Source organism: Hemitrygon akajei, chromosome 5, assembly GCF_048418815.1.
Source record: "Hemitrygon akajei chromosome 5, sHemAka1.3, whole genome shotgun sequence".
NCBI lineage: Eukaryota > Metazoa > Chordata > Chondrichthyes > Myliobatiformes > Dasyatidae > Hemitrygon > Hemitrygon akajei.
In genome coordinates this window covers 21604803-21676891 of record NC_133128.1, presented here as the reverse complement: position 1 = coordinate 21676891, position 72089 = coordinate 21604803, and the positions used below count along the sequence as shown (strand labels likewise).

The window sequence follows — 72089 nt, the reverse complement described above, 5'->3', positions numbered from 1 at the left end:
ATATCCATGTCCCTGTCTGCTGTCCGAGATACTATCCTAGCAGGTCATCCTTAGGGGCCATCTTTCTGACACACTCAGTGATCTGATGATCACACAATGTCAATGAATTTGCCCCTTTTCACTACCATTCAGCTGCACTTTTCCAGTCCAAATGGAATCCTGATGTCTCTGCTGTACGCTTTTGGCATGTTGTCACTCTGGAACTGTGCCAATACTTTTCCTGGTTCTTTGAAGAAGATGCATTTATTCACTTGGCCTTTGCGTCCTTAGTGTACCTCTACACTCTGGTAGCCAGAGCTGTTAACCGTTGATTGGCAATTTCCAGGGCTTCGGCTATGGACATACGTCTGAACTTCCTTAGTAGCCCAGATGAGCCTTTGGTCTTCCCACCTTTCTGCAGCTCAGTTTGTCTGCTGACCTCCACCCTTGTGGTTTTCATCTTGGCTTCCAATCATTGTATCCCGGGGGTTTATAACTGTACTCTTCACTGTATTTCATTTTGTCGCCCAGCGTTTCTGGAACTGCTGCTGCCGATGCATGTATCAGGTTATAGGTCTCAGTTATGCTGAAGGTTGCAAACGTGAGTGGTGCTTCACTGGGTCCTTCTTGCACGCTGTCTGATGGAATTTTATCACTAAGCCTGGGGAGCCTAGGTCATGGATTGGCAGTCACCAGTTTAGCTATGATCTTCTCTCTGATTGTAGCAGCCAGCGTCGATGTGACCAGAGGTGAGGTTCGAACTTGCATGCCCTGTGTACAAGATAATGCTGTGAGTGTGGAGGTGGGGTTTGAACTCGTGTTTCTCGATCAGCTCAGTTCTGCGGTGATGTTGCTCTGGTGTATTGTGATTGTATGCCCTCCAATTCAAGATGTGATAGCAATCCGCTGTTGACAATGTTTGATTGCTGGGTATCCAGTTTTTTCCGTGAATGTGGATGACAGTCTCCGTCGGTGCCAGAGTCCCCACATGATCTTGATGTATCTTCTTTACGTGGGTTGCTGTTAAAGTAGCATTCCATTAATTCCATGTTGTCCAGCCTTGTCCATTTACGATTTGTTCCGGTAGCAAATTTCTCGCCAGGTCATCCCAGTTCCCCAACCATTGGCACGGACCTTGTTGATCCGGGCGACATCCGAGCCAGCATGACGCGCCTTGTTCTTGTCACTCTTATCCGGAGGTTTTTGTGGGCAGATGTAGCATAGGCACAAGAGATCCAGCCTAAGACCCCCACCAGGCCCCCACCACCAGGACCCCCACGCCGTGATGCCCAGACGGTACTCGATGTCGGCCTTCGAGTTCAAGTGGCGGCTACTCAGTTACCCTCCTTCAAACCACCAGCCGACTATGTCTGTCCACTAGACAGTGGCGGCTGCTGGTTCTCCCCATCCGAGAGTCAACCAGTCGAGTATAGTAGTACGTGCAAAATGCTGGAGGAACTCAGCAGGCCAGGCTTCCTCTATGGAAAAGAGTAAACAGTCGACGCCTCATGCCGAGAAACTTCGTTGGGACTAGAATAGAGAGATGAGAAGTTAGAATACGGTGGGTGGAAGGGAGGAAGAAATACAAGGTAGTAGGTGATACGTGAAACTGGGAGGGGTAGGGGTAAAGTAAAGAGCTGGGAAGTCAATTGGTGGAAGAGATAAAGGGCTGGAGAAGGGGAAATCTGATCGAAGAGGACAGAAGGCCATGGAAGAAAAGGAAAGGGGAGGAGCAACAGAGGGAGGTGATCAGCAGGTGAAGAGATAAGGTGAGAGAGGGAAATGGGAGTGGGAATGCTGAAGGGGGTGGGGGGGGAGTTCAAGAAATCAATATTCATGGCATCAATTTGGAGGCTACCCAGATGGAATGTAAGGTGTTACTCCTCCAACTTGATTGTGGCCTTATCATGGCAGTAGAGGGGGGCACGGACTGACATGTCAGAATGAGAATGGGAAGTAGAATTGAAATGGGTGGCGACTGGGAGATCCCACTTTTTCCTGGCGGAAGGAGAGTAGGAGCTTGGTGAAGCGGTCTCCCAATCTACGTCAGGTCTCACTGAAATACAGGACGCCACACCGACAGCACCAGGTACAGTGGATGACTCCAACAGACTTGCAAGTTACGCGGATTTTCTGGTGTAGTCCGTTTTGTCAAGGGCTTTTGTGGTATCATTCTGGAGGAATGTTGTCTCATTTTTTAACTGCATTGCATTTGTGGTTTCTAAATGACAAGAAACTGAATCTGAATCTGAAGTGAAGTGTCACCTCAACTGGACAGACTGTTTGAGCCTCTGAAAAAATATATATATTAATTTATAGTTTTTTTATTACTATGTATTGCAATGTATTGCTGCAACAAAACAACACATTTTACGACACAGGCCAGTGAAATTAAACCTGCTTCTGATTCTGATAAGTTCCTAGAAGTAAAAAGTTCCTTGAAGTTAGGTAGCCAAGTGGCATTGTGGGAGTTTATGCTGTCTGCCTTTCCATAATAGCCTTCCATATGAAACATATAATGCCAAAGTACATTCTGCCTCTTAGAGTTTGGGAAAATGCAACTGTTAGGAATATTTATTTTTTCAAGGGCAAGGGAAATTGTAGAGAATCTGAAATGAAAGTTGTGAAATGGAAGTATTAAAAAATTGAATGCATTAAGAATAAAGGGCCAAAGCAATGTGACCCTCTCAACGATAAATCCCCAGGCAATTTGGAAATATTTTAAAAATCCAGGAAATTCCTCTCTGACTCTCTCAGGTGATCCCAGGAAGACAGGATCAGGTTTATTATCACTGACATAGGTCATGAAATGTGTTGTTTTTGTGGAAGAATGCAGTATAAGTCATTAAAAATTCCTTTATCATAAAAAACTTAGCAATAAAAGTAAAATGAAAAAGAGGGAGGAAAAATTGGCAGAATAGACAACCATACATCAGCATTCTCTCCCAACCTGACACCTCCCACACTGAGAACTTATTGACCACATGCATGACACCAGACCTACGGTATAAAGCAAGCCCAGTCCTCCTTCTCACTCCTCCCTCTCCCTTTTACCCTTCGTTCTCTCTTGCCCCTCCTTTCTAACCCCAACTTCCTGCCTCACTCCTTTCTTCTCTTGCCCTCTTTTTCTGTCCCCTTACTCACAGTCCCTCACCCCCTCTTTCTGATAAACTCTCCCCTTGCCCCCATTTTCCCATCCCCTTCTGACCAATGCCACCCTCCTCTTTCTCACCAATACCCTACATGGCAAACAGCTCCCAAGACAACAGAAAAAAAACACCTCACATCAAATCAACTGTCTAGTAAATAAATCTTTTGGACGTAGAATTTCAGTATCACAATGCATTCTGAAGACAAAAGATTGGAGAATTCCTCAAACCCTTTTGAAATAACTTTATGTCCTCACTGACTCATGGGAATCCTGGGCTCAGAGCCATTATGACAGGCCTCTCTTTTTTTTAAATAAATTTTTTTAATTGAATTTTCAAATAGTTACAGAAGGAAAAAAAAAATTTCAACCCTTCCCCCCTCCCCCCTAACATATCCCTGTAGAAAGAGGAAAAAAAAGAGAGAAGAAAAAAGAAAGAAAGAAAGAGTGCCTGGATATCGGAAGATCCCCACATGCTCCACGGAGTTCATAATAGCTTTAGTATATATATTTCTTTCTTTCCCCAAATAATTTTATCTTCGGAGCACCTATATATTTAATCCTATCTTTTGTAAATAAGGGTGCCAAATTTTCAGAAATATTTCATATTTATCTCTTAAATTATAAGTAATTTTTTCAAGTGGAATGCAGCTGAAAATTTCATTCTTCCAACGATCTATACTTAAGTATGAATCCGATTTCCAAGTAACTGCAATAGCCTTTTTGGCTACTGCCAATGCAATTTTTATGAATTCTTTCTGATATTTATTCAGTTTGGATTTTGGTTTTATCCCTTCAATATCACCTAGTAAAAATAATGTTGGATTATGTGGAAGTTGCGTTCCAATAAAACTCTTAAATTTGTCCAAAACGGTTGAATTTTAAAACAAGACCAAGTAGAGTGTAAAAAGTACCAATTTCTTGATTACATCGGAAACATTGATCAGATAAATTTGGGTTTTATTTATTTATTTTTGTGGTGTAATATATAATTGATGTAAAAAATTATTTGCACTAATCTTAACCAGACATTTGTTGTATTTGTCATACTGTCAAGACATAGTCTTGACCAACTTGTTTCTTCAATTTTAATATTCAAATCACTTTCCCATTTTTGTCTTGACTTATGAATTCCTTGTTTAATTGCCTGTTTTTGAATCAAACTATACATATAAGAAATAAATTTTTTAATTTTTCCTTTTTGAATTAAAGTTCCTATTTCATTAGGTTTCGGCAATAACATTGTTTGACCCAATTTATCTCTTAAATAAGCCGTTAATTGGAAATAACAAAAAAGAGTGTTGTTGGATATTTTGTATTTATTCTTTAATTGATCAAATGACATTAATATACCTCCTTCAAAACAATCTCCTATATATCTAATCCCTTTTTGAAACCAATTATATAAAAGTTGGTTATCCATTGTAAAAGGAATAAGTTTATTTTGAATTAAAGGTCTCTTTGCTAATAAAGATTTCTTTATCTCATCATCAACATTTATCTTGTCCCATAAATCAATCAAGTGTTTTAATATAGGAGATTCTTTCTTTTCCCGTATCCATTTAGATTCCCACTTATAAAATCTTCTGGTATATTTTCTCCTATTTTATCTAATTCTATTCTAATCCATGCCAGTTTATCTTCATCAAAAAAAGATGCAACAAATCTAAGTTGATTTGCTTAATAATAATTCTTAAAGTTTGGAAGTTGTAACCCTCCTAGGTCAAATTTCCATGTCAATTTTTCCAGCAATATTCTTGACATCTTGCCTTTCCAAAGGAACTTCCTCACACATTTATTTAACTCTTGAAAAAATTTCTGTGGTAATTGTATTGGTAGTGTTTGGAATAAATATTGTAATCTAGGGAATATATTCATTTTTACAGCATTTACTCTGTCTACTAATGTTATTGGTAATGTAATCCATTTATCAAGATCTTCTTGAATTTTTTTCAATAATGGTAAATAATTTAATTTATATAAATTCTTTATATCATTATCAACTCATACCTAAATATTTTATACCATTTATCGGCCATCTAAATTGAGTTATTAGTCGACATTGACTATAATCTCCTTTAGTAAGGGGTAGAATTTCACTTTTATCCCAATTTATTTTGTAGCCTCATATTTTCCCATATTCTTCCAATCTAGAAGATAATTTATGCAGTGAATACAATGGGGTTGTTAAATAAAGCAAAACATCATCAGCAAATAAATTAATCTTATATTCCTCCTGGTTAACTCTGAAACCCATAATATCTGGGTCCGTTCTAATTAATTCAGCTAATGGTTCTATTGCCAACACAAGTAAAGCAGGTGATAATGGACAACCTTGTCTAGTTGACCTTGTTAACTGAAATGATGTTGAAATTTGACCATTTGTCACTACTTTAGCTTTGGGATTAGTACTTAAGGTTTTAATCCATTTTATAAAAGATACTCCTAATCCATATTTTTCCAATACCTTAAATAAAAAATCCCATTCCAATCTATCAAATGCTTTTTCTGCATCTAAGGCAACTGCCACACTCATTTCCTCCCTCTTTTGTGCCAAATGAATTATGCTAAATAACCGAGTTACATTATCTGCCGATTGTCTATTTTTGATAAATCCTGTTTGATCCATATGTATTAATTTTGGTAAGTATTTAGATAATCTATTAGATAAAAATTTTGCTATTATTTTATAGTCAGTATTCAACAAAGAAATAGGTCTATATGATGTTGGCTTTAAAAGATCTCTATCTTTTTTTGGCAAAACTATTAAAATAACTGTTGAAAAAGATTCTGGAAGTTTATGCGTTCTTTCCGCTTGGTATATTAACTCCATAAAAGGAGGAATTAGTAAATCTATAAACTTTTTATAAAATTAGGGTGGAAAACCATCCTCTTCTGGGGATTTATTACTCTGAAGTGATCCTAAAGCTTCTTCGACCTTTTTTAATGTAAAAGGCATATCTAATCCCTTCTGTTCTTCCGAATTCAATTTTGGAAGAGTTATTTGTGATAAAAACCTTTCTATCTCGACATTATCATTTTGTGATTCTGATTGATACAATTCAGAATAAAAATTCTTAAAAGTTTCATTAATTTCTAATGGTTTATAAGTAATTTTATTTACACTTGTTCTAATTGCATTTATCGTTTTGGAAAACTGGTCTGTTTTTAACTGCCAAGCAAGAATCTTGTGTGATTTTTCACTTAGTTCGTAATATCTCTGTTTAGTTCTCATAATTGCTTTTTCTGTTCGGTATGTCTGAAGTGTATTATATTGTAACTTCTTGTTAACAAGTTGTATTCGTTTTTCTTCTGTCATTTATCTTTGAGATACTTTTTCTAATTTTGTAATCTCTGTTTCCAATTGATCTATTTCTACCATATATTCCTTCTTAATTTTAGAAGTATAACTTATTATCTGGCCTCTCAAATATGCCTTCATTGCTTCCCATACTATAAATTTATCATCAACTGAATGTAAATTCGTATCTAAAAAAAACTGAATCTGCTTTTTCATGAAATCACAAAAATCTTGATGTTTTAATAATATTGAATTAAATCTCCATCTGTAAAACGATTCCTCTTTATTCATCATTATCATTGTCAAGGGGGAATGATCTGACAATATTCTTGCTTTATATTCCATATTTTTCACTCTGTCTTGAATATTCATTGATAATAGGAAAAAATCTATCCTTGAAAAAGTTTTATGTCTATTTGAATAAAATGAGTAATCTCTTTCTTTTGGATTAATTCTTCTCCATATATCAATCAAATTTAAATCTTTCATCAATGATAAAGTTAATTTTGCTACTTTTGATTTTATAACAACCTTTGTTGATCTATCTAAAACTGGGTCTAGACAAAATTTAAAATCTCCACCTATTAATAGTTTGTCATGTGCGTCAGCCAAATTCAAAAAGGCCTCTTGTATAAATTTTACATCATTTTCATTTGGTGCATAAATATTCATAAGCGTCCATAGTTCTGAAAAAATTTGACAATGTATAATTACATATCTCCCTGCAGAATCAATTAATACATTTTGTATTTTAATTAGTAAAGTTTTATTAACCAAAATTGCAACTCCCCTCGCCTTTGAATTAAATGAAGCTGCAATAACATTTCCGACCCAATCTCTTTAATTTCTGATGTTCTATCTCTGTTAAGTGTGTTTCTTGTAAAAAAGCTATATCTATTTTCATTTTCTTAATGTATGTTAAAATTCTTTTTCTTTTCACCGGTCCATTAAGCCCATTAACATTAAAACTTTAAAAATTCAGTAAATTAGTCATTATTTTTAACAGGGTTACTCCAGTCTATAGTAATACCTAACTTTTCAACTTTTGTAGTACCTTGGGGAATCTTTTTAAAATTCTCCATGTTGCTATGTGTCTCTCCCCCCCCCCCCCCGCCCGATTGTCCAGGCAAAGAACAAGAGATTAAAGAAAAATAGATTATAAAGAAAAAAAAACAAAATACCCCCCTACTAATGTTGTGAATAAAAAAAACACATTACCCCCCTCCGTTGTGCAGGTCATGGCACTCGCCATGATTACACACGTGAATCCCATAGCAATAGATCCGACGTTCCCCCAGCTCCCTATAACATAAAAAAGTATATATAAGAGAAAAAATAATATCACTACTCTCGATTAATATTTCTCAAATTTTTACCTTTCTTCCCCCTGTATCATATAATTAAGAATATATTTAAAGATTCTTCTGTCCTTAAACATCCATCAACTCCATTCACTGTCCCTGTCTTCATCTTTAATCCGTTTCACTTTTAAATCTTTGGCTGTGGTTAGCAAATATTTGGGAGTTCTTGTGCAAATTCTTCCGCATCCCGATAATCAGTAAAAAATCTTCTTTTTCCGTCATCCAAAAAAATTATCAGGGTAGCCGGGTGGTGCAATATAAATTTATAACCCTTTTCCCATAAAACTTTTTTTGCTGGGTTAAATTCCTTCTTTTTCTTCAAAAGGCCATAACTTATATCAGGATAGAAAAGAACTGTTTTCCCTTCTATCATCAATGGCCCATTTCTCTTTCTGGCACATTGGGCAGCCACCTTCAGGATCTTGCTTTATCTTGATATCTTAAGCATTTTATCAAGATTGATCGTGGGTTTTGATCAACTTGAGGTCTTGATCTTAAGGCTCTGTGAGCCCTTTCAATTTCAATTAACTGGGTTCCTTCTTCCATTTCCAAAATTTCCGAAATCCATTTTTGAAAAAAAATTATTGGATCCTCTCCCTCTATACCTTCTTTAAGTCCAACAATCTTAATATTTCATCTGCTAAAATTTTCAAGTACACCCACTTTTTCCAACAACCGTTTTCTTTCTGATGTCCAGGCAGAAATATTATCTTCCATTTTATTCACTCTATCAATGGTGTCTCCCATTGTTTCTTCTAAGTTTTTAATTTTCTTGTCCATTTTGTCCTGTCTTTTCATCATTTTATCAAACATAATCTTCAAATTTTTAATATCTTTTTTATTATTTTTAATGTTTTTAATTCATGCATTATTTGCACCAAAGATTTTTTTATGTCTCCAATATCACTTCCAACCTCTTCCTGTTGCTCTTCTTTATTTGTCTCTTCATCTTCATCTGATTTATCCAGAGAATCTGATTCCACCTCATATTCACTTTCACTTTCAGTTCCGCTCATAGCTGGGATTTGTAGTTTGGGTTGCTCGTGTTTGCGCGTGCCCCTTCCTTCACGCATGCGCAATTTCTGTTGCTCTTTTTTTTTGGAGACGGTTGATGTTGCCGCAGTTTCCTGTTCTGTATCGCCGGAGGTAAAATGCACTTGAGTCCGAGGTTCTTTGATGGCGGCCGGCCTTGATTCTTTTCCAACTTGTGTTGTCTTCAAAGTAGTAGTTTTCTTCTGCTTCTGTTTAGGAGACATATCTTAAGACAATCCTGAGTAGTTTATAAGTAATTTTTAAAAAATATTTACTAACTTTTCTTCACTTAAACATTATTTTACTGGTTTTTTTTAAAACGGGAGAGCTGGATTTCCACGTCTCGATCCTACGTCATCACGTGACATCCCCCAGGCCTCTCTTATAGTGGCAAGCAGTAGAAGTAATCCTCTGGACTTCTGGTTATAGCACAGTGCTGAGCAGAAGTGGATCAGAGCTCCTCCAAAAATTTTTGAAATTATGCAACCAAAAAACCTCGAGTTACCTGAACGGTTCCAGTTTGTCTGACTGGAAACTGAGTGATAGCCTAAATACCATTGAAACCAACAAAGCAGATGCAAAAGTCTTTGAAATCAGCCCCCACCTGTGTAACCATGCGGCGCAAACTAACGACAATGCTAGTGAAGAAGAGGCTACAGAAGCTAGCAGGGCAGCAGGCCAAACCAAATCCTAAATGCTATTCAAACAATGAAAAAATGACTTTGTGTTGAGATTTGATGGGCTACTAAATGCTATACAAGGAGTACAAGCTGATCTGAAAGCTGTCACAGTGTGCATTACAGAAGCCAAAGATAGAATTAGCACTAATCAATATGACATGGCCTCTCTGCGTAATCAGAATACAACCATGAAAGCAGCTATGGAGACGTTAGCGTTTAAAGTGAACGACTTGGAAAATCTAACCTCCGCCTGGTGGGTCTCCTGGAGATGGCGGAAGGGGCTGATATGGTCTATTTTTTGGAAAAATGGATCCCCGAGTTGTTTGGTGCTGAAAACTTCCCTGGGCCCCTGCTGATTGAGAGAGTGCACAGAATTGGCAGGGCTAATGAGGTTGAAGCACAGTTGGCTAAGTGACCCAGGGTAGTGATAATGAAGTTCCTAAACAATGCAGACAAGACCCTGGTTATGAAGGCTGCCAGACTGAAAGAACCTGTACTTTTCAACAATCAGAGAATCATGTTTTTCCCCCGACGTCTCTGCCGAATTTCTGAGGCGTAGGAAAATTTTTGATCCAGTGAAGAAAGAGTTAGCCTCTCTCTCCATCCAGGGTGATAATTCACCCTGCAAAACTGCTGGTGACCAACAAAAGAAAACGCCACACCTTTGACAGTGCACTGGCAGCGGAGAAATTTGTGCAGGAGCTGAACTTGGAGGCTGCGGGCAAGTGAGACAGTACAGCAGTTTTGTTGACTTTTGCTTGAATAGTGGAACTGTAACTACGATCAGGTTAAATTTGATAAAGACTCTTGGTATAATTTGGTTGTAATATTCTCTTCTACTGAAAACGTTGGGGCTCTGTTCTGGCTGTTGACTGTGCTGTTCCTCACCATGACAACGGCACCAGAGGAACAGTTAAACTTTATAATTGGACTCTTTCTGGGCCGTCAGGAAGTGTTCATTGTGGGGTGGGTGAGTGCATTGCAGTTCAGGAAGTACACTTAGTTATGTTTACAATGTTCTAGTTACTATATACTGGTAATTTCAGTTAGCAGTTATTCTAAATCAATTCCGCTTAACATGATTGAAATTATAACTAATAGCTTATACCCTGCAAACTTCAGTTTACCTCTTGGAATGCAAGAGGATTAAATAAACTTGTCAAGTTAAAGCAAGTCATGAGTAGAATAAGACAGTTAAAAGCCAAAATAGTTGTTCTGCAGGAGACTCATTTAACCTCTGAGGAAATAGTTAGAGGAAGGAAGAGATGGGCGGGACAGGTTTTTTTTAGCCTCTTTCAGCTCACGGGGGGGGGGGGGGGAGGGTAATTACCCTTATACATAAGTCGGTGCCTTTCCACCTTGTTAGCGTTACTGAAGACCAATCTGGCAGATATCTTATTATTCAATGCAAAATTTTCTCAATCAGGCTTAATTTGGTCCATGTGTATGGGACAAATTATGACAATCCAGCTTTTTTCAGACATCTTGTTTTTATCATTAGCTGCTCTGCTGGGCCATCTTAATTTCAATTGTGCACTTCAACCTGAACTAGACAGATCTAATGGGATAGATACCTCTCACCATCAGACATGAAAAGAGTTATTGCAATGCGCTAGAGACTTTAATTTAGTTGATGTGTGGAGAAGGAAGTACTGGATAAATTAACCTTTTCCTGCTATTCTAGCACTTGCCAGACCTTTTCCAGAATTGATTATTACTTAGTTTGAGCTGCTTTAATATCCACAATTATAAGCTGCTGGTAGGATAGCATAATAATTTCAGATCACAACCCTGTTTAACTGATTTTGAACTTGCGTAACACTTTATATTACTCACCAAGATGGCAGCTTCAAACGGTTTGGCCAGAATTTAGAGAGTATATTGGAGAACAGTGTGGTGAACTACATATATCTGTCTGGACACGTCCCCCCCCCCCCCCCCCCCCGCTGACTGCTCCTGTGGCTCCTCCCACAGACCCCCTGCTGACTGCTCCTGTGGCTCCTCCCACAGACCCCCTGCTGACAGCTCCTGTGGCTCCTCCCACTGACCCCTGCTGACTGCTCCTGTGGCTCCTCCCACAGACCCCCTGCTGACAGCTCCTGTGGCTCCTCCCACAGACCCCTGCTGACTGCTCCTCTGGCTCCTCCCACAGACCCCTGCTGACAGCTCCTGTGGCTCCTCCCACAGACCCCTGCTGACTGCTCCTGTGGCTCCTCCCACTGACCCCCTGCTGACTGCTCCTGTGGCTCCTCCCACAGACCCCTGCTGACTGATCCTGTGGCTCCTCCCACAGACCCCTGCTGACTGCTCCTGTGGCTCCTCCCACAGACCCCCCGCTGACTGCTCCTGTGGCTCCTCCCACCGACCCCCTGCTGACTGCTCCTGTGGCTCCTCCCACAGACCCCCTGCTGACTGCTCCTGTGGCTCCTCCCACAGACCCCCTGCTGACAGCTCCTGTGGCTCCTCCCACTGACCCCTGCTGACTGTTCCTGTGGCTCCTCCCACAGACCCCTGCTGACTGCTCCTGTGGCTCCTCCCACAGACCCCTGCTGACTGCTCCTGTGGCTCCTCCCACTGACCCCTGCTGACTGCTCCTGTGGCTCCTCCCACAGACCCCCGCTGACTGCTCCTGTGGCTCCTCCCACAGACCCCCTGCTGACTGCTCCTGTGGCTCCTCCCACAGACCCCTGCTGACGGCTCCTGTGGCTCCTCCCACAGACCCCCTGCTGACTGCTCCTGTGGCTCCTCCCACAGACCCCTGCTGACTGCTCCTGTGGCTCCTCCCACAGACCCCCTGCTGACTGCTCCTGTGGCTCCTCCCACAGACCCCTGCTGACTGCTCCTGTGGCTCCTCCCACAGACCCCCTGCTGACTGCTCCTGTGGTTCCTCCCACAGACCCCCTGCTGACTGCTCCTGTGGCTCCTCCCACAGACCCCTGCTGACTGCTCCTGTGGCTCCTCCCACAGACCCCTGCTGACTGCTCCTGTGGCTCCTCCCACTGACCCCTGCTGACTGCTCCTGTGGCTCCTCCCACAGACCCCCGCTGACTGCTCCTGTGGCTCCTCCCACTGACCCCTGCTGACTGCTCCTGTGGCTCCTCCCACTGACCCCTGCTGACTGCTCCTGTGGCTCCTCCCACTGACCCTCTGCTGACTGCTCCTGTGGCTCCTCCCACAGACCCCTGCTGACTGCTCCTGTGGCTCCTCCCACTGACCCCCTGCTGACTGCTCCTGTGGCTCCTCCCACAGACCCCTGCTGACTGCTCCTGTGGCTCCTCCCACTGACCCCCTGCTGACTGCTCCTGTGGCTCCTCCCACTGACCCCTGCTGACTGCTCCTGTGGCTCCTCCCACTGACCCCTGCTGACTGCTCCTGTGGCTCCTCCCACTGACCCTCTGCTGACAGCTCCTGTGGCTCCTCCCACAGACCCCTGCTGACTGCTCCTGTGGCTCCTCCCACTGACCCCCTGCTGACTGCTCCTGTGGCTCCTCCCACTGACCCTCTGCTGACAGCTCCTGTGGCTCCTCCCACAGACCCCTGCTGACTGCTCCTGTGGCTCCTCCCACAGACCCCTGCTGACTGCTCCTGTGGCTCCTCCCACAGACCCCTGCTGACTGCTCCTGTGGCTCCTCCCACAGACCCCCTGCTGACTGCTCCTGTGGCTCCTCCCACAGACCCCGGTATAAAGGCGATTGAGGCCTGAGCCCTGCCCTCAGTCTCCAGGATGTAGTATGGTGGTCAATTGCTGCTTGTTCTTTCTTCCAGTCAATAAAAGCCGATATCTCACCTCACGTCTCAGAGAGTTATTGATAGTGCATCAAACAGATAGACAACTATTTTGGAAATAATACGGACCAGACATGTGCTGCTATAAGGTGGGAAGCTTTTCTAAGAGGTCAGATGATTAGCTTTACCAGCTTTAAACATAAATCTTTTAGATTGAAAATAGAACAGCTTGAAAAAATAAAAGAGACTGAATCTGAAATATTTCAAAATCCCTCTCAGCAGCTATTTATAGAACTGAGAGCTAAATATAATGTATTGTCCATTAATAAGGAAACAATTAGTTTTTTGAGACTGAAGCAATCCTATTTTGAGCAGGGTGAAAAGGCTGGTAAACTCTTGGCCTGGCACATCAAACAGATACAAACAGAAAGGGCAATAAATTCCACACAATCAGATGAGGGGGTGACAACTGCTGACCCAAAAGAAATAACCAATATCTTTTTGAGATTTTACCAAAATCTGTATAACTCAGAATATTCAGATTCAGCTCCACAAATGCAAAAATAATTTCTCGACTTGCTAGAATTCACACCCCTGGAGGAAACGTCCTTGACCTCGCTGGAGTCTAACTTAGAAGCTAAAGAACTGTCTGAAGCTATAACTAACAAGAAGGGAGGGAAAACTCCAGGGCCCGATGGAATTCTGATTGGAATATATAAAATCTTTAAGACTAAACTAATACCAGCAATGCTTGATATGTAGCCATTTCCCCCCTCTCTTAATATGGCAGCAATTACACTACTGTTAAAACCTGGAAAACCACCGTCCCTCTGTGGACCTTATAGGCCAATCTCACTTCTGAACAATGATCTCAAAATTCTCTGTAAGATATTAGCCAGGAGGCTGGAGCCACTTTTGCTAAAAATGGTCCACCCTGACCAAAATGTATTTGTCAAAGGAAGGCAGGGCTTCCACAACATCTGAAGAATGCTTAATATACTTTATGAAAAGTCTGGAAGCTCTCATAGTGCTATTCTGTCACTGGATGCCGAGGAAGCCTTCGACAGAGTGGTGTGGCAGTATCTATTTAAAGTTTTAGAAAGATTTGGTATAGGGGGAAAATTTCTAAGGTGGATACAGCTTTTTTATTCTAACCCACAGGCTGAAATTTTAACTAACGGGCTTTTTTCAGCATCTTTTGAACTCCAACGGGGAACAAGACAGGGCTGTCCTCTATCTCCCCTCCTGTTTATCCTGGCCATTGAACCACTTGCTATGGCAATTCAAAAACAGGCTAACATAGCAGGAGTTATCCCATAGGAGATATAGAACATTGCACAGCCCTGTACGTGGATGACGTAATTTTGTTTTGCTCCAACTTGAAACAAACATTACCTGCCTTAATTGACCTGATAAGTACTTCTGCAGGCTATAAAATAAACAGCAACAAACCTGCAATATTATTCATGGATAAAGATGAGAAACTCAATCCCTCACTTCAAACTCCGTTTATGGTGTCAGAACAGGGTTTTATTTATTTGGGTGTTAAAATTACTCCTATTGATGAAATTATCCCAACTAATTATAACCCTCTCACAGACTCAGTTATTCAACTTATAAACAGATGAACAAAATTGCCCACATCTTTGATTGGACACATAAACATTCTAAAAATGTCAATTTTACTGAAGTTCCTGCACCTTTTCCAATCCATTCCACTTTCTCCTCCATCATCTTTCTTTAATTTATTAAAGAATTTTTTTTTCTAATTTCATCTGGAATAATAGACGTCCAAGACTCAGGCTTCCCGTTATCTCTGCCATATGATAGAGGCGGCATACAGCTACCAAATCTTACACGGTATTTCTGGACGGCCCAAATTAGAGCAGGGGGTCACTCCCCTACTTGGGTCTCGATGGAATCCCAGTCGATCAACATCCTTCTAGAACTATATACGTATTCGCAGATAAGGAAAAACTGGTCAAACAAACTAAAAGCCCCTTCTTAAAAAAAATACAATAGTGGTTTGGCACGATGCTCTTGCGTATTTGGGAGAGGCATCATAGTTATCCCAGTTCACTCCTATTTTTGGTAATGTTAGCTTCCAGCCCAGCAGAGCAGACCCTGGCTTTAAAACTTGGTCAAGCCAAGGCATGGCTAAGGTGTCTGATCTTTATAATGGCAGTACATTTGTCATTTGAAGAACTCAAGGCCACATATGGAATTCCAACAAAACAATTTTTTTAAAAACCTTCAGTTGCGAAGTTTTATTGTGTCCAGGCAAGGTTACAGTTTGAAACTCCCTCCTTTATCCACTCTAGAAGACATCACTCTGAAATTATCTGAAGCTAGGGGACATGTGTCTGTATTATACAATTTGTTTGCAAGTAAATGGAAAGAGTCATCAAATAACATACTACAAGCATGGTGGACCGACTTGCATGAGAATCCGTCAGAAAAAGAGTGGTCAGAAGCTTGTTCCTTAGTTCAAACCCAATCAGTGAACACTCATTTTAAAATACTATAATACAAATGGATAACCAGACAGTACATTACTCCAGTCAGGTTGTACGACTTTAACCCCAATATTCCAGACACATGCATTAGGTGTAATTACCAGAAGGTGTTTCTGTTCCATTGTATGTAGGAGTGCCCCCAGATAATCTGCTTCTGGAAGAAGGTGCTGGATTTGATTAGTCAGATTTTTGGAAAAAAGGTGCCCCTTGATCCTAAACTATGTATTCTGAACATTTATCCAAAGGTCTTTGTAACCTCCAAAAAATGTAAGGTCTCTGCTCAATATTATTTTTTTGGAAGCCAAACGCTGCAGAGCCTACTTATGGAAGAAACCAACATCCAGTGGATGCTCACAACGGCTGAAAGGACTAGAAAAAATAAGCTACATCACAAAAAACAAGTATGGCAAATTTCACAAAATCTGGGATATTTTCTACAAGTTTCTGGAGAACAATATTCAGGATGATGAAAGTAACAAACTGAATTGACTGCTTTTTTAATGGCGGGGTGTTTGCTTTTTAGTGTGTTTTTTTACTTTTGATTTCTTATGTATTTTTTTCCCTTTTCTTCAGCTTTGTTGTATTTTCAAACCTATGGATGGATCTAAAGTGTTTTCTTTAAATTCTGTAAAAGCAATAAACGGATATTTTAAAAAGATAAGCAATCCTCTAAACAACCCACAGCCCATCCTGTCAGGCTGCACCAAAACTAGATGTGGCCAAATGTGGCCTTTACAGAATCCTCAGAACTGGTCTGTAAACAGTGATTCTACCTCCCATTCCCATACAAACATGTCAGTCCATGTTGAAGAGCAACACCTTATGATCTGTCTGGGTAGCCTCCAACCTGACAGCGCAGGAACATGGATTTCTCAAATTTCCTCATTCCCATTTCCCTCTCTCACCTTACCTGCTCATCACTGCCCCCGCCTCGCTGGTGCTCCACCCCCTTCCCTTTCCTCCATGGTCTTCTACCCTCTCCTGTCAGATTACCCTTCCTCCACCCTCTATCTCTTTCACTAATTCACTAATCAACTTCCCAGGTCTTCACTTCACCATCTCCCCCTCTCCCGGTTTCACCTATCACATTCCCACCTTGTGCTTCTTCCTCCACTCCCCCCACCACCTAGCTCTGACTTTGCATCTTTTTTTCCAGTCCTGATGAAGGGTCTCAGCATGATACGTTTATTCCTTTCCACGGATGCTACCTAACTTGCAGAGTTCCTCCCAGCATTTTGCATTTGTTGCCTTGGATTTCCAGCATCTGCAGATTTTATAGTGTTTGCAAATATATTATCCTCGGAACACTTCAGATTTCTACACAGCACCCAAACTAAGCTGCAACTTTGTCTCTGCTGCATCTTTAAACATAGAATATATATTATTTTACAGAATCCAGGGATATATTTATGTATAGAATATAGAACTTTGGTCCAGTGTTAACATGGAAAACATAGAAACATAGAAAACCTGTGGCACAATACAGAACCTTCAGCCCACAAAGTTGTTCCAAACATGTCCCTACCTTAGAAATTACTAGGCTTACCCTTAGCCATTTATTTTTCTAAGCTCCATGTACCTATACAAAAGTCTCTTAAAAGACCCTATGGTATCCGCCTCCACCACCATTGCCGGCAGCCCACTCCACACACTCACCACTCTCTGCGTAAAAAACCTACCCCTGACATCTCCTCTGTACCTACTACCCAGTACCTTAAACCTGTGTCCTGTTGTGGCAGCCATTTCAGCCCTGGGAAAAGGCCTCTGACTGTCCATGCCCCTCATCATCTCGTACACCTCTATCAGGTCACCTCTCAATCTCCGTCGCTCCAAGGAGAAAAAGCCGAGTTCACTTAACATATTCTCATTAGGCATGCTCCCCAATCCAGACAACATCCTTGTAAATCTCCTCTGCACCCTTTCTATTGCTTCAACATCCTTCCTGTAGTGAGGCAAACAGAACTGAGTGCATTACTCCAAGTGGGGGTCTGACCAGGGTCCTATATAACTGCAACATTACCTCTCGGCTCCTAAATTCAATTCCACAATTGATGAAGGCCAATACACCATATGCCTCCTTAACCACATAGTCAACCTGCGCAGCTGCTTTGAGTGTCCTATGGACTCGGACCCCAAGATCCCTGTGATCCTCCACACTGACAAGAGTCTTACCATTGATACTATATCCTGCAATCATATTTGACCTACCAAAATGAACCACTTGACACTTATCTGCATTGAACTCCATCTGCCACTTCTCAGCCGAGGTTTTGCATCCTATCAATGTACCGCTGTATCTCTGACAGCCCTCCACACTATCCACAACACCTCCAACCTTTGTGTCATCAGCAAACTTACTAACCCATCCCTCCACTTCCTCATCCAGGTCATTTATAAAAATCATGAAGAGTAAGAGTCCCAGAACAGATCCCTGAAGCACTCCAATGATGACCGACCTCCATGCAGAATATGACCCATCTACAACCACTCTTTCTCTTCTGTGGGCAAGCAATGCCCCCTTGGATCTCATGTCACCTCACTTTCTCAATAAGTCTTGCATGAGGTACCTTATCAAATGCCTTGCTGAAATCCATATACACTACATGACGGGGTTTTCCTGAATCCTGCCTACCAAGGCCTTCTCATGGCCCTTTCTGGCTCTCCAAATTTTCTTCTTAAGCTCCTTCCTGTTAGCCTTATAATCTTCTAGATCTCTAACATTACCTAGCTCTCTGAACATTTTGTAAGCTTTTCTTCTTGACTAGATTTATTACACCCTTTGTATACCATGGTTCCTGTACCCTACCATAACTTCCCTGTCTCATTGGAACGTACCTGTGCAGAACTCCACACAAATATTCCCTGAACATTTGGCACATTGTTGTGGTCACTCTCACCAAAATCTTCCCCCTCCAAGAGGTCTGCCACCTGACCAGGTTCATTACTCAGAACTAGATGTAGTATGGCCTCTCCTCTCATCGGCCAGTCCACATACTGTGTCAGGAATCTTTCTTGAAACCACCTGACAAATTCAGCCCCATCTATCTCCCTTGCAGTCAGGAGGTGCCAGTCAATATGAGGGAAGTTGAAATCACCCATAACTACTACCCTGTATTTCCTGCACCATTCTAAAATCTGCCTGCTTATCTGCTCCTTGGTGTCCTGAGGGCTATTTGGGGGCTTATAGACTACTCCCAGCACAGTGATTGATCCCTTCCTATTTCTGACTTCCACCCAGACTGACTCAGTGGACACTCCCTCTGCAGTGTCCTCCCTTTCTATAGCCGTGATACTATCCCTGACCAGTAATGCTACTCCCCCCTCTTTTCTACCTCCCATCCTATTCCTTTTAAAACACCTAAACCCCAGTACCTGCATCAGCCAATCCTGCCCTTCCTCCGGCCAAGTTTCAGTAACGGCCACAACATCGTAGTTCCACTTACTGATCCATGCTCTAAGTCCATCCCCTTTATTCCTAATACTCCTAGTGTTGAAATAGACATATTTCAACCCCTCTAACTGGCTATACTTATGTTTTGTCCCCTGCCAACTCAAAACACACAGCCTCATGCCCTTGACCTTCTACTCTAATCTCTGCATTCACATTCTGATTCCCACCCCACTGCCAAACTAGTTTAAACCCACCCCAACAGCTCTAGCAAACCTGCCCACCAGGATATTGGTCCCTTTCCAGTTCAGGTGCAGCCCATCCTTTTTGTACAGGTCAGACCTTCCCCAGAAGGGATCCCAATGATCCAGACATCTGAACCCCTACCCCCTGCACCAACTCTTCAGCTACACATTCATCTGTCATAACTTCCTGTTCCTACCCTCTCTGTCTCGTGGCACAGGCAGCAATCCCGAGATTACCACCTTTGAGGTTCTGCTTTTTAACTTCTTTCCTAACTCCCTCTATTCCTTCTCCAGGACCTCATCCCTACTCCTATCTATGTCATTGGTCCCCACGTGGACCACGACATCTGGCTGCTCACCCTCTCTCCTGAGAATACTGAGAACTCGATCCGAGATATAGCGGACCCTCGCACCAGGGAGGCAACAGACCATCCAGGATTCTCCATCTCTCTAACAGAACCTCTTACTTGTGCCCCTAACTATTGAATCCCCTATCACTACTGCTCTCCTCTTTTCTCTCCTTCCTTTCTGAGCTGAGGGTCCAGTCTCGGTACCCGAGATGCAACCACTGCAACTTGTCCCTAGTAGGTCATCCCCACCAACAGTATCCAAATCAGTATACTTATTGTTGATGGGAATGGCCACAGGGGTGCTCTGCTCTTCCTGTCTATTCCCCTTCTCTCTCCTGACAGTCACCTGTCTCCTGACTTTTAGGGATGACTGTCTCCCTGAAAACTCCATTCTATTACCACCTCTGCCTCCTGAATGATTTGAAGTTCATCCAGCTCTAGTTCCCTAACTCAGTTTGACAGGAGCTGCAGCTGGATGCACCTTTTGAGGGTGTAGTGTTACATACCCGTGACACGTGACAGTGGTACCCTTGTCACGTGACTGGGGTTGAAGTTATACTGGACATGAGGTAATGGTCTTGTGATGGTGGAGTGATGTCATTTTCCCGCCAGTAGAGGTCATGTGACAGGTTTTTTTTACAGGGTATAAAAGGAAGACCCACCCTGTCAGGTGGGGCAGTTCGTGGCAGAATTTGCCAAGATGACTTCATGTCCCTGCGTGATTTAATGTGATGGCGCAGTTTAGTTGAAAAATGAAGTTTTATATAATGCCTAAAGTTTAAAAGGTCATTGCCAATGGTTTCTTTGCTGGTGGAGAGTGAAGAAAAGTTTGGAAGATAAAAATCGAGGAGAATCAATTTTCGACGGTGGATTGGTTACGACCTTATGTGATCCTCATTCGGAAGGATTTCGTTGACTATTCTCACTGTTAATCCCTGGGTTGACCAGAAAGGATTGAGAATAGTGTGGAAAGAAGGTCAGTTCCTTTAAGCCGTTATATTTTATAAAATTCTTCGTGGGAAAGTTCGACACCAGGGAATCGAAGGACAACGACGTGGAAGAGAATTTAAATCGCCTTAAAAAGTCTCTCCTTTTAAAAGGACTGTGAGCTTTTGAACTTTCGGCATACCGCTTTAAAGAACTGTTTACCTTCAGCATACCGCTTTAAAGAACTGTTTTTTTTCAATACCGTTTTAAGAACTGTTTGAACATGCAACGCTATTAAGAACTGTGAATGTGTCGCACAGCAGCTGTGTTCTGGTTACGTTTGGGTTTGTTTACTTTTGAGGGGGTTTGTTTTCAGTGTTTAATAAAGGTGTTATTTGTTATGAAAACCCTTGCCTAACTCATATATTTTTATTGTTGCCTGAATACGTAACATAATTATGGGGGCTACGTCCGGATTTGGATCGTTTGAGTTTAAAATGCTTTTTGAATTTTGAGTCGGTGTTTTGGAAACGGGGAATACTCGATTCTTTTGTTTGTTTGGCTTGTGAGTGGTATTCGGCAACGATGAATATTGATGAGTTTCTGGATTCGCCAGCTGCGGGTTTATTAGCGAAGGCGAAAAAGACTGAAGTATCTGAGATTGCTAATGGATTGCAACTTAAAGGTATTTTGGCGACTACATCAAAAGCTGTAATACAGAGAAAGATCGCATCACATTTTGTGGCTTCGGGTCATTTTGATGAATCGATTTTAGAATCGTTTCCAATAAGTAATCTGGAGATGCAGTTGCAAATCGAACAAATGATGTTAGAGAGGTGTAAATTGGAATCTGAACAAAAGCAGAGAGATTTTGAATATGCAATGGCGAAATTAAGGTCTGGGAATCAGTCTTCTGATTCTAAAAAACCATTTGTTGCTAGCTAAGAAATTAAATTGGTCCCTCCATTTAGTGAAACAGAAGTGGAAAGATATTTTCAACATTTTGAAACTATTGCTCGGATGTCAGAGTGGCCGAAAGATAAATGGTCAGTGTTGTTACAGAGTGTGATTAAAGGCAAAGCACAACAAGTTTACACAGCTTTAACTGCTGCGCAAGCATTAGACTATGATATTGTGAAAACAAATATTCTCAAAGCATACGAATTAGTCCCAGAAGCTTATAGGGAAAGATTCAGGAGTTTGAAAAAGTCTGTGGAAAAGACTTATGTGGAATTTGCCTATGATAAAGCTATGTGTTTTGAGAGATGGGTTTCTTCTAAAAATGTAAATGAGGACTATGAGACTTTGAGAGAGCTGATTTTAATGGAGGAATTTAAAAGAAGCATTCCTGTTGAAGTAAGGACCTACTTAAATGAGAGGGATACTGATAAATTGCAGGACTGTGCTAGATTGGCTGATGAGTATGTTTTAATCCATAAGAATAAATTTCCTCAGGGTAGAATTTTCAAGAGGAAAAATAATATGGAGACTCAAGGTAAATTAGAAATTAAATCAGAGGTTAATGAGAAAGGTAAGGAGGAAGGAAAACCTGTGAAGGAAAGACAGTTTGGTCTTATTTGTAACTATTGTAAGAAGCCTGGCCATGTAATAGCTAACTGTTTCAAATTGAAAAAGAAAGAGAAGGAGGCAGTTCCAGATGCTTGTGTGCAACATACTGAAGCACCTGTAAAGTTACAGGGTTTGGTAAACACAAATGAGGATTTGTTAGAGTCTGACCAAGTTAGAAAGGGATATGATCATTTTATAACTGAAGGGTTTGTATCCTTGAAAGAAGGATCTACTCTGGTGCCAATAAAAATTCTTAGGGATACTGGAGCTTCTCAATCACTGATGTTAGATAGTGTGTTGAAGTTTAATGAAGAGAGTGATACTGGTGAGGTAAATTACATAAGAGGTGTTGGAAGTTATTTTTTGCCTGTACATTTACATGAAGTAAATTTAAAGTCAGGGTTAGTTACAGGATTTGTTAAAGTAGGATTACAGCATAGCTTACCTGTGAAGGGTATTTCTTTATTGTTAGGTAATGACTTGGCAGGTGGACAAGTTTTTCCTGAAGTGCATTTGACAATGGAGTCAGAGGAACCAGAGATGAATTCTAACACAGATTTTTCCTGTGTTGTGACTAGAGCTATGGCTAAAAAAATTGATGTGCAGAATGAGGTTGTTACTCATGACTGTTCAACTCAGGATTCGAGTTTTGAGGATGTGTCAGAGACTTTCTTACCTTCGTTGTTCGAACAAGATTCTGGGAGTAAGTCTGACTATGAAGATTTATCTCTGTCTCGGAAGGAGATGATAGCAGAGCAGAATAGAGATCCTGAGATTATAAAATTAAGGGAACAAGCTTTACTAGGTAGTGAAATTGAGAAGGTGTCAGTAGGATATTATTTGGAAAAAGGAGTGTTGATGAGGAAGTGGAGGTCGCCTACAATTCCTGCAAGTGAGGAATGGAATGTTGTTTATCAGGTGGTTGTTCCTAAAGTTTATCGGAATGAGATTTTGACTTTAGCTCATAGTGTGCCTTTAGGTGGACATCAAGGGGTAAGGAAAACTGTGGACAAGATTTTAAAACATTTTTACTGGCCTGGTTTAAGAAAAGATGTGGCGATGTTTTGTAAGACGTGCCATACTTGTCAAATTGTGGGTAAACCAAATCAGGTTACACCAGTAGCTCCATTGCAACCTATTCCAGCATTTGTTGAACCGTTTTCTAAAGTTATTGTAGATTGTGTTGGTCCATTACCAAAGACAAAAACTGGTTATCAGTATTTGTTGACTATCATGTGTACTTCGTCTAGGTTTCCAGATGCAGTACCACTGAGGAATATAAAAGCTAAAACTGTGACGAAGGCTCTTATAAAATTCTTTACTTATTTTGGATTGCCTAAGGAAATACAAACTGATCAAGTCAGTAATTTTATGTCTGGATTGTTTCAACAGATAGTTTATAAATTGGGAGCTAAGCAAATCACTTCGTCTGCATACCATCCAGAATTGCAAGGTGCCTTGGAGAGGTTTCATTCTACTCTCAAGAATATGATTAGGACATATTGTGTGGAAAATGAAAGTGACTGGGATGAGAGTATAAACTTACTTTTATTTGCAGTAAGGGAATCGGTACAGGAATCTTTAGGTTTTAGTCCATTTGAACTTGTGTTTGGGCATAGAGTTAGAGGACCTTTAGCTTTATTGAAGGAACAGTGGATTAGTAAGGAAGTGCATACTAATTTGTTGGACTATGTTTTGAAATTTAAGGACAGGTTACATAAAGCTTGTAGTTTAGCCAAGGAAAATTTAAAGTTGGCTCAGGAGAAAATGAAAACTTGGTATGATAAGGAAGCTAGGATGAGGATGTTTAAGCCTGGAGATAAGGTGTTGGTTCTTTTCCCAGTGCAGACAAATCCTTTACAAGCTAGATTCCATGGTCCTTATGAAATTGTGTCTAGAATCAATGATGTGGATTACGTAATAAAAACTCCAGATCGCAGAAGGTCAACACAACTTTGCCACATAAATATGATTAAACCATATTTTGAGAAACAATCTGATACTGTGACTGTTGTGGTTAGTGAGAATGAGTTTGATTTAACTGGGAACATGATAGATGATTCATCTGACTTTCATTCTAAATCTAACATTGTTTCTGTTAGGTTACCTAATCCGACCATTTTGGAAAATATGGATGAGAAATTAGCACATTTACAGTTAGAGCAGAAACAACAGATGAAGGAATTGATTTTTAAATATAAGGATTTGTTTCCAGATGTTCCAAGAAGGACTACTATAGCTTCACATGATGTAGATGTTGGAGATGCCAAACCTATTAAACAACATCCATATAGAATGAACATGGAAAAATGTGAACTTGCTGAGAAAGAAATTGAATACATGTTAGAGAATGATATTATTAGACATTCTAACTCGAATTGGAGTTCGCCATGTGTTATGGTGCCAAAACCTGATGGTAGTATTAGGTTTTGTACGGACTATAGGAAGGTGAATGCTGTAACGAAAACAGATGCTTATCCAATTCCTAGAGTAGATGATTGTGTAGATAAGGTTGGAAAAGCAAAGTTCCTTACAAAGATTGATTTGTTGAAAGGGTATTGGTGTGTTCCATTAACGGACAGAGGTAGAGAGATTTCTGCATTTGTAACTCCATCTGGGTTATATGAGTATAATGTTCTTCCATTTGGGATGAAGAATGCCCCAGGTACTTTCCAGAGGATGATTAACTCTGTGATTCAGGGATTGAAAGATACTGATGCTTATATTGATGATTTAGTGACAGGAAATGATACTTGGGAAGCACACATAATTGCGGTGGAGAAATTGTTTGAAAAGTTTTCAAAAGCTAACTTGACTATTAATTTAGCCAAGAGTGAATTTGGACATGCCACTGTGACTTACCTTGGTTATGTTGTAGGTCAAGGTAAGGTAGCTCCTGTTCAGGCAAAAGTTCAGGCAATTTTAGAGATTCCCACTCCGACGGGGAAAAAAACTCTCAGAAGATTTTTGGGAATGGTAGGATATTATCGAAAATTTTGTAAGAATTTTGCTAATGTTGCCCTTCCATTAACTAACCTTCTGCAGAAGAATGTGAAGTTTGTGTGGACAGTGCCTTGTCAAGAAGCATTTGAAAAATTGAAAACAATGATATGTCAACAACCTGTGCTTAAGGCACCTGACTTTGAAAAACCTTTTTTTCATTAGCTGTAGATGCTAGTGATGAAGCTGCGGGAGCAGTATTGATGCAAAGGAATGAGGGTGATGAGGTTGATCATCCAGTAGCTTACTTTTCTAAGAAATTTAATAAGCATCAAAGAAACTATTCAACAATAGAGAAAGCATTGTTATCTCTTGTTTTGGCTTTGGAATATTTTGAAGTACATGTTGGTACAACTCAAAAACCACTTATTGTTTACACTGATCATAATCAGTTAGTTTTTCTGAGTAAGATGAAAAACAAAAACAGAAGATTGTTAAATTGGAGTTTGATGTTACAAGAGTACAATATTGTGATAACTCATGTTAAAGGTAAAGATAATGTGGTTGCTGATTGCCTATCTCGATGTTGAATGTACAATGTAATTTTTTTTTTGGAGTGGTTTTTTTATTGTAACACTCCTACTGTATTGTATATTGTGTATGTTATATAATTTATACATTTGTTTTTCTTGTAAGTAATTGTTAAAATTTTTGTTCTTGTCAGACCAAAAATTTTTTTTTGGAGGGAGGTGTTACGTACCCGTGACACGTGACAGTGGTACCCTTGTCACGTGACTGGGGTTGAAGTTATACTGGACATGAGGTAATGGTCTTGTGATGGTGGAGTGATGTCATTTTCCCGCCAGTAGAGGTCATGTGACAGGTTTTTTTTACAGGGTATAAAAGGAAGACACACCCTGTCAGGTGGGGCAGTTCGTGGCGGAATTTGCCAAGATGACTTCATGTCCCTGTGTGATTTAATGTGATGGCGCAGTTTAGTTGAAAAATGAAGTTTTATATAACGCCTAAAGTTTAAAAGGTCATTGCCAACGGTTTCTTTGCTGGTGGAGAGTGAAGAAAAGTTTGGAAGATAAAAATCGAGGAGAATCAATTTTCGACGGTGGATTGGTTACGACCTTATGTGATCCTCATTCGGAAGGATTTCGTTGACTATTCTCGCTGTTAATCCCTGGGTTGACCAGAAAGGATTGAGAATAGTGTGGAAAGAAGGTCAGTTCCTTTAAGCCGTTATATTTTATAAAATTCTTCGTGGGAAAGTTCGACGCCGGGGAATCGAAGGACAACGACATGGAAGAGAATTTAAATCGCCTTAAAAAGTCTCTCCTTTTAAAAGGACTGTGAGCTTTTGAACTTTTGGCATACCGCTTTAAAGAACTGTTTACCTTCGGCATACCGCTTTAAAGAACTGTTTACCTTCGGCATACCGCTTTAAAGAACTGTTTACTTTCGGCATACCGCTTTAAAGAACTGTTTACTTTCAGCATACCGCTTTAAAGAACTGTTTACTTTCAGCATACCGCTTTAAAGAACTGTTTACTTTCAGCATACCGCTTTAAAGAACTGGTTTTTTTTTCAATACCGTTTTAAGAACTGTTTGAACATGCAATGCTATTAAGAACTGTGAATGTGTCGCACAGCAGCTGTGTTCCGGTTACGTTTGGGTTTGTTTACTTTTGAGGGGGTTTGTTTTCAGTGTATAATAAAGGTGTTATTTGTTATAAAAACCCTTGCCTAACTCATATATATTTATTGTTGCCTGAATACATAACAGTAGTCATCAGAGAGAATTGTGCTGTCCCTGACTTCCACATCCTACAATTGGAGCACTAGACTGCCCTACTTACTGCGTCCATTACCAACTCCTAAGTTAATTAAATTAATTAAAGAAACTTACCCAGCCTTACTATACTGGGAGCAAGCTCGTCCTCCGCCTCTTCTCACCAAAACCTCTCAAGTCAAAGCTCTGCTCCTTTACTGGCCGCTCTGCTTGAGCTACTCCTCTTTTTATTTGTTTGAGCTTTTCAATTTTTGATTGCCCAATCAACTGCTTTCTGCTGAGTCTGAGCTATTCAAATCTTGATTGACTTGATTGCACAATCCAACTGCCAAAACCTTTCAAGCCAAAGCCTCAAATCTCCACTCCTCTAGTGGCCCACTCACTCACTCACTGGCCCGATCTGAAACATCCCGGACCCTGGCACCTGGGAGGTAAACTACCATCTGAGTTTCTTTCCTGCGTCCACAAAATCGCCTGTTGAGCCCCTCACTATAGAGTCCTCTACCATTACTGCCTTCCTCTTCCTTTCCCTACTCTTCTGAGCCACAGGGCCAGACTCTGTGTCAGAGGTACAGCCACTGTTGCTTCCCCTCAGGTAGGCTGTTCCCCCACCCCCCCCCCAACAGTACTCAAACAGGAGTACTTATTGTCAAGGGGTACAGCAACAGGGGTTCTCTCTAGTAAATCACATTTTCCCTCCACCCCCTATTTTAAAGGTTTCTCCCCATCCCATACACAGACCAGTTGTTGAACTATTAACACTCAATGGAGTAATCATCAAATTCAACCAGCAACAAAAAATATTTTTTTAAAACAGGAAAAGAGGGTAGACTGCCTCTGTTCCCAGACCTAACCCTGGGGATTATTCTGTCCCATGTGCTGAGTGTTAGTCACTTTAAAAGTTCTAAAGCTGAAAAGTAAAATTTATTATTAGAGTACAAGCATTTCACCACATACAACCCTGAGATCCTTTTTCCTGCAGGCATACTCAACAAATCTACAGAACAATATGGCGTTGGAGCTGTACTTAGCCACACAGTCACAGGTGTACAGTGAGTGGAGCGGGGGCTAAGCACACATCACTGTGGTGCTACTGTGCTGATGGAGACTGTGGAAGAGATGCTTTTACCAATCCAATCTGACTGGGGTCTGCAAATGAGGAATCCGAGATCCAATTGCACAAGCGGGTATTGAGACGCAGGTCTTGGAGTTTACCGATTAGTTTTGAGGGGATGATGGTATTAAATGCTGAGCTGAAATCGATAAAGAGCATCCTGATGTACGCATCTTTGCTGTCCAGCTGTTCCAGGGTTCTGTGAAAGCCAATGAGATGGCATCTGTTGTGGACCTGTTGCTTCAGTAGACAAATTGGAGAGGATCCAAGTCGCCACTCAGAAAGTTGCTGATATGTTTTAACATCAGCCTCTCAAACACTTCATCAGTGTGATGTACAGTAAGTGCACTGGGCGATAGTCATTGTGGCAGGTTACCACGCTCTTCTTGGGCACCAGTGTGAATGAAGCCTGAGTGAAGCAGACGAGTACCACACACTGCCGATGCGAGTGGTGAAGATATCCATGAACACACCAGCCAGTTGGTCTTCAGTATTCGGTCAGGTACTCCGTTAGGATGGGATGTTTTCCTGGATTCATTCTCTTGAAGGCAGCCCACACATCCTCTTCAGATAATGAGCCCAAGGGATGATTGGTAGATATGGGGGTGCACGATGGTTCCTCCCTGTTCCGGTGGTTAAAGTGAGCATAGAACACATTGAGCTCATCTGGAAACACTGTAAAGCTCTGCTCTCCTCCATGTCGATAGATTTAAGTTTGTAGGAGGTTATACCATTCAAATCCTGGCACAGCTGTCGAAGATCCTTCGTTGATTCCAGTCTAGTCCGGAATCTCCACTTCACCCATGAGCAATGTTCCCTAACAACAAAATAACACACATATTTAAGTCACTCAGTTATTTTTTTCTCTCTCCTGCCTTTGCCATTTACCCATTCTTTGTAAACTCAATCTAGACTAATAGAACTTCCATCCAATTGATAGCTTTCGATTCTTATTAACATATCCAAATGACATTCACCTAAACGGTTTCTCAGCTTATTTTTGAGTCGATTCATTAGGCTAAAACCTCGCTCACAGTCCGCACTAGACGCAAGAAAGGTTCCCCCAGTGTCCATCAACTGTGCAAGGTCGCAAAACTGCTCATTTTGAATTGCAAATGCCACCATTTGAGCAAAGTTTGAAATCAGTTTGGATTCAATCTTTTCTTGCACGGAAGACTTGAAATCATTAATCTGTCTAACTATTACAGTATTTTCAGCTAGAAAATAATGATACTTAGACATAAGGCATTAACTTGTTCATCGCCAAATGTGAACACAGTCGCCAAAGATGGCTGCCGTCGTGATGCAGCTGTGCAAACCGGAACTTTGAGGTGACGTTAATTAGTGATGTGTTTGTGGTATTTGAAAAATCGACTAACTAGTTAACAGAAACATTTAGCTAGAAGATTATTTTCAATAAGTATAATTATTAATTACTACATTATTTTAGGTAACTAACCTTTTGTGCGCACATTAGTTTCCTTTGCGCGCTGGTTGAAAAACGTGCATGCCGTGCACAGTTTAAAGGGAACATGCCCGTGAGGTGGCTTTCTGGAGATCTCACCTCTTGTAGCATTATTAATCTCCAGATTTGAATGCCTTTGATCAGGCTCTTAGCAAAATCCAGATTTCATGGGTCATCCAGGGCTTCTGATTGGGGTAGACCCTGAATGTTTTCATGGGGACACACTCATCTACAGCTGTTATGGTTAAAAAAAATTATTAAACAAAATATACTTTATTCCAAAATAAAATTATATACAATAACCATTCAAAGACTTTCAATTCTTTACCGTTGGTACCATTACTGTCCTTACATTTTCAAAGTTCTAATGTTTTGCCACCCACGTGGCACTTTGTTCTTTCATATTTACATTCAGGGGGTATACCCCCAACTCCCACGGGAGAAGGACCTTAGACTGTGGTCCTTCCCCACCGGGCCCTTGCGGTGGCTGCTCCGAGTTTGAGTGCCGTCCTTCGGCATGTACTGCTACAGCCGAGAATGTGCCAGTCGGCAGCATTCCCCCACGGACATCCCCGTGTGCTGGTAGACCATCAAGTTTCGGGCTGACCAAAGAGCGTCTTTGACCGAGTTGATGATCTGCCGGCAGCACCGGATGTTGGTCTCGGTGTGTGTCCCCGGGAACAGCCCGTAGATCAGAGAGTCCTCTGTTACGCAGCCGCTGGGGATGAACCTCGACACTGCCCCTTCCATCCTCCTCCACACCTTCTCCGCGAACCCACAGTGTGCAAAGAGGTGGGTCACCGACTCCTCTTCACTGCAGTCCTCCTGTGGGCAGAGGGGTGTGGAGACGATGTTCCGGGCGTACAGGAGGGATCGGACTGGGAGGGCCCCTCCTTGGTGTCTGTTGTTACAACCTTGGTGTAGTCATTCAGATCCTCAGATGAATGCTTGAACCACCGCCCAGTCCACTGACTCAACCCAATCCTAGACCTTTACTCTGCCTTCTATGACCTCCTCTCAGTTGACCTGATCTCTGGAGCTTTGATTTTTAGGCCCTGTCGGTATGCAGGTAGTAGGGGTACAGCCAAGTGGTCCGATTTGCCAAAACGCCGTCTCGGGAATGAACGATAGACATCGTGGTGTAGCAGTGACCCGATGTAGATTGGGAGCCCGCTTCGCCGAGCATACACGCTCCGTCCGGCAGAACAAGCGGGATCTCCCAGTGCCCACCCATTTTAATTCCACTTCCCATTCCCATTCTTATATGTCCGTCCATGGCCACACTCAGGTTGGAGGAACAACACCTCACATTCCGTTCGGGTTGCCTCCGGCCAAAATCGATTTCTCAAACTTCTGGTAATGCCCCACCCCCTTTGGGGGCGGTTTCTTCTCTGCAAACGACTTCCCACAGTGTTGCGAGTTCTTGCTTTTCGAGGATGACGCCAAAGTTTGTTTTTTCTTGGTGGTGAATACACATTGCTGACCTTGGCTCGCGTACTGTATTGTCAGCGGGAGATACTTCGGAGAGCACGGGTGACAGGGGAGCAAATGTCATGGTTACCAGTTACCACTGCGCACAGTACAGGACCTGCTTGTGCCACCACCGAGGCAGGTTAACTAGTCTTATCCATTTGTCTCCCTCTCCTGTTTGTTTTATTTGATCGTTCCGTTCTCTTTCTCTGCCCTCGGATTCGTTACTCGCCAAGTCTCCGGCAACGGTTTCCGCGTGCAGTCAGCGGATGCAAACAGAGTTTTCGCGCCATTGGGAATAAAACGGCAATAGCAGGCGAGGACTTGTCATCTCATCACCAGCTGTTGTGTTTGTGGTACTGGGGAGTCGTGTGGCCGTGAATAATGCGAGACGTGCAGAGGTGAGGAACAAACGTGCCGCTGTAGATTTCACTTGTAATCACCTACCGACAATATCCTCTCACATTACGTTCAGTGCCTAACACACTAGGGTTGCTTGACAGCAACGTGTAAGGATCAAAATCTACATGAACACGTACGTAACACTTCATTGCTTGGGGAAAGCTACTGCTTCTGAGCGTGGTGGTTTTGCCTGGATGTTACGTAATCTCCTCCCCGACAGGACGGGACAAACAGGTCGTTCATGATGTTACTAACCTTTTTCCGGCAACTTTCTGTCTACATATACGTACATCCTTGATGGCTGCTGTCTCATTATTATATAATTTTGGTATACGTAGAGTATTATGGTATATTTCATGTGTGCTTGCGTCTCAAATGGTTCAAACATCAAGCTTATACTGAGATCTTACATTAACTAGTGAGAAACATTTGAAATCGTTCACGCTGATGATCACCCAGAAATACTGTGACAATTATTTTACTTCCGATATTGCATTGCAACTCAAGATTGTTTGCTCAATCTTTGAATTTTTGATGTAATACTTTCCGCTCATCCTGCTAATTGGGCTTCTTTCTTAGCATCCCGGAAAGAGTGAGATGATTAACCATGGACCTTTCCTTTTGAGGCCATAGTGTACCTACTTTGTCGATCTCATGCATGTCATTAAATTTAAACGATTAATGTGAAATCCAGCTGCATACCGCTTCCTGGATGCGAGCGAAACGTGTTTTAAGTGTCCTTATTCAGATATTAAATCCACACTTTTCTACAGCATTATGATGATGCGAACTACTCAGGGTACATAAAAAGCACATTTGCGCAGCTCTTAACTCTGCATTGAAAATAACAGTCAAGTCATGTAAATTTCGCCCTGCCGTTTCATAGAACATTATATATCAGATCATTGCTTCATTGGTTTTATTTTTTCTCATTCTTTAGAGTTCTCCTTATCGTATCTAATTTCTGAGGCAATGCCCACAACAAGCAGGATTCCAACCTTTTTAATTCCAAACACCATTCCCATTCTGATAGGTCAATTCATGGCGTCCTCTACTGCTGCGATGTGGCCACTGGGGAACTAATGCCTCATAAGCCCTTTCTTATCTCTGGTACAAGATGATAAGCGCGTGAGAAGAGATAAGAAGGGGCCCAAAATGGGGAATGGAAGATGAGTGAAGCAGTGGGGGAGAAATTGCTGGAAGTTCAAGAACTTGATGTTTAAGCCTTTCTCTTATTGTCCATTCTCCCCACCTATCAGATTCCTTCTTCTTCAATCATTTGCCTTTTCCACCTATCAGCTCCCAGCCTTTTACTTCATTCCCTTTCCCACTCACTTAGCTTCACCTATCACCATCTACCTTGTAATCCTTCCCCTCCCCCTAACTTCTTATTTTGGTTTTTCCAGTCCTAATAAAAGGTCTCAATCTGAAATGTTGATTTTTTTAAAAAAAAATCTCCTTTCTATAGATGCTAATTGACCTGCTGAGATCCTCCTACATTTTGAGTGTGTTACGTGGGATTTACAGCGTCTGCAGAATCTTTTGTGTTTATCATTCCAAGGTGACTGCATAATAACTAGTTTGCAATACTCCAACGGGTATCAATACCTCACCTTGGTCAGGAGTGCAGTGGAATGCAATTAATAATAATTGTTAATTATTATTAGCAATTGTCCTGTGCTACATTAGTGCTGGAATATGGGGCAATGCTTAGGGGCTGCCCCTGCACATCATCAGATTGCATTGGTTGACGGAAGTCACCCATTTTTCACTTATGTTTCAATGTGTATGTGATAAATAAAGTAAAAATATAACTGAGCTCACACTGGAGAATGAAACAAAAACTTGCTGTCATAAGGTGGGCATTGAGAGAGGACCCAAATGCAAGACACAGACACTGAAGTACTAAGGAAAATGGGACCTGGTGTGTCAGAAAGCAAGGGAAGTGAGGGAGAAACAACACTGGACAAGACTAGGATACAGGGCCCGGGCTAAGACTAGACTAGGAAAGTGGGACCTGGACGAGGAACTAGGAACTTGGAACCTGGACAAGGACTCCGAGCCAGAGACTGGACAGGGACCCGGGACCTGGGTCTTGACTCGGACTCAGACTCCGGATACAGGCGAGGACTGGACATGGGGGCAGGACGCGGGACTAAAGGGCTGGACGAGGACATGAACCTCAGACTTGGTCGAGGGAGAGCAGCAACACAGAGCCCAGGTCAAGGGAGGGCAAAGCAGAAATGGGGAGAGGCTTAGCTGGAACGCAGACACTGGCCTTGGACGAGACTAGGACTCAGGGCCTGGGCTACGGCTTGGACTTGGACATGGACTGGAACCTCCTCGGAACCTTGGACTTGAGCACGGGAACAACAGAACACAGAGCCGGGGCCCCTCCTTGGGGACAGGACGTAGGGCCGAGACTCATACACAGACACTAAACATGGGGACACAGAGACAGTTCTAAGCTCAATGATAGATAGTTCCTTCTGTTGGCATGGCAAGGCTCCGGTCTCACTCCAGCAGCTGAACTTGACGACAATACAGGTGAGGACACAGGCAAGGTTGCAGGCAAGGCTTCAGGCGTGGGTAGCAGAAAGAAGGGGAAGGGAAGGGAACAGTCCAGCCTCAGGGTTACGGCAAAAACAGCCTGGCTTGGCAAGGCCAGGGAGGGACAGATCCAAATGCAGGGTAACAGCAAAGACGGTCTGACTTAGCCCACAGAGGCAAGAACAGGATACTGACAAAACAAACCAGCACCTACACTCAAACCCAGGGCCACTTATATTCCCGGCCCTAAGACAAGAATCAGGTGCCTATGATTAAGCCCAAATGAAACAAGGGACAGCCGGAAGACCCAGAGTCTGGAGTCCACAGACCAGACCATGAACCGGAACGCGGACTTTACAGTCCAGACCATGACACTTTCCTTATCAGAAAAGCAAGTGATATGTTTACTTCTATTGCAGAAGTATTTAATTGCATAATAAAGACATAATACTGAAATTATATACTGCCATAGTGAGACTGCATCCTGCTCCATTAACCTAAGGAAGGATTTACAGTGAAGTCTATTAATCTGGCACACTCTGAACTGGCCAATTTTTCTTGAATAATGGATGGGATTCCTATTAATTCCACAACACTGTGTTTTTATTTTCAAACGTACATATTACTCAGTAAAGTAATAAAAAATAAGTTTAAAGGGCGTGTAGGAACAAGGCTCTACTTTAGCTTAAATGGAGCTTTGGGAACAAACCTAATGAGCTTCAAGGGGATGTATGGAGGGTCAAAAACAGGTTCTGTGAGTTTAAGGGAGGGTGTCAACTTGTTGCTCAGTGAAATTAGAGTCAGTGACTCAGTGTATCAAGGACTGGAGGATGGTTACATTTTTCCACTTATTCAAGAAGGGCAGTAAAGATTAAGTTTGGAAGCCAAAGGCTAATGAGCCTTACATCAGAAGTTGTTGGAGGAGATTCTGAGGGACAGGATATACAGTATGTTCACTTGGAAAGGTCATAAGGTATAGGAATAGAATTGTGTTGCCCCAATTAAATTGAATAGCACCATCCGGGAAGCTTAGTAAACATGCAGGAGAAGGTTACGGCAGATCACCATAAGGCAAAGGAGCAGAATTATGCCATTCAATCCATCGAGTCTGCTACACCAGTTGATCATGGTTGATTTATTTTCCCTCTGCAGGGTCAGGGTAGGGATGTCTCTGATCGTGTGCACAGCATTCTGAAATGGGAGGGTGAGCAGCCAGATGTCATGATACACATCGGTACCAATGACGCAGGAAGAAAGAGTGAGGAGGTCCTGAAGAGTGAGTATAGAGAGCTTGGTAGAAAGTTAAAAAGCAGGACCTTGAAGGTGGTAACCTCAGGATTGCTACCTGTGCCACGTGCCAGTGAGGGTAAGAATAGGATGCTCTGGAGGATGAACACGTGGCTGAGGAACTGGTGTAGGAGGCAGGGTTTCAGATTTCAGGATCATTGGAAACTCTTCTGGGGCAGGTGGGACCTGTACAAGAGAGACAGGTTACACCTGAACTACAGGGGGACCAATATCCTTGCAGGGAGGTTTGTTAGTGTTATTCGGGGGGGTTTAAACTAGATTTGCAGGGGGATGGGAATCAGAGTGCCAGAGTAGATAGTGGAGCGGGGCTGAAAATAAATTAGGTTAAAAATAAATTATGTTAAAGTTTCATGCAAAGTCACAAGTAGAAGGGTTGTGTGTGGTGTTTATAATCTTCTGAGGTGTGTCTATTTCAATGCGAGGAGTATTGTGGGGAAGGCTGATGAGCTGAGGGTGTGAACTGACACGTGGAATTATGATATTGTAGCCATTAGTGAAACTTGGCTACAGGAGGGGCAGGACTGGCAGCTTAATATTCCGGGGTTCCTATGTTTCAGACGTGATAGAAGCAGAGGGATGAAGGGTGGGGGGGGGGGGGTGGCATTGCTAGTCAGGGAACATGTTACAGCAGTGCTCAGGCAGGACAGATTAGAGGGCTTGTCTACAGAGGCCATATGGGTGGAGCTGAGAAACAGTAAAGGTATGACCACGTTAATGGGGTTGTATTATAGACCACCCAATAGTCAGCAAGAATTGGAGGAGCAAATCTGCAGAGAGATAGCAGACATCTGCAGGAAATATAAAGTTGTGATAGTAGGGGATTTTAATTTTCCACATATTGATTGGGACTCCCATACTGTTAAAGGTCTAGATGGGTTAGGGTTTATAAAACATGTTCAGGAAAATTTTCTAAATCAATATATAGAGGTACCGACTAGAGAGGATGCAATATTAGATCTCCTATTAGGAAACGAGTTAGGACAGGTGACAGAAGTGTGTGTAGGGGAACACTTTGATCATAACATCATTAGTTTCAACTTGATCATGGATAAAGATAGATCTGGTCCTCAGGTTGAGGTTCTATACTGGAAAAAGGACAATTTTGAAGAAACGAGGAAGGATCTAAAAAGCGTGGATTGGGATAGGTTGTTCTCTGGCAAGGATGTCGTTGGTAAGTGAGAGGCATTCAAAGGAGACATTTTGAGAGTGCAGAGTTTGTATGTTCCTGTCAGGATTAAAGGCAAAGTGAATAAGGATAAGAAACTTTGATTCTCTAGGGATATTGGAACTCTGATAAAGAAGAGAGAGATGTATGACATGTATAGGAAACAGGGAGCAAGTAAGGTACTTGAGGAGTATAAGAAGTGCAAAAAAAACTTAAGAAATCAGGAGGGCTAAAAGAAGACATGTGGTAGCTTTGGCAGACAAGGTGAAGGATAATCCAAAGAGCTTCTACAGCTACATTAAGAGCAAAAGGAGAGTAAGGGATAAAATTGGTCCTCTTGAAGATCAGAGTGGTTGGCTATGTATGGAATCAAAAGAAATGGGGGAGATCTTAAATGGGTTTTTTGTGTCTATATTTACTAAGGAAACTAGCATGGAGTCAATGGAAATAAGGCAAACAAGTAGTGAGGTCATGGAACCTATACAGATTGAAGAGGAGGAGGTGCTTGCTATCTTGAGGCAAATCAGAGTAGATAAATCCCCAGGACCTGACAGGGTATTCCCTCGGACCTTGAAGGAGACTAGAATTGAAATTGCAGGGACCCTGGCAGATATATTTAAAATGTTGGTATCTACGGGTGAGGTGCCGGAGGATTGGAGGATAGCTCATGTTGTTCTGTTGCTTAAAAAAGGCTTTAAAAGTAATCCAGGAAATTATAGGCCGGTAAGTTTGACATTGGTAGTAGGTGAATTATTGGAAGGAGTACTAAGAGATAGGATCTACAAGTATTTAGATAGACAGGGACTTATTAGGGAGAGTCAACACTGCTTTGTGTGTGGTAGGTCATGTTTAACAAATCTATTAGAGTTTTTTCGAGGAGGTTACAAGGAAAGTGGATGTTGTCTACATGGACTTCAGTAAGGCCTTTGGAAGGTTCTGCATGGGAGTTTAGTTAGGAAGATACAGTCGCTAGGTATACATGGTGAGGTAATAAATTGGATTAGACATTGGCTCAATGGGAGAAGTCAGAGATTGGTAGTGGAGAATTGCTTCTCTGAGTGGAGGCCTGTGACTAGTGGTGTGCCACAGGGATCAGTGCTGGGTCCATTGTTATTTGTCATTTATATCAATGATCTGGATGAAAATGTGTAAATTGGATCAGCAATTTTGCTGATGATACAAAGATTGGAGGTGTAGTGGACTGTGGGGAAGGTTTTCAAAGCTTGCAGAGGGATCTGGACCAGCTGGAAAAGTGGGCTGAAAAATGGCAGATGGAGTTTAATACAGACAAGTGTGAGGTATTGCACTTTGGAAGGACAAACCAAGGTAGAACATACAAGGTAAATGGTAGGGTACTGAGGAGTGCAGTAGAACTGAGGGATCTAGGAATACAGATACAAAATTCCCTAAAAGTGGTGTCACAGGTAGATGGGGTAGTAAAGAGAGCTTTTGGTACATCAGCCTTTATAAATCAAAGTATTGAGTATAAGAGTTGGAATGTTATGGTGAGGTTGTATAAGACATTGGTGAGGCTGAATTTGGAGTATTGTGTGCAGTTTTGGTCACTGAATTACAGGAAGGATATTAATAAGGTTGAAAGAGTGCAGAGAAGGTTTACTAGGATGTTGCTAGGACTTGAGAAACTGAGTTGCAGAGAAAGGTTGAATAGGTTAGGACTTTATTCCCTGGAGCATAGAAGAATGAGGGGAGACTTGATAGAGGTATATAAAATTATGATGGGTATAGATAGCGTGAATGCAAGCAGGCTTTTTCCACTGAGGCTAGGGGAGAAAAAACCAGAGGACATGGGTTAAGCATGAAGGGAACATTGGGGGGGGGGGGGGGCTTCTTCGCACAGAGAGTGGTGGGAGTGTGGAATGAGCTCCCAGATTAAGTTCTAAATGCAGGCTCACTTTTAACATTTAAGAAAAACTTGGACAGGTACATGGATGAGAAGTGTATGGAGGGATATGGGCCAGGTGCAGGTCAGTGGAACTAGGCAGAAAAATGGATCGACACAGCCAAGAAGGGCCAAAAGGCCTGTTTCTGTGCTGTAATGTTCTATGGTTCTCTCACCTGCATTCTCTTTCCTTCTCCCCATAATTTTTGAAACCCTTACTAATCAAGAACCTACTGTTATGTCCTATACATTTTCTAGCCTGAGTTTCCTCTTTAACCTGTGTTGCAATTTCCTGGGACATCTGCAATTACCCTGTCATTGCTGGCACCTGCTGAGGACTACTTAAAAACAAGGGCACTCCCACTCTCCCTCCTCCCTCCTCCCTCTCCCTCCCCCTCTCCCTCCCCCTCTCCCTCTCCCTCCCCCTCTCCCTCCCCCTCCCCCTCCCCCTCCCCCTGCAGCCAGCACTACCACACCACATATCACCCTTTTCCCCTTTACCTTAACTTTAATTTGATAAATGTATTTTATTTTTATTCCCTGTTGTGGCCTGACTCCTTTGTTTTACTTCCTGAGAGCTGAGGTTGTAAGACTATCAACCTCCAATTTAAATATCCCTTAAGAAGAGTCAGTATGGTTTTAAGTGGCAGACTTCATACTTCACAGATCTGGTTATGGTTTTGTTTGGGAGATAACCATGAAAACTGATGAAGGTAATGTGGCATGGAGTACATAGGGTTCAATAAGGATTTTGAAAAGATCCTGCATGATGGGCTCGCACATAAGGTCAAGGTGCAAGAGATCCAATGCATTTTAGCAAACTGGATACAAAATTGATGTAGTGATAAGAGGCAGAGGGTAGTAGTGGAGAAGGATCTTTCTGTCTGGAAAGTGATGGACCACAAAGATCAATGCTGGGTTAGTTTTAATAGATATAAATGACTTGGATAGGAAGTACATCGCCTGATTAGTTAAGTTTGCAAATGACACAAAAAGTGGTTTAGTCATAGACTGCAAGAAAAATTCTTCTGTAAATACATTGGGAGATAAGCCATTTGGAAAGTTAGGCAGAGCAGTAGCAGATGTGCTCCAGACGTGTGACATAATGAGTTTTGGAAGTCAAATCTTGTAGGACATATAGAATAAATGGCAGCAACCTTAGAAGAGGGGGCAGGCAGAGTGACCTAGGGGTGTAAGTCCTTAGCTAACTGAAAGTGGATAGAAAAAGTAAGTTAGCAAGTGCACCGTGAAAAGGAATTTCGTATGCATGCTTGCTTTCATAGATAAGAATTATTATATGAGAATAGGAAAGTCATGTTGCAGCTGTACATAGCATCGGTTGGACTTATTTTGGCTTATTTAGAGGCCACAGGCTCAGAATAGAAGGACATTTAGCCAGAGGATGGTGCATCTGTGGAATTCATTGCCTTGAGAGCCATGCCACATTTAAAGCAGCGATTAATAGGTCTTTAATTAGTAAGGGTGTCAAAGATTATGGGGAGAAGGCAGGAGAATGGAACTAAGTCAGCTATGATTGAATGCTGAAACAGACTCGATGGGCTAAACAGGGTAATTCTGCTCCCATGTCTTATGAATATTATGTATGGTTCTGTTTGCCACACTTTAGGAAGGATGTGATAGCATTAGATAGAGTGCAAAAGAGATTCACCAGGATGTTGCCTGGTATGGAAGACTAGAGTTATGTGGAGTTTGGGTAGGCTGGGTTTATACTGGCTGGAACCTACAAGGTTGAATGGTGATCTTATAGAAGTTTATAAATTATGAGGACATAGATAACATAGATTAAATTTCTTGTTTTTTGACAAGGCAGTGGAGTCTGGAAGTAGAAGACATAGGTTTAAGGTAGCAGTGCAGTGTAAAACACAAAAAAAGACTTTTAAGTTGCAATAAGGAACAAAATAAATAATGCAGAAGAATATTAAGGTAGTATTCATGGCTTCATTGAGTGTTCAGAAATCAGATGGCAGAGGGGAAGAAGCTGGTGCTAAAACATTGAATATGCATTTCAGGCTCCTGTACCTTCTCCCTGATGGTAGTAATGAGAAATGGTAAGGGTCCTTAATGAGGGATACCACCTTCTTGAGGCACTGCCTTCTGAAGATGTCCTCAGTGTTGGGGATTTTTAAGATATCCTTTTTGCCTTTGAGAAAGGATTGTTGAGCCACCACCTTAAAATGCTGCTGCTCAAATACTGAGGGTACTGTTTTGGAAGATCTGCATGCATGAATTAGCACAAAGACACAGTGGGCTAAAAAACTTTTTCTGAGATGTACAACTCTACAATAATATTGAGCATAGAATGCCAGGATTCTGACCAACCATTACAGAATGGGAGTCAAATTACAGTACTGTGCAAAGGGCTTAGGCATATATTTATAGCTAAGGTACATAAGACTTTTGCACAGTACTGCGTTTGTCAATGTGGAGCGGAGAGTGAGTTTGTAAATCTTGTGGGGGAAAACAGGATGTTGGGAATGGAGAGTGCCGTTTGTGTCAATGACCAGCATGGTCTGAGGATGTGCTGGGGGCAGCCCAGGACTGTTGCCATGATTCTAATGCCAACATAGCATGCCCACAACTTACTAAACCTAACATGTACACTTCAGTGAAGTGGGAGGTAATTGGAGCACCCAGAGGAAACCCACATGGTCACAGGGAGAACGTACAGTCCAAACTCTTTACAGACAACAGCGGGAATTGAACCCCAATCTTCTGATCTCTGGCACTGCAAAGCAAATACGCTGATTGCTATGCTACCATGCTGCCTTTTACCAGCTCCCTGATGGCAGTAATGATGCTATCATGCAGCTCCTCTTCTTCCAGAAGAAAACATTGGTGGCTGTACATTTGGAAAGTAATATCAAGGGAACTTGGGTAAATAATTGAAATATGTGTTAAAAGATGGATTTAAACGTGTTTAAAATCACATGGTAAAAGTGTTTCAATACAAGCGGATGAGATTCCTATCAAGCAGGTTCCTTGATCTTAGAAAGGGTTGAGCTTCTTGAGTGTTATTAGAGGTGCACATATTAGTTCATGTGGGTGAAGGGCCTGCTGTAAGCTGAGAAGTTCAGCATATGGTGTTGAGACTTCCTTGTGTGCTCCATCCTGAAATGAAAGAGTGCTTTAAGTTATGTTGATGGCATCAAACTAAAAGCTCGTGCATACAGTCGCCAAGAGTAGTGGAAAACGGGAAGATTGGGAAAACTTTAAAAAGCAACAAAGCAACTAAGTGAGCAATAAATAAAGGGAAGCTAGATTAAGAAAGGAATCTGGTACAAAATATAAAAATGAATAGTAAAATTTTTATAATTATATAAAGCGGAAAAGAGTGGGTAAAGTGAATGTAGGTCCCTTGGAGGATGAGAAAGGGGAATTGATACTTGATAATGAGGAAATGGGAAAGGCTGCACGAATCTGTGCTGGGCCCCTAACTGTTCACAATATACATCAACGATCTAGAAGAGGAGACCGAGTGTAGTGTATCTAAGTTTGTTGATGATACCAAATTGAGTGGAAAAGCAAATTGTGCAGAAGATACAGAGAGTCTGCAGAGAGATTTTGATAGGTTAATTGAGTGGGCAAGCATCTGGCAGGTGGAGAACAATAAATGTGAGGTCATCCACTTTGGAAGGAAAAATGAATGGGCAGATTATTTAAATGGTAAAAAATTGTAGTATGCTGCTGTGCAGAGGAACATGGGAGTGTTTGTGCATGAATCACAAGGTTGGTTTGCAGGTGCACCAGGCTATTAAAAAGGCAAATGGAATATTGAATTTCATTGTTAGAGGGATTGAATTTAAGAGCAGGAAGTTATGCTGCAACTGTACAGGGTATTGGTTAGGCTGCACCTGGAATACTCTGTGTAGTTCTTGTCTCTTTACTCCAAGAAGGATATCCTGGCTTAGGAGGGGTTGCAGAAGAGGTTCACCAAGTTGATTCCAGAGATCGGGGGTTAGACAATATGGAGAGATTGAGTCGCCTGGGACTGTACTTGCAGTAATTCACAAGAATGAGAGGAGGTCTTCTAGAAACATATAAAATTATCAAAGGGATAGATAAGATAGGAAAGTTGTTTCCACTGGTAGGTTAGACTAGAACTAGGGGACATAGCCTCAAGATTCAGGGGAGTAGATTTAGGACAGAGATGAGGAGGAACTGCTTTTCTCAGAGTGTGGTGAATCTGTGGAATTCTCTGCCCAATTAAGTAGTGGAGGCTACTTCAGTGATTATATTTGAGGTAAGGTTGGATAGATTTTTGCATAGTAGAGGAATTAAAGATTATGGGAAAAAGGCAGGTAGATGGTGATGAGTTCATGGCCAGATCAGCCATGATCTTATTGAAAGGCAGAGCAGGCTCAACAGGCCAGATGGCCAACTCCTGTTCCTGTTTCTTATGTTCTTATGTTTCCATGCTGTACTTCTCTATGACTCTGTGTGTGTTTGTAACAATTCAGTTTGTGCGATTTGAGGTACTGTTTCACACAGTTTGCGGGTTCCACATGTACACAGAACATGTGTGTATAAAAACACAACATATGATTTAAAAGATGAGGATATTATGCATCCTCACTGCTTGATCAACCCGACCTATTACTTTCACGGAGTTTGCAAATCCACTATTGTAACTCTGACAGAAATCTTTGTGAAGTGGAATTCATGGCTTAAATTCCACAGATTTTGCCACTTATAAGGGGATACCCCTAACGCTCTGCCAAGGTTACAGGTGGGGAACCTTGGGAAATTGTTCACCATCATAATAATATCACCCTGCTGTTTTCTTCCAATGAAGATGAAATAGAACTCCTTAAGAACTGTGTGCATATAAAAACTATACTTATACAGTTTGTTTATACATTTGCATACAGAAAGCTCTAGATCTTGTGAAGATGCCTATTGTACTTACATAACAAAATTCTCATTTCTTTACTTCGCACAATAAGATATTAACCCACTATGAACTTAGTTGCCACTCAACTTCGCAAAGTATTAAAAAAAATCCCACGGTCTGTGATCCAACCTCACAATACAAACTTTACACACTTAGGTAATCTTGAGATAATCCTCAAATCGGTGCAAGACTAATTGTAGTTAGTCCAACTGCCATAAATGTTAAGTCCTCATTCAGATAATCCAACTTCAATATGGGAAGGCAATAGCTTCAAATCTTTCAATAACTTCATCATTAGCCTTTGTGTTACAGCTAATCTTTTAAAGCATAGCTGAAATCAAAAGCACCCTTTTGCTTCTTGAGTGACATGTGTGCCTGGAGCCTCTGAATGATATGTTCGTGGCAAGTTTTCAGAATGCACTCATGGATTGAGTATGTGGGCAGAGAAGTCCTTAATGTAATTTAATCTGACCAAGAGTGAGATGATGCATTTTGGGTGAGCAAGTAAGGCAAAGCTACAGAATGTGGTAGAGGTTGGAATGTGGCAATAGTGTACAGCAGGTATTCCCAACATGGGGTCAACAGATCCCTTGCATAATGGTATTGGTCCCTGTCATAAAAAAAGGTAGGGAACCGCTGATGTATAGGTTCAAGGGAATCCTGATATTTTCTTAATTTATTCATTCTACTGGACTGGATGCTGATAATTGCTAACAAGGCCATCACTTATTGTCCATCCTAATTAATCTTGAGGAGGTGGTAGTGAACTTTCTACTTGAACACTGCGGTCCTGCTGAAGGTATTCCCACAATACTACTGAGTAGAGATTTATACCTAGCAATGAGAACTGAATCATGATATATTTTAAGGTCAGAATAATGGAATAGAACATACGGTAGAACATTATAGCACAGTACAGACCATTCGGCTTACGAAGTTGTGCTGACCTTTTAACCTACTCTAAGATCAATCTAACCCTTCCCTTCTACGTAACCCTCCATTTTTCTGTCATCTAGAAGTTTCCTGGGGGGGAAAAATACAAACCTGTCTCTAGCATCCCCCTATACTTTCCTGAAAAACTTTAAAATTTGCCCCCTGGTCTTCACCACTTCCAGCCTGGGAAAAAGTCACTGGCTATCTGTGCCTCTTATTGTCTTGATCACCTCTGTCAGGTCGCCCCTCATCCTCCTTCACTCCAAAGAGAAAAGCTCTAGCTCATTCAACTATCTTCATAAGACATGCTCAGGAAACATCCTGGCAAAACAGCTTCCACATTCTCTCTATAATGTGTGAACTGAAAGCAGATTGCAACTGGTGGAGGTCAAGGGTATTAGAGATTTTTTGGGAGTAGTCTGCATGTGTAATATCAACTGCATTTGGAGATGGTGCAGAATGCTGCCATGATTTGCTGGATTTGGAGGGAAGGTGTGTTTGGTGGGTTGGATGGGATGCTAGTCAAGTGGGCTGCCTAATCCTGGCTGTTGGAGCTGGAAGGTATACTGTTGCATGACTTACAGCTGGTGGAAAAGTTTGAGGACATTTGGGATTAGTCACTCATGGCAAAATACTTGCTTTTGAAGCCATGATACAGGTAGCTATGGTGACTGACATGGTTGGGTTTCTGGTAAAAGGTGACCCCCACAATCTTGATAATTTTGAAGATGTAATATGTTCACTGGTAGAAATCATAGTGAAGGGTCACAATAGAGTGGATATGGAGATTTTTCTATGGTGGGGGAGTCTACAACCCAGGGACACAGCCTCAGAATAGAGGGACACCCATTTAGAACTGAGATGAGGAGGGATTTCTTTCACCAGAGGGTGGTGAATCTGGGGAATTCATTGCAACAGATGTCTGTGAGGCCAAGTTATTGGGTATATTTAAGGTAGAGGTTGATAGATTCTTGGTTAGTCAAGGCATGAGGGGATACGGGAACAAGGCCTGAGAGGAAAATGCATCAGCTAAGTGGCCCAAATCTTCTATATCTTATGATTTTATGGTTTTTAATGTCCTCTTTGTCCACAGGAATGGTACCAGAGGATTGGAGGGAGGCGAATGTTGTTCCCTTGTTCAAAAAAGGTAGTAGGGATAGTCCGGGTAATTATAGACTAGTGAGCCTTACATCTGTGGTGGAAAAGCTGTTGAAAAAGATTCTTAGAGATAGGATCTATGGGCATTTAGAGAATCATGGTCTGGTCAGGGACAGTCAGAATGGCTTTGTGAAGGGCAGATCGTGTCTAACAAGCCTGATTGAGGAGGTGACCAGGTATATAGATGAGGGTAGTGCAGTGGATGTGATCTACGTGGATTTTAGTAAGGCATTTGACAAGGTTCGACAATCCTCTACACTATCCACAACACCACCAACCTTTGTGTCGTATGCAAACTTGCCAACCCACCCTTCTACCCCCACATCCAGGTCGTTAATAAAAATCACAAAAAGTAGAGGTCCCAGAACAGATCCTTGTGGGACACTACTAGTCACAACCCTCCAATTCAAATGTACTCCCTCCACCACGACTCTGCCTTCTGCAGGCAAGCCAATTCTGAATCCACCTGGCCAAACTTCCCTGGATCCCATGCCTTCTGACTTTCTGAATAAGCCTATCGTGTGGTACCTTGTCAAATGCCTTACTAAAATGCATGTAGATCACATCCACTGCACTACCCTCATCTATATGCCTGGTCACCTCCTCAAAAGAACTCTATCAGGCTTGTTAGATACGATCTGCCCTTCACAAAGCCATGCTGACTGTCCCTGATCAGACCATGATTCTCTAAAAACCCATAGATCCTATCTCTAAGAAACTTTTCCAACAGCTTTCCCACCACAGACATAAGGCTCACTGGTCTATAATTACTCCGACTATCCCTACTACCTTTTTTGAATAAGGAGACAATATTCGCCTCCTCCAATCCTCCGGTACCATTCTCGTGGACAACAAGGACATAAAGATCCTAGCCAGCTCAGCAATCTCTTCCTTCGCCCCGTGGAGCAGCCTGGGGAACATTCCGTCAGGCCCTGGGGACTTCTGAACTCCTTCTGAACGCTCTGCTCTCCGCTCCCTCCGCACCAATCCCAACCTCACTATAAAACCCGCTGATAAAGGGGGAGCTGTTGTTGTCTGGTGTACTGACCTCCACCTGGCCGAGGCACAGCGACAACTCTCTGATACCTCCTTTTATTTACCCCTTGATCATGACCCCACTAAGGAGCACCAGGCCATTGTCTCCTATACCATCACCGACCTTATCAGCTCTGGGGATCTCCCATCCACTGCCACCAAACTCATAGTTCCCACACCCCGCACTTCCCGTTTCTACCTCCTACCCAAGATCTACAAATCTGCCTGTCCAGGTAGACCTATTGTCTCAGCTTGCTCCTGCCCCACCAAACTCATTTCTGCATACCCTGTCACTGTCTTATCCCCCCTTGTTCAATCTCTTCCCACCTATGTTCGTGACACTTATCACGCTTTGAACTTTTTCAATGATTTTAAGTTCCCTGGCCCCCACCACCTTATCTTCACCATGGACGTCCAGTCCCTATATTCCTCCATCCCCCACCCGGACGGTCTCAAAGCTCTTCACTTCTTTTTGGATTCCAGACCTAACCAATTCCCCTCTACCACCACTCTCCTCCGTCTAGCGGAATTAGTTCTTACTCTCAATAATTTCTCCTTTGGCTCCTCCTACTTCTTCCAAACCAAGGGTGTAGCCATGGGCACCCGCATGGGTCCCAGTTATGCCTGCCTTTTTGTTGGCTTTGTGGAACAGTCCATGTTCCAAGTCTATACGGGTATCCATGCCCCTCTTTCCCTTCGCTACATCGACGACCGCATTGGCGCTGCCTCTTGCACGCATGCTGAGCTCATTAACTTTGCCTCCAACTTTCACCCTGCCCTCAAATTTACCTGGTCCATTTTTGACACCTCCCTCCCCTTCCTTGATCTTTCTGTCTCCATCTCTGGAGACGGTTTATCTACTGATATCTACTATAAGCCTACAGACTCTCACAGCTACCTGGACTATTCCTCTTCCCACCCAGTCTCTTGCAAAAATGCTATCCCCTTCTCACAATTCCTCCGTCTCTGCCGTATCTGCTTTCAGGATGAGGCTTTTCATTCCAGGACGAAGGAGATGTCTTCCTTTTTTAAACAAAGGAACTTCCCTTCTTCCTCCATCAACTCTGCTCACAAACGCATCTCTCCCATTTCCCGCACATCTGCCCTCACCCCATCTGCCCGCCACCCCACTCGGGATAGGGTTCCCCTTGTGCTCACCTAGCACCCCACCAGCCTCCAGGTCCAACGTATAATTCTCTGTAACTTCCGCCACATCCAACGGGATCCCACTACCAAGCACATCTTTCCCTCCCCCCTCTTTCTGCTTTCCACAGGGATCGCTCCCTATGCGACCCCCTTGTCCACTCATTCCCCCCATCTCTTCCCACCGATCTCCCTCCTGGCACTTATCCTTGTAAACGGAACAAGTGCTACACCTGCCCTTACACTTCCTCCCTCACCACCATTCAGGGCCCCAGACAGTCCTTCCAGGTGAGGTGACACTTCACCTGTGAGTCGGCTGGTGTGGTATACTGCGTCCGGTGCTCCCGGTGTGGCCTTTTATATATTGGTGAGACCCGACGCAGACTGGGAGACCGTTTCGCTGAACACCGATGCTCAGTCCGCCAGAGAAAGCAGGATCTCCCAGTGGCCACACATTTTAATTCCACGTCCCATTCCCATTCTGATATGTCTATCCATGGCCTCCTCTACTGTCAAGATGAATCCAAACTCAGGTTGGAGGGACAACACCTTATATACCGGCTGGGTAGCCTCCAACCTGATGGCATGAACATTGACTTCTCAAACTTCCGTTAATGCCCCTCCTCCCCTTCATACCCCATCCCTGATATATTTAGTTGTTTGTTTTTTTTCTCTCTCTCTGCCCATCACCCTGCCTGTTCTCCATCTCCCTCTGGTGCTCCCCCCCCCACCTCTTTCTTTCTCCTGAGGCCTCCCGTCCCATGATCCTTTCCCTTCTCCAGCTCTGTCTCCCTTTTGCCAATCACCTTTATGTCTCTCAGCTTCATCTCACCCCTCCGGTCTTCTCCTATCATTTCACATTTTCTCCTCCCCCTCCTTTCAAATCTCTTACTATCTTTCCTTTCAGTTAGTCCTGACGAAGGGCCTCGGCCCGAAATGTCGACAGTGCTTCTCCCTATAGATGCTGCCTGGCCTGCTGTGTTCCACCAGCTTTTTGTGTGTGTTGTTGTTTGAATTTCCAGCATCTGCAGATTTCCTTGTGTTTGACTTATCTGTCCTAATGTATTTTAACAACTCCAACCCCTCCTCTCCCTTAATATCAACATGCTCCAGAACATCAACCTCACTCATATTGTCCTCACTGTCATCAAGTTCCACAACATATATGTGTGTGTGTATAAAGTTTCAATATGTGATCAACTAAATTGTGTTCTTTCATAATCAAATGTCCTGTATACATACACCCTTGGAGGTCGACGGGGGGGATGGGGTTGCGGGGGCGGGACGGGGGTGGGTGGTACTACCTCCCTGAAATGAGTTTTTTGCAGGGTGGGATGCCTGCAATTATGCTGGCACCAGATGTGGGGTTGCTAAGTTTACTGATTATACTTCTTGGAAACTAAGTTATGAAGAAGATACCTTCCGCCTCATCTGGTTTCACCTATTTCGTTCTTGCTCATTGTCTGTCCCCTCCCCCCCCCCCCTCCCGTTCTGGAATCTTCCCACTTCCTTACCAGTCCTTAGGAAGGGTTTCGGCCTGAAACGTTGGCCCTTTATTCCTCTTCATAGATTTTACCCGACCTGGTAATTCCTTCAGCATTTTATGCGTATTACTCTGGATTTCCAGCATCTGCGGAATCTCTTGAGTTACAGATATGTTACCTTGCCGTGGCCCTTGCACGTTCTTTGCCTTCTTCCACTGCATATTCTGTGTAAGTGTAGCACTTTATTCTACGTTTTACCATTATGTACCGCGATGTACTTAGTTTCAGAGGTTGGTATGCACGTGTTGCGAACCGTGATTTATGAGCGAAGAATAAAAGACTGGAGTCACTCAGCACTAGGTGCAAGGGCGGTTACCAGATATGTCGAAAATCAAACACTAGCGAAAATAGCAACAAGGAAACAGCCAAAATTTGCGGTTAAAATCTGCCAGTAAGCACAATAAGCTGCTTCTTCTAGATTTCTCCTCATAGATGCTGCCTGGCCTGTCCACCAGCATTTTGTGTGTGTAACACAGTAGCTTCACTCGATTTCTCTCTCCTGCTGAGAGCGAACCAGAACATACCATCTTTAAATACAGGCTACAACTGAGTCACGGAACTATCTCCCTTAAATACAGTAGACAAACAATATATGCCCATCATCTGTGCATCGCCATTACGGCAGTGCAATATTCTACCGCGGGTGGCGGGAAGTTAAACCCGGGCGGGGCGGGGCGGGCTGGGGTGGGGGGAGAGGCATACAGGTGCGCGCACTCAGTACACCGGCAACTGAATGACGAGGTTGTCTGTGTGTGTCTCAGAATCAGCGGTATTATTACCGGCATGTGTCCTCAAATTGTGTATGTGTGTGTCGGTTACCGAGCACTCTCCACCGCCACATGACATACAAATCAAACCCTTTCACTGGATCTCGTTACATGTCACATTAATAAACCAATTAGCAAATGCTAATTAAGTAGGGAAAAAAGGTCTCTCAGAGTATAATGGTGAAAAAACGAATATGGAATTGTACATTTTGGCAAAAAAAAATTAAGATGCATGTTATTTGAATGATGAGAAATTGCAGGAGCTTTGAGATGCAGAAGGATCTTTGCATCCCATTGCATGTTTCATCAAAGGTTCACATGCAAGCACACAATGTGATTAGCAAAGCTGAGAAAACCTTTATTACTCATTGGCATGGAAAATAGTATAAAATAGGGAGATAATTCTTCAGGCATCGTTATTTTAAGGAATAACCTTAAATTACCTAAACCTTAAACCAGTGTCGGTCTCGTTATTTAAGGAAATATTGGAAGCAATTCAAAGGAGGATAATTAGTGTGATGCTGTAGCGATGTATTACATACGGAGCTAGAAACAACGGTAAATCGTTCCGAGACTACTCAAACTTCGCAGCGCTGGTTTTTAATCCCTAGTTCCCGCCCTCTGCGGGCGGAAATGACGTCAGGGGCGCATGACCGAAGTCTCTCCCCGCGCGCGGGCTATTTGTGCGCCGGTTCGCCTGCGCCGGAAGTGGGTCGCCACGATACCTTGAATGGGCAGATTGGCTCATGAAGAATGTTCGTTCAGACTAATCAGGGTGATAAGGTGTATGGAAATGATGTTTCATTGCAGGACAATAAGGGAAAGGGGTGAAAATAAATGTCTTAAATGGTCAGTCATTCATTTTTAAAGACACTTATTTTCTCTCAGTCTTTGAAATTCTCATCCTCAAAGAATGTTTTAAGCAAAGACGTAAATACTGAGCTAAATACAATAGAAGCTTACAAAACAAGGGGTGGGACTGAAACAAAACCACAAATAGAGAAGGGTTGGGTTGAGTTTGCAAACAATTCAGCCACTAACTTATTAAAATGTAGAGCAGGTTTGTCTTTAACTTTCCAATATAACCATTCACCAGCTGTCAAATCCAACCTCCACACTCCTCAGCAAAGCCAAACAGAGATTAAATCTGTATGCATATGGTGTGGTGTGACTGCTTCTGCTAACCCAGGCATTATTTTAGGATGCCCCAGACTGTCTCTCAGGTCTTTTGGAGCTGTTCTGCTGTCTACAAACCGATGTAACAGCATGAGTGAAAATAAATGAAACTTTGGAATGCCTGTGTCTAGAATCCTTATTTTTATGAGTTGTAAAGCGGTAGAGCACGTTAACTGAAGGAATTATTTTGATTAGCCATGCTAGCGATTGTTTTACTGTTGGGGCTGTGTAAATGGTGAACTCCCAAGAACTGCAGAACAGGAGGGCAAAGTGTGTTATCTATTGGGTAAACTAGACAAGGGATAGAAAGAGGAGGAATGACTAACCAGGCAAAGGAACAAGGTTAACAGGAGAATTAGCATTGCCAATCAGTTCTGTCACAGCACCCATTAACATTTTCATCCAGGTCATTTGTATACATTGCAAACAGCAGAGGTCCCGGCACAGATCCTTGTGGAACAACCAGACCTCCAAGCTGAATGTCCCTTCAACCACTACCCTCTGTCTTCTATGCGTAAACCAGTTCTGAATCCAAACAGCTAATTCTCTGCAGACCTCACGCATCTTAATCTGGATTAGCCTTCCATGAGGGACTTTGTTTAAAACCATACTAAAATCCATGTGGATAACATCCACTGCCCTACACTCATCAATCTCTCCTGTCACCTTGTCAAAGAACTATCAAGTTGGTAAAACACAACCTGCCCCACACAAAGCCATGCTGACTTTCCCTAATTAGGCCACGCCCTACCGAGGTACAACTAAGGTTCGTCCATCATCATCGATAAAGACCTCGACGCCATTAGTACTGTTTTTTTACAAGGTCGAGTTGCTAGCTCGACGTTCAACCCAGCACAGATGGAAAGCATGCAAGGGAGCCAGCCGGATTTGAACTCGGGACTTCTCGCCCCGAAGTCCAGCACTGATGCCACCAGCCGGCTATGATGGTGTCAAGACTAGCACTTGATTTGGATTTAAGTGAGGGAGAGTTGTGCAGTGTCAGCCTCACTCTCTCTTCCCAATTCCCATCTGCATCCAGTGGCAATTGTTACGTACCCCGTAACTGGGTGTCTTACCAGCAAAGATAGAAGTGTGCGTTGGAGTCTGGTACTATTTTCAAAACAGTGTTTATTAGTAAAATATACAAATCAATATCAACAATGCAAATATACAGATAATACACGTTAGCAATACTAAACCTAAAAGTGTGGGTATAATAATAATAATCAATAATAAACAAGCTCTATTGTTGTCTAGGGGATAATGAATTATCATGGGAAAGTATAAAGTTCAGTTCAGTTCATGTAGGCTGAGGTAGTTGTTGGTTCTTTTGTTGTAACCATTGGAGGGAGAGAGAGAGAGACAGAGAAAGGGCGAGCAAACAGTGACAGCTACAGTCATTCAAACCTTCCTTTATGTTTTTGATCCGTCGATGTGTTGTTGTGGCCATTCAGGTATGACCCCTCTGTCCTTTAGCTAGACCGTTCTTCTATGGTGGACTCGTCACCCAGGCAAGGGTGGACACACACACAAGCCCCACCGGCCTCGCTATAAACACTGAGAGTTAAAATTGACCAATCCTTCGTTCAGTCTCCAATGCCCCCACACCTTCCTCGTGGGTTCCAGTACTTAAACAGTGCTCACTAGTGTGTCTCTTGGTGAGTCTCCTGGTGTGTCTGAGGGGCGTCTCCCCAGACCTCACTTTTATCCCTACTCACGGGGTCTCAGGTGTCAACCAGCCCACTCCGGCTGTCCACTGAGGAATTTTAATGAACAGAATAGTACCAAGTAAACAATTCTTCTCCGAAGCCATAAGTCTTTCAGGAGTCATAATATGGTGGAACAACAAGTCTCTTCCTCCCTGTGTTATCTCTCCCTTATCTGAAGCAGATGTTCCAGTCCCAGTATGTTTTTGTTCCATCTCTTTCTCTCTCATTAGCAGCCTGGCAACACTAACGGTTTGTAATTCTCCCAGGGGAGGGGGACACAGGCAACCTTGCACCCTTCTGCCCATCAGAGCTGTTCATCCTTCGTAACACCCCCATCCTTCTAGGAATTTTCACCAAAGGGGAAAATTAACTAGTACAGCATTTTACAGGATTACAGAGTTTAGCAAAAAAAATACAGAAGTGTTCTTAACTATAAAGCAATACAGATATACCTTCAACTTAGCATCTAGATAACCAGTTAGCGATTACATTGTCACTACATTACCACTCTCTGGGTGAAAAAGTTTTTCCGCATCTCTGTTCTAAATGGCCTTCCCCTTATTCTTAAACTGTGGCCTCTAGTTCTGGACTCACCCATCAGCAGGAACATGCTTCCTGCCTCCAGTGTGTCCAATCCCTTAATAATCTTATATGTTTCAATCAGATCCCCTCTCATCCTTCTAAATTCCAGTGTATACAAGCCCAGTCGCTCCAATCTTTCAACATATGACAGTCCCGCCATTCCGGGAATTAACCTTGTGAACCTACGCTGCACTCCCTCAGTAGCAAGAATGTCCTTTCTCAAATTTGGAGACCAAAACTGCACGCAATACTCCAGGTGGGGTCTCACCAGGGCCCTGTACAGCTGCAGAAGGACCTCTTTACTCTCGTTATAAAAGCCAGCATGCCATTAGCTTTCTTCACTGCCTGCTGTACCTGCATGCTTGCTTTCATTGACTGATGTACAAGAACACCTAGATCTCGTTGTCCTTCCCCTTTTCATAACTTGACTCCATTTAGATAGTAATCTGCCTTCCTGTTCTTGCCACCAAAGTGGATAACCTCACATTTATCCACATTAAACTGCATCTGCCATACATTTGCCCATTCACCCAACCTGTCCAAGTCACCCTGCATTCTCATAACATCCTCCTGACATTTCACACTGCCACCCAGCTTTGTGTCATCAGCAAATTTGCTAATGTTACTTTTAATCCCTTCATCTAAATCATTAATGTATATTGTAAACAGCTGCAGTCCCAGCACCAAACCTTGTGGTACCCCACTGGTCACAGCCTGCCATTCTGAAAGGGACCCATTAATCACTACTCTTTGTTTCCTGTCAGCCAGCCAATTTTCAATCCATGTCAGTACTCTGCCCCCAATACCATGTGCCCTAATTTTGCCCACTAATCTCCTATGTGGGACTTTATCAAAAGCTTTCTGGAAGTCCAGGTACACTACATCCACTGGCTCTCCCTTGTCCATTTTCATAGTTACGTCCTCAAAAAACTCCAGAAGATTAGTTAAGCATGAATTTCCCTTCATAAATCCATGCTGACTCGGACTGATCCTTCTACTGCTATCCAAATGTGTCATAATTTCCTCTTTTATAATTGACTCCAGCATCTTTCCCACCACTGACGTCAGGCTAACCGGTCTATAATTCCCTGTTTTCTCTCTCCCTCCTTTCCTGAAAAGTGGGACAACATTAGCCACCCTCCAATCAGCAGGAACTGTTCCTGAATTTATAGAACATTGGAAAATAATTACCATGATTTCTAGAGCCACCTCTTTAAGTACCCTGGGATGCAGGCCATCAGGTCCCGGGGACTTATCAGCCTTCAGACTCAACAGTCTATCCAACACCGTTTCTTGCCTAATATAAATTTCCTTCAGTTCATCCTTTACCCACTATTACATCTCAAGTTGTTCCTCATTCACACATCTTATCAATAGGTTGCCATCATTAAAGACTTTTGCAAATACTATTTCCCCTATCTTATTTGCCTGAGTTGTTGTTAGCACAAACGGGTTAATTTTCTTCATGCGTCCTTGAGCCTTCTCATTAAACTTAATTATGACAACACCTCCTCTCTGAACTTGTTCATCTTCCTCACTTTCAGAACTCTCTCCACTGTCATTTCTTATTCTTTTATTCCCTTTGTCTCAGTTTTCATTCATCCATCCATCCCCTCACTATCTCCTCATTCCCTTTATTTCTCCCTTCACAATAATCCATTTCTCCCCAGCTGCCTACCTCTGATCCCAAATCCCTATCCCGCTCCTTCTTCACTCTCTTTCCCTCAACCCCTCTTCTCGCCTTGTCTGCCATTACCGGACCCAGGCAACCCCCTCCCAGCAATTCCCGCTCCTTCCCCACTCTCTTTCCCTCAACAAGTTCCAAACCACATTCACGCATGCACCAGCCCGCCAGCAGTTCGCAATCTCAACTCCTGCCTCCTTCAATAACTTGGGGTAAATCCCATCAGGCCCTGGGGACTGATCCACCTTAATACTCATTAGGAGGTCCAACATTTCCTCCTCCTTCACCTCCAAATGCCGTAACGTATTTATACACTCAGCACTGATCTCCTGGTCCTCCATCTCCATTTCCTTGGTAAGTACTGAAGCAAAGTGCTCATTAAGTACCTTTCTCACATTCTCCACATCCAAGCAAATGCCTCCCCCTTTATCCTTGAGTGGTCCCACCTTCTCCCTGGTTATTCTCTTGCTCTTGATGTATGCATAGAATGCCTTGGGATTCACCTTAATCCTTATTGTGAAGGACTTTTCATGGCACCTCCTGGCTTTCCTAATTCCCTTCTTTAGTTCTTTTCTGGCTTCTTTATACCCCTCGTGTGCTTTGTTTGGTCTTGACTTCCAAAGGTTTACATACTTTGACTTCTTCTTCATGACTAAATTCATCACCTCTCTGGACACATCCCCACCCTTCCTTCTAACAGGAACATACCTTTCCTGTACTCTGTGCAATTGATCTTTAAACACCCTTAACATGAATGATGTGGACATGCCAGAGAAAAGGTGTCTCAGTTAACTCTTCTTAGATCCTGCTCAATGCCCTCATAATTTGCCCTATTCCAATTTAAAGCTATCCCGCAAGAACCATGCCTATCCTTATCAATAGCTATCCTGAAAGTTCAGGAGTTGTGGTCACTGTTCCCTAATTGATCCCCCACAGAAAGGTCAGTCACCTGGCCAGGCTCATTCCCCAACACCACGTCCTTTAGTTGGACCATCCACATATTTATTTAAGAAACCTTCCTGGATACAGTTAACAAATTCTGCTCCATCCAACCCCTTACACCAAGAAAGTCCCAGTTTATATTCGGGAAGTTGAAATCCCCCTTGGAAACAACCCTATTGTTTTTACACATTTCCTTAATCTGATTGCATGTCTGTTCCTCAGTGTCCCAGTGGCTATTGGGGGTCTCTAGTAAAATCCCATCAGTGTGATTGCACCCTTCCTATTCCTGAGCTCCACCCAAATGGATTCTGTCTCACCTGTCAGGCATTCTGAATTCCCATATCTGACAGGAGGAGCATTCCATCCTGACCACTCTGCACTGGAAAAAAAAAGAGGCTTAAGTCCTCTTAGCTGTTCCTCCGCCTGTTCACGCTGAAGCCTGCTAAATCCAAAGCCATCCCAATCTCTCACTGCCACACTTCAACAATGGCTGTTCTGCTTGAGCCTACCTTCTTTTTTATTTGCAGCTGACTTTAGGCCTCTGATGCCAACACCGTGCCTGTGCAGCCAAAAAAAAAAACAGCCTTATCTGAATCTGCTCCCCTTATCCTCTCTCTGCTGACTTCCGTAGGGTTCCGACATTAACACTCACTCTCCGCACCTGAAACACTGAAGAAAGCATTCCACATTTGTACTTTGTTTCTGTTTATGATTTATTCTTAATAATTATAGAGAAAGATTGAAGAAGTATATTATTTCTAAGAAGCAAAATTATCCCTATTGTATAGACTTGCAAAGGAATTAATGTTAAAAAGAAGCATTTCTGCAATTTTCAATATTTAGATTCTGGCTTTGATTTCTCAAGTATTCAAAATGACAGGCTTATGTACCTCCAATGCTTGGCATCTTTCTCCCTTGTGCTTTAAGTTGCATTAAGTTGTGCAAGTCTAATTTAATATGTATTTTCTGTCATGCTGAAAGGTCCCAGCTGTAGTTTACTGTAATTACTTTACCAATAGATGCAGCATTGCTTGGTAGTAGGGGATGAAATGGTTCTAGGTGGTAAAGAACATGGCTTGCTAGCAAAACTGTTATTAGGTTAATTCACAAGAAAACCAAAGTCTAAAATGTGCAGAACAATTAACCATTTATTGAATTGATTACATTGATCCATTTTGGAAGATCACACTTCCATTCATGCAAAGATAGGACTAATGACCGTCTTATTACCTCTACAGTGCTTAACTACCCTCAGGTGATTGCTGTACCTTTAAACAACTCACAGGGTTTATAAGCCGGAGAACTACCCACCATGGATCAGAACTGAAGAAGCCTCTTGGATGAGTGGTGAAATGTCTTCTAGACAACAAGGCAAATCCAGCTGCCTTGATTCACTACTGCTTAAAATACAATGACCTGGATAATTGAGAGCCTTCATAGATGAACTGTTACAAACAGGAGAGAATCTGCAGATGCTGGAAATCCAAGCCACACATACAAAGTGCTGGATTTTAGACAGACTGTTATTTCAGTGATCTTTCATTGGAACTTGATGTGATCTTCCTCTTGTGAAGCTTTGTTTACCTAACCTTTAGAAAAAAGGCAGATATTCTTTTTAAGGCTGTATCAAAGTTGACTGACTCCATATGTTAACTGGAATGGGTAGGTTGCCTTATGAGGAAATTATAGACATGCTAAGCTTGTATTCATTGTTTAGAAAATTGAAGGAGGATCATTGAAACATACTGTATAAGATCCTGAGGTAATCTGATATCTTGAATGTCAAGAGCATGTTTCCTTTTGAGAGTAATCTAGAACTGAGGCTCAGCAATTTTAAATCGGGCAACGCCTAATGAAGACAGAAATGAGGTTTAAGAAAAGCTCAAGGGCAGAGTCATTGAATATGTTTAAGATAAAGACAGAAAAATTCTTCATATGCATGTGGTTGAGAGGTTATGGCAAACAGATGAGAATATGATATTAAAGTAGCAATCACAATAGCCTTGAACCTATTAAATAAAAGTGCAGGTTGAAGGGGTTGTGTGATGACTCCTGCCACAAGTTTGTGTGTTTGTATGTACAAAGGATATGGTGGTGGCACTGTGGTGAACTACATATACCTGTCTGGACACGCCCCTCTGCTGACTGCTCCTGTGGCTCCTCCCACAGACCCCTGTATAAAGGCGATTGGAGGCACTGCTCCTCCCTCAGTCTCCAGGATGTTGTGTGGTGATTTCTTGCAGCTAATAAAAGCCTATCGTTTGCCTCCCATCTCTGACAGTTATTGATGGTGCATCAGGCACTAAGATTAAATTACACGATATTTAGCACTCAGTGCGAAATTGACTCTGCAGCTGTGAACTCTGGTTTATCTTCTGTATTATTTGTTTTGTTTTATTGTTTGCAATATCTATTTGATCTTTTTTTTAGACAATGGATATTTGTTGGTCATGTGTGGTTTAGCATGAATTATGTTGTGTTTTTTTGGTTTCCTGTGGCTGCCTGCAAGAAGATGAATCTCAAGCTTCTATATGATATACATACTATGATAATGAATTTACTTTGAACTTTAAACCAGTAACCCAGTAAAGACTGGGCTAGCAGAGTACAGACTTCAAATCCCACCAGAGCAGCTGAAGAGTTTAAAGTCTCTAAATAACTTGCAATTTAACAGGAAAAAGCTTCTAGGTAATAATGAAAACTACTAAACAACCCATTTCATTCAGTAATACTTGCTTGTGATTCAAAGATGCAAAGTACATTTATTAGCAAAGTACAAAGTGTACATATACAGAATACTCTTAAGATTTGTCCTTCCGCAGGCAGCCATGAAACAAAGAAACACCATGGAACCTGATCAAGAAAACATCAAACACCCAAAACATGAAAAAAGAATAAATTGAGCAAACTGCAAAAAAACAAGAGAACAACACATAAAATATCAAATGTCAAACCAGTAGTGTTCAGTTAAAGCAACTCACACAAAATGCTGGAGGAATTCAGCAGGCCAGGCAGCATCTATGAAAACAAGTAAACAGTCAATGTTTCAGGCCGAGACCCTTCATCAGGACTGGCTAGTTCAGTTCAGCACCATGTGGCTAGTAATGCAAGCTGCAGGCCATTCTTCGCCAAAGTTCCCCAGTCTGCATCAAACTGCTCAAAAACAGTAAAAATAATTCCTGATCCTGAAAAATGTGTCAGTCTCTTAAATAGCCTCAACATTTTTCTTAACATATTTTAATCCAGTTAAAGTACACTTCTGATTTCTTGCACTAATTTGTAAGCAGAAGAACATTATATAACCTTCTTTCAGTTCTTTATGATTTACGTAATTTGATCTAGATGTGTCTGTCATGTACATAATCCAGCAACTGTAATGCAACTAAATATCCCAAGGGAAATATCCTCATACAGCGATCAGAAGTGGAGAGAGTGAGCAATTTCAAGATCCTGTGTGTCAAGATCTTTGAGGATCTAACCTGGTCCCAACATATTGAGGCAGTTATAAACAAAGCAAGGCAGCAGCTATATTTCATTATGGGTTCAAGAGATTTGGTTTGTCACCTAAAACACTTGGAAACTTCTATAGGTGTACCGTGAAGAGCATTCTGACAGGCTGCAGCACTGTCTGGGTGGTGGGGTGGGGAGGGTGGGGGTGTTGCTACTGCATGCGACCAAAAGAAGCTACAGAAAGTTGTAAAATTAGTCAGCTCCATCTTGGGTTCTAGCCTACATAGTATCCAAGACATCTTTAAGGAGCGGTGCCTCAGAAAGGCAGAGTCCATTATTAAGGACCCCATCACCCAGGTCATGCCTCTTCTCACTGTTACCACCAGGAAGGAGGTTCAGAAGCCTGAAGGCACACACTCAGTGATTCATGAACAACTTCTTCTCTTCTGCCATCTAATTACTAAATGGTCATTGAACCCATGAACACTACCTCACGTTTTTTTAAATATTATTTCTGTTATTATGCTATCTTAATCTAACTATTTAATAATCACATATATACTTACTTTAATTGATTTACTTATTTTTTCTTTCTATATTAAGTCAACAAATTTCATGACACGTAGTGCTGATAATAAATCTGATTCTGAAATTATTGAACAAAATTTGACTTTTGTCAAAGGTATTAAGTATATTGAATACAAGCTTGTCAAAGAGGAAAGAGAAAGAGAATCTGAGAGATTTAGGCAGAGAATTCATAACTTAGAGCCTGGAAATAGAGGGCGTAGCCACAAGAGAGATTAAAGTTGAGGACAGATTCAACAGTTCTTTTCTCCACACCCACAGATGCCACTCAACCTGAATTATGTTTTGGATTGAGACAAGAATTGAAGGAGCATAGGTTTCTCAGAGGATAATTGAGCTGACAGTAAAATGAAAATTATTTGCATTCTTTATTGTAAAAACATATTGCTATTTATTTGTACTAATCTTTCTGTCTTTTTTTCAGATGTTCAGAAACAAAATTGTGTTTCTTCTAGCTGCATTAATTACAGCTTGTACATTTTTGGTGTGCTTTTTGTATACAAGCACATACAAAGTTAATCTCATGGTCTTCAACAGCAATAAACTTTCAATCGTAAAGGAAAATAAAGAATTCCTTCTTGTACCAAAGGCAAACTGTGATGAAGATCCTCCCTTCCTGCTCTATCTGGTGACAGCCTCTCACCACCAGTCAGAAGAACGCGATGCCATCCGCCGCACCTGGGGCAGAGATCAACGTATAGCTGGGAAAAGGACTGTTGCCTATTTTCTCCTTGGTTATGATCCAGTATACCAATCCGCTATCTTAAAAGAAAGCTACTACTATGGGGACATTATACAAAAGAACTTTACAGACTCATATGATAACCTCACATTGAAAGTGCTGATGGGTATCAAGTGGGTACATGAACTATGCCCTTTGGTTACCTTTGTGATGAAAACTGACTCCGATATGTTTGTAAACACTTATTACCTGACTGAGCTTCTTCTGGGTAAGAATCAGGATCTCCTATACACAGGGCATGTCAAAATCAAGGAGAAGCCCATCAGGAACCCAATGAGCAAGTGGTTTATGGCTGAGGAGGATTATCCGAACAGCACCTACCCTCCCTTTTGTTCAGGTACGGGATATCTTTTCTCTGGGGCCCTTGCAGGGAAAATCATTGCTGTTTCTAAACACATTCCCATCCTCAGACTGGAAGATGTATACATCGGGCTGTGCCTTGCAGAGCTAAATGTAACTCCAGTGGAACTCTACTCTAGCCGGACATTTTACGACTTCAAGGTGAAATTCAGCATTTGTAGATTTCAGAAGCTTGTAACATCGCATGGAGTCATCCCGGATGAGATTCTAGTTTACTGGAAAGTATTGGGAGAACTCGGCAAAGAGGAGTGTGAAGAGAAAAAAAAGTAAAGAATTCCAATGGACATAATTAAGTAATTGTAGGGCATGTCAGAGCCAAAAACTAAAGGAAAATTATTTGCATAAACACAAACCATTCTGCAGATGCTGGAAATCTTGAGTAACACACACAAAATGAACTCAGCAAGTCAGGCAGCATATCTATGGAGGGGCCATAGATGACCTGATGAAGGGTCTCAGACCAAATTGTCATCTGGTGATTTCCCTCCACAGATGATTCCTGCCTTGCTGAGTTCCTCTAGCATTATTTTGCATGCTGCTCAGGAAAATCCTTTTGATGCTGACTAGATATAATAATAGCATTCATTTCAGTTCCAGCAATGGCTAAAGTCTGCTTGAATTATCCATGTTAAAACCTTCTCTCCCACTTTGCCCTGGCTCTGCCCATTTTAAGCGGCTGAATAGCTGAAATGAGATCATAAAGTATTTCATGAGTGATCAGGTTAAAAAAAAACAATTTCTGGAACTAATGAGCAGATCATCGATGGCTCTTCATAAATGCTGCCTGATAGCTGGCATGAATATGCTTATGTCAAGAATCTCAAGCAGCTTTTTACAGTTCAGGTAGCGTTTGTGGAAAGAGAAACAGAAGTAATATTTCAGACCTTCATTGGATTGACACAAAGCATTAACTCTGTTCCTCTTCCTGCTGAGTTCCTCCAGCATTTTGTGAGAGTTGCTTGAGAAGAATACATTATTTTAAAATTTAATGATAATGATGCTGATGGTTGAATGAAATTAGCATAATATTTTTTTCCTTCCAAGCATAAAGGCAATTAAAAGCCTATCTTTAATTGGAGTAAAATTTACATTAAGATATTAGCCCATGTAATTTGCATGTTTTCAATGGAATTGATCCTATTGAACTTCTTACTGTAGCTGGACAAGCATTGGATCAACAAGGCAGCAATGGCTTGGACCAAGTGCTGGTAAATGGGATTTATTATCACTGACGTATGTCATGAAATTTGTTGTTTTGCATAGCGGTATGACGCAATGCATAAAATTATGAATAGAAGATATAAAATCTATAAGTAGTGCAAAAAGAGAGGATAAGAGTGAAGTAATGTTTATGGGTTCATGAATTGTTCAGAAATCTGACAGTGGAGGAGAAGAAGTTGTTCCTAAAACTTTGAATGTGGTTTTAGAGCATCCTGTACTTTCTGCCGGATGGTAATAATAAGAAGAGGGCATGTCCTGGATGGCGAGGGGTCCTTAATGATGGATGCCACCTTCTTGCGGCTCTCTCTAAACAAGAGCCTGATGGCTGGTGTGGACATTGTGGTCCAAAGGGCCCGTTTCTGTGCTCTGTGATAGTGACCAGATCTCAGATAGCCTTCTTCAACATTGCAATGTGAAGAATATTTAACTATGAGGAAACAACAGCATATTGCAAAAGTGTAGCAGCATGGAAACATAGTGGTTAGCACAGCATTTTACAGAACCAGCAACCTAGGTTCAATTCTCACTGCTTCTAGTAAGGAGTGTATACGATCTTCCCGTGACTGCATGGGTTTCCTCCGGGTGCTCTGGTTTCTAAAGATGTACTGATTGGAAGGTTAATTGGTCTTTGTAATTCTCCAATGATTAGGCTAGGGTTAAATCAGGGGATTGCTGTGCAGCGTGGCTCGAAGGACCACAAGGGCCTAGTCAATGCTGTATCTAATTAATAAATAAATAAATGTGGATAAATCTGCAGAATTAGCAACATAATTGAAAAATGTTAATGTAACTTAGCAGAGATAAGAAAATTTAAGTGGTTGAATTTTACTTGACAAACAAGAATCCAAAAATTGGACAAAAGCAAAGAGCTTTCAGAATGCAAATTCAAAATCACTAAAGGTAGTGATGCAGGTTAATAATCTCACACAAAGGCACATCAGGGATGAAGATTTGACTTCTGGTAGAAGTAAATTAATAAGTAGAGAAGTTAAATTTGGGTCATGAAGTGTAGTGTATATTCAATATTTCAGTTATATTTAATTAATCTTGTATATATGTTGATTGATTGATTGATTGATTAAATATTTTTGTTAGTTTAAATAATTAATTACAGGTTATATATAAAAATATGTTAATTGCATACATCACTACCATGTGATACATGCAGACCTCACTAAAAATGAACACAAAGTTACACCCACATTTTGAACTCCCATATCTCCTTTGAATTAATTTTAATGTTTTGAAGTTACGAAACATAACATTGGTATCGAGTATTTTATAAATGAACCTGATATGGCTAGCAACTGTTAAAGCAAAGCGAGATGTTCAAAGTAAAATTAACGCTGTGAGGAACGGATGAATTTGAAAAGCAACAGCCCAGCTGTCGAGTTTAAAATGAAAGTAATCCAGCACATGTTCTTCAGAAGGGCAGACACGATCAATTTTTTTTAAAAGACCATAAATGGAAAAATTCGGGGTTCATAAAGAGTGAGTACCGATGATAACCGAAATCAGTTGGATCAACCTATCTCTTATGAGGAAATTGCTGAGGGTACACATTTATTGCACTCGGTGAAGGCTCCAGGTCCCGACAGTTTTTCTGGAGAATTTTATAAGGCTTTTTCCTCATTGCTTATACCTCATTTATATTTAATCCTTTTGGACTCCTTTAAGTTGGGTAGGTTGGCACAATCTTTTTATGAAGCTTCTATTTTGCTTATTCTTAAAAAAAATAAGAACCCAACTGAATGTGAGTCATATAGACCTTACTTAATGTTGACACTAAAATCCTATCCAAACCTCTGGCTCGTAGGATTGAAAATATTTTACCATCTATTATCTCTGACAATCAGACTGGATTTATTAAAAATTGATATTCCTATTTTAATATTTGTTGTTTATTATATGTTATTTATTCTCCTTCTAAAGAGATATTGGAATGTATCCTTAGATACATTCTTTTCAGTCCTTAGACACTGAAAAATCCTGCAATCGGATTGAATGGAATTACTTATTTAAAACCTTAGAAAAATTTAATTTTCAGCCCGATTTTATTCATTGGATTAAATTACTTTATCTCCCTCTGCTCGGGTTCTTACTAACTCTCTGAATTTAAACTTCAGTGTTGAACTAGACAAGGTTGAACCTTGAGCCCTTTGCTTTTTGATCTGGCTTTAGAACCCTTAACTATTGCTTTTCATGAATCTAATGATATCACTGGTATTTTAAGGAGAGGTATAACTCACGAAGTTTCTTTTTATGCAAATGACCTTTTGCTTTATATTTCTAATGTTGAGACTTATTCATTCTTTCTTTACTCTCCTGTTTTAGTCAGTTTTCAGGATATAAACTAAATTTTCATAAGTGTGAACTTGTTCTTTTGAATAATTTGGTCTCAATTAATACTAACCTTTCTTTTAAAATTGTAAGATAACAATTTACTTATTTGGGTCTAACAATTACTAAGAATTATAAATACTTATTTAAAGAAATGTTTTACCTTGCTGAATTATGTCAAAAGGGCACTATTAAAATGGTCGCCCATTTCATTATCGTTGATTGGCCAAATTAATTCTATTAAAATGAATATTTTACCTAAATTTTTATACCTTTTTCAGGCCTTACCCGTTTTTATTCCTAAATCCTTTTTTGATTCTCTTGATTCTATCATATCTTCATATACATGGAAAAATAAACACTCAATTAAATAAAGTTCATCTTCAAAAAACTAAAAAGAATGGAGGTTTCACTTTACCATATCTTTGGTTTTATTACCGGGCAGTCAATATACAGAATCTTACATTTTGGTTATATTATATTAACCGAGAGTGTTGGCACGTGGCCAAGTGGTTAAGGTATTCATCTAGTGATCTGAAGGTCACTAGTTCGAGCCTTGGCTGAAGCTTGCGTGTGTGTCCTTGAGCAAGGAACTTAAGCACACATTGCTGTGTGACGACACTGATGCCAAGCTGTATGGGTCCTAATGCCCTTCCCTTGGACAACATTGGTGGCATGGAGAGAGGAGACTTGTAGCTTGGGCAACTGCTGGTCTTCCATAAAAAAACCTTGCCCAGGCTTGCGCCCTGGAAACTTTCCAAGGTGCAAGTCCATGGCCTTTCGAGACTAACAGAGGCCTATTATTAACCAAGAGGACTGCCCGGTTTGGGTTCTTTAGAAGCTAACTCTGTTAATAAATTTTCTATCATCTCTCTTCTCAATTCCTTTATTTTTAAGTAAACTAACTGATAGTTTTGTATTTAAACATACTTTGAGGATTTGGGTACAATTTAGAAAATATTTTGGTTTACTGAGATTTTCTCTTTTCAAGTCCCATTTTTTCTAACTTATTTTTAAACCTTCTATGACTGATGTAACTTTTAAAGATTGGGATGGACTGGGTATTAAAAGCTTCCAGGATTTATTTGTTGGAGGAAATCTCTTTTCATTTGAGCAGTTGTCAAGTAAATATAGCTTAACAAAAACCCACTTTTTTGATATTTACAAATTAGAGACTTTTTGTGGTCTCAAGTACATGCATTTCCTAAAAGCCCTGATAAGAATTTATTAGATGTAATTTTTAATTTGAAGCCTTTTCATAATGGATCAATATCTAATATTTATGATATGTTGTTGGGAATAAGAAACGTTCTTTTAGACAAAATTAAAAATCTCTGAGAACAAGATTTACAGACTTCAATTTCTGAGGAAACTTGGAATGAAATTTTTTAATTGGTTAATACCTCATTGTTGTGTGCCTGTCACTTCCTCCTACAATTTAAAGTGGTCCATAGGGCCCACATGACTAAAGATAAGCTGTCTCATTTTTATTTGGATATAAAATTAATTAATGGAGAGGCTTCATTAATTCATATGTTCTGGACATACCCGCATCTTGAAAAATGAAGGAAGTATTTCAAACTTTTTCTGTGCTTTTTAAAGTAAATTTTAAACCAAACCCTTTGACTGCCTTATTTGGTATTGGTGGAGGAAAAGATATTATCTTGGAGACACCTGATTTGCACATTTTGCCTTTTATTTCTCTTAAAGCTACGAGGGCATTGTTGCTTAGGTGGAAGGATGTTGCTAAAGAAACTCCTCCTCATCTCTGTTCTACAAGGATGCCCCACTGTTCTGAGGCTGTGTCCTCTGGCCTTAGACTCTCCAACCATAGGAAACATCCTCTCCACATCCACTCTATTGAGGCCTTTCACCTTTCGATAGGTTTCAATGAGGTCACCCCTCATTCTTCTGAATTGTAGTGAATACAGGCCCAGAACCATCAAACACTCTTTATATGAAAAACCATTCAATCCTGGAATCATTTTCATGAACCTCCTGTGAACCCTCTCCAGTTTCAGCAAGCCCTTTTTAAGGTAAGGGACCTCAAACTGTTCACAATACTCTAAGTGAGGCCTCACCAGTGTCTTATAAAGTTTCAATGTTGCTTGTTTTTATGTTCTAGTCTGCTTGAAATTAATGCTAATATCGCGTTTGCCTTCATCACCACAGACTCAACCAGCTAATTAACCCTTAGGGATTCCTGCACAGAGTCTCCCAAGCGTTTTGCATTTTCTCTCCATTTAGAAAATAGTTAACCCTTTCATTTATTCTACCAAAGTGCATGACCATACACTTCCCGACACTGTATTCCACCTGTAATTTCTTTGCCCATTCTCCTGATCTGTCCAAGTCGTTCTGTTTCCTCTCTACTTCCTCAAAACTACCTGCCCCTCCACCTATTATCTACAAACTTTGCAACAAAGCCATCAATCATACAAATCCTTACAATCCTAGGACATTAAGCTCCCAACTATAATCCTCATGCAGCCATGATTTAGTGATCCCTACAATATCATACCCGCCAACCTGCAACTGTGCTGCAAGTTCATCTACCTTGTTCCATATACTGCACACAATCAAATAAAAAACCTTCAGTCCTGTATTCACCCTTTTCAATTTTGTCCACCTTTTATGTTACAACTCATCCTGTTGACTACAACTTTGCCCTATTACTATCCTCTCTTCACTGCCCATTGCCTCTGTTTGTAAACCAGCTACCTTATCTTCAGAACTATTAACTGCTTTTCCTAAAATACACAGGACACTAGTTGCACAATGTTCGACCTTTTGCTTCCTAACTTCATCTGAGGTCTTACCAATATCTGCCTCTACAACCTCTCCGCTAACTGTTCTGCCACTCTGGTTCTCAGCCCCTGCAACTCTAGTATAAGCCCCATCTTCCAGCATTAACAAATCTCCCCGCTAGGATATTAGTCTCCCTCCAAGTCAGGTGCAAACTGCCCCTTCTGTACAGGTCCCACCTTCCCTGGAAGAGAGCCCAATGATCCAAAACTCTTATGCCCTCCCTCCTATACCAACTCCTTAGCCATGTATTAAACTGTATAATCTTCCAATTTCTGGCCTCACTAGCACATGGCACGGTTAGGAATCCTGAGGTCACAACCCTGGTGGTCCTGTCCTTTAACTTTGCACCTAACTCCTTGAACTCTTTGTGCAGAACCTCATCACTTACTCTTCTCATGTCATTGGTACCTACATGGATTACGACTTCTGGCTGTTCTTTCTCCAACTTAAGAATGCTAAGGACTCAATCCGAGATATCCCAGACCCTGGCACCCTGTCACAGTGCAACTGAAACAGGATATCCCGCACTTAGTTCAACACTGTTACACACAATGAAGATCTAGGAATTTGCAATGCATGGTAAGATGTCAGGTTAATATGCAACATCAAAACTTTGATGAAAACAATTGATATGGTGTTTTCTCGATCTTCAACTAAAATATGCACATTTAAAGAAATTGCAAAAACATCTGAAAATGAAGCTGTTGCTTTCAGACCACTGAATGAAGTGAGATGGCTATCTAGACCAGCCTTTCTCAACCTTTTTGTCCTGGAGAAACCCTTGAAATAATTTTCCGATCTCAGAGTTACCCATGCATAAAAATTATTACATCTACAGCTAACAGTACGTTAGTGTGATCAGTAAGTTGTAGATATTTTAATCCAAAAATAATTGTCAATGCTCTTTTGAGTAGAGAATGAATTTTTAACCAACCTTTCTTTAAAAAAAACACATAGTTAGCTTAGCTTGCCTTTCTTGAAATTAATCTCTTTCTTACCCTTTCATAAAATATTAAAAGATCATAAGGCAAACAATAAATTTCTCCATTCTGGGTTGAACTTGAGATAAGCACACATGGATTTCACCTTCAGCTCACAGAGCAGCTCAAGAAGTTCTTCCTCTTCTCTCAAAGTCAAGATCTCAGGCTGAGCAAAAGAAAAGGTCCTTCACCCGGTTATACACTTATGTTGAAATGGAGGAAAAATTCTGTTCAATTCTGTTCTGTGGTTCTCCCAGGTGGTTTTCAAGAAGACTCGAAACTTTCTGATATCAGTCCTCATTCTGTAGATCAAGCAGCAGTGGAAACATTTCAAGATTTCTTTTTGCAACATGATTTTTACAAAGACTCTGCTTCCTTTTAAATTCAAGAATCTTGTCACTTGAAGTCAATACATTTCTCCAGGACTTTGTAAAAACTTGTTCCAATGTCTGTTAAATAGGCTAGCCTCTGCAGCTATTCATCCTCAAAGCACTTAGCAAAATCTGATCGACTATTTTCTTGAAAGTACTTCCGCAATTAACTTTTCAGCTCAAACATCCTGTTGAAAAGACTTCCTCTGCTAAGCCACTAGTTTTCTGTCTCTAGCAGGGGACTGCTGTGCTCTGTCCAAGTTTTCACACAGTGTTTTAAACTTTCTTGAGCGAACTGGACTTAAAGCTACGGAATTACTTGCTTCCTGAACCCTTTATTTTCAATGTGACTTTATTTTCAGCTTTAATCTGTTTGTTTTGAGATTCCAATAGTCATTTCAAATAATCAGTACTTTTACATGTTATATGGCTGGGATTTGTAGTTAAGTGGCTTTCCAATTTTGCTGGAACCATTGTTACATTGGTTAAGGCAAACACAAGGAAATCTGCAGATGCTGGAAATTCAAGCAACACACACAAAATGCTGGTGGAACACAGCAGGCCAGGTAGCATCTATAGGGAGAAGCACTGTTGACGTTTTGGGCCGAGACCCTTTGTCAGGATGAACTAAAAGGAAAGATAGTAAGAGATTTGAAAGTAGGAGGGGGAGGGGGAAATGCGAAATGATAGGAGAAGACCGGAGGGGGTGGGGTGAAGCTGAGAGCTGGAAAGGTGATTGGCAAAAGGGATACAGAGCTGGAGAAGGGAAAGGATCATTGGAAGTGAGGCCTAGGGAGAAAGAAAGGGGGAGGGGATCCATAATTGCTCTTCATCCTCAGGAATCCGCTCCCCCTCCTACTTTCAAATCTCTTACTATCTTTCCTTTCAGTTAGTCCTGACGAAGGGTCTCGGCCCGAAACGTCGACAGTGCTTCCCCCTATAGATGCTGCCTGGTCTGCTGCGTTCCACCAGCATTTTGTGTGTGTTGCTACATTTTTAAGTTGTTTACCACAGACTAGGCTTAATGGAATAGGAGAACTTGAATCACCAATCCAGTTAAACGTATTGGTAAGCAGCTTTCATTGTAAAGAAGGAATTTTTCCTATCCATTGTTGTATTAATGCAGTGAAATGACTCAGAAGATTGTAATTCTTCATCATTAATCTTAACAGAATGTCTATAGGCCGAGGCCTAGAATCCTCCTCTTCCATTTCACACTTCCTCTTCAAAAAGAGCCACATTAGACCATCTTTAGAATGAAAATTTCCCTCCAATTTTCTACTACACTAGTAGTTTGTTCACATCCATAAGTCAGTTGGCAGTACATAAGGGGAAGTTGTGGGAGGTAATTCGGGATGGAGAGGCTGATGTCACAGCCCAAGTTGGGCGAGTCCATTCGATGCTCGGAAAATGCACTTCTTGTTCCTCAACAGCCTACCGTCCTCCCCTCCGTGCAATACAGCGCTCACCAGTTATCAACCAATTACCCATATCTTGCACCAAAAACTGAGAATGGACTCAACCAAATAAACACGGTCCAGCTGCACACTGCCACACTGGGCTGAGATTGGAAATGGGCTGCTCGGTCACTGCCACCACCGCGAGTGCTAGCGTCGTGCATTGCGCAAAGTTCAAAAAATGATGTTTGTGTTTTTTATTATGATCTCTCACAGAACCCCAAGCAACCTCACACAGAACCCCGGTTAAGGAACCCTCATCTAGACACTTTGCACTGCAGGCAATCATAAACAATTATGAGGCAATGTTGCATATTTTGAGGAGGATAGTTTAAATTACCCTGTGGCAAAATACTGGCACAAGAAGTTGATTAGCAGTGAATACAAACTAGCTTTAGAGGTGTTAAATGATGTCTTTGAAGTACTGGCTGCACTGTGCAAGACTCTGGAAAGCAATGGGTTAACACCAATTGATACACTTCATTTTTCACGAGGCAAAATTAACAAAATAAGAAAGCAGGTTTTTGGAGGCTGTGTCATGAAGTAAGAAAAATAAATTTTAGCTAAGCCAAAGTCGTGACAAAAACATGACAGCATATATTAATTATCTCTTGACCTTTGTAAACCTTCTCAGCAACGGTTTCCTGAAGATGAAGAGCAATTATGGATAACATTTAATGTTTCTGTGCTTGGAAATTGTGACTTGATTTTTAGCAAAGACCAAGTCAGCGTCTTATGTGGAAAATATTATGACTATCTTGCTGAAAACACTGTCATAGTTAAGCAGTACAATGAATTCAAATTTGATGTACAAGAAAAGATTAAATCTGGACTTATTACCAGTTTTCCTGAAATGGTGACATTTGCACCTCAAAATGAAGAATTTTGCGGCCTTCCAAAGACTGCCCATCATAGGTCTGCTTAGAAGTTAATTCTGTAAAAAATTCCTCTATTGTCTCTCTTCTTGGATCATACTCTTCTTTTTCAGCAAATAAAACAACAGATAACATAATTGTTAAGCAAACTTTAAGGATCTGGTCTTAATTTAGAAATTTTTTTGGTTTAGCGAATTTTTCATTATCATCTCCCATTCTCCTTAATTATTTTTTTATCCCTTCCATGACTGATAAAGTCTTTAAAGATTGGGATGAATTAGGTATTAAGTGTTTTTGGGACCTGTTTATCTCAGGATCTCTTGCTTCATTTGACCAATTGTCAAATAAATTTGCACTCCCAAAATCACATTTTTACAGATACCTTCAAATTAGAGATTTTCTACGTTTCCAATTAGCTACTTTTCCTATAGGTCCTGGTAAAAATTTACTGGACGATCTTTTAAATTTAAAACCTTTTGTTAATGGTTCTATTACTGGTATCTATAACTTGTTGATTGATTCTAGACAAGACATTTTAGATAAAATAAAAAAAGCTTGGGAGGATGACCTAAATTGTAAGATTTCTGATGACAGATGGAATAAAATTCTTATACGGGTTAATAAATCATCTTTCTGTGCTTGTCATTCTCTTCTACAATTTAAAGTGGTTCATAGAGCTTACATTTCTAAACAGAAGCTCTCCAGTTTTTACCCGAATGTTTCTCCACTTTGTAATAAATGCAACTCTGCTGATGCCTCTTTAATTCATATGTTTTGGTTTTGCCCTACAATTGAAAAGTTTTGGCGGGAAGTATTTCATACCTTCTCTCAACTTTTTAGGGTCCAATTTGACCCAAATCCCCTTACTGCCTTGTTTGGTATTATTGCAAATGAAGATATAACTTTAAATACTCCTAACCTACAGGTTTTAGTTTTTACCTCTCTTTTTAGCAAGAAGAGCAATCTTGCTTAAATGGAAGG

The 72089-nt window shown here is 41.5% G+C and overlaps 1 protein-coding gene across 2 annotated transcripts; it reads left to right on the top strand.

The window, feature by feature from the left end:
* The first annotated feature begins 30950 nt into the window (after positions 1 to 30950).
* Positions 30951 to 65963, top strand: LOC140727539 (beta-1,3-galactosyltransferase 5-like). Of its 2 annotated transcripts, none has more exons than XR_012098878.1 (2): positions 30951 to 31410; positions 32445 to 32792. XR_012098878.1 is itself a non-coding variant. In XM_073044998.1 (2 exons), exon 2 carries the CDS (start codon positions 60379 to 60381, stop codon positions 61324 to 61326), a length of 948 nt encoding a protein of 315 aa, XP_072901099.1. In that variant the 5' UTR covers positions 30951 to 31410; the 3' UTR covers positions 61327 to 65963. The 2 variants fall into 2 exon arrangements, 1 of the variants encoding a protein (XP_072901099.1); XM_073044998.1 differs by lacking the exon at positions 32445 to 32792 and adding an exon at positions 60379 to 65963.
* The last annotated feature ends 6126 nt before the right edge of the window (positions 65964 to 72089 follow it).

Bases quoted from the DNA above. Each gene is read 5' to 3' on its own strand.
- LOC140727539 (XM_073044998.1), top strand. From the start codon at position 60,379: ATGTTCAGAAACAAAATTGTGTTTCTTCTAGCTGCATTAATTACAGCT.